At 37.8% G+C, this 72,089-nt stretch overlaps 1 protein-coding gene across 1 annotated transcript; it reads right to left on the reverse strand.

Moving 5' to 3' along the window:
- Nucleotides 1–11,531: 11,531 nt before the first annotated feature.
- Nucleotides 11,532–58,729, reverse strand: TXLNB (taxilin beta). Its single transcript, XM_041744052.1, has 10 exons — nt 58,589–58,729; nt 55,844–56,287; nt 47,342–47,433; nt 41,614–41,784; nt 34,364–34,558; nt 32,459–32,578; nt 29,210–29,284; nt 23,464–23,556; nt 13,702–13,797; nt 11,532–12,456 (listed from the first exon to the last, which is right to left on the reverse strand). The coding sequence occupies exons 2-10, from the start codon at nt 56,271–56,273 to the stop codon at nt 11,662–11,664; spliced, it is 2,067 nt and encodes a 688-aa protein (XP_041599986.1). The 5' UTR covers nt 56,274–56,287; nt 58,589–58,729; the 3' UTR covers nt 11,532–11,661.
- Nucleotides 58,730–72,089: the final 13,360 nt, after the last annotated feature.

Here is a 72,089-nt window from a genome sequence, read left to right on the forward strand (position 1 = left end):
ACATTCACAGATTGGAAAACTCAATATTGTAAAATATCAATTCTTTCCAAACTGATTTATCAATTAAATCCAATCTTCATAAAAACATGTGTGTGTGCGCATGTGTAGAATGATAAGCTGATTCTAAATTAAACAAGGAAATAAAGTTTAAGAATAGCCAACACTATCTTGAAGAACGAGAAGTAGAAGACATGGATTCTTGGCTATAAAGACTTATAAAGCTATAGTAATTAAAACTGTGAATTGCTGCAAGGATAAACAACAAAACCAGTGGAACAGAACAGAGTCTAGAAAGAGATCCACCCACAAGTGGACATTCAATTTATGACTAAGATAGCACTAAAAAAGCAGCGGAGGAAAATGTTTTGCTTAAATAAGTGGAGCTTGATGGGTGGCATATCCATTTAGGAAAAAACTAATCTGACCCACTATATCACTTTCTCCTCAAAAATTAATTTTGGGTAGATTGTAGACCTAAATGTAAAAGATAAAAGAATAGTGATTCTAGAAGATAACATGAAACTTTGAACAGCTTCATAATTTTGAGGTTGACAAAGATTTCTTAAACAGGAAACACATGTCAAAAAGGTAAAGATTGTTAAATTGGATATGATTAAATTGACAAATTCTATTTATCAAAATGTATCATTATGAGACTAAAAGCCATAGAGTCACAGAGTAGAATTTATTTGTAATTACATTAATTAATAAAGTCTTTCTAGAAGTCTAAAGAACTCTACAAATGAACAAGAAAAAAACCAGATGACTCAATAGGAAAAAAGTAAAGGGGAAAAAAATCATGAATATGAATGTCACAAAAGAGGATCTCCCCACTTGGTTAATAATTGTAAGAAAAGATGGCTCAATCTCATTAATTATCCAGGAAAGGCAAATTAAAGCTACAATGAGATGCTGCTACACACATCCAAATAGCTAAAGTTTAAATGGCTGATGATCCCAGGAGGAGGACAAGGAGCAGCTGGAACTCGCATACACTGATCATTGAAATAATTGGTACATTCCTTTTGGAAAGCTATTTGATATATGCCATATAACCCAACAATTTCTCTAAGTATACACTTAGGAAATGTCACAGCAACATTATTTGTAGTAGTCAATAACTGGAAACAATTTAAGTGTCAGTCTACATTAGAATGGACAGGTAAATTGTGGTATAGTCCTACAACAGATTACTCTATGACAATGAAAATGAGTGAACTACTCCTACAGGCATAACATGTATGAATCTCACAGACACAGTGTGAGCAAACAAGAAGGCAGATGCAAAATAATACTTTTATAAAGTAAAAAAACCCAAAACAACACACATATGCACACACACACACACACACACAGAGGCAAAAACAAATCCATGTCATTACTCATCAGGTGAGTGGCTTCCTTTGGAGAGGAGGGTGGGGTAGTGATGGAGAAGGGAAGGGGAACTTCTAAAATGCTTGGCTGTGTTCTGTTTCTTGACCTGGGTGATGGGTTACATTCAAGAATTTATGTTGTACTAGTTCATCATTTTTGCAATAAAAAAACTTCTAAAGAGAATCTAAAAAATTAAAGTGATAAATAAGATTTTAAAAATATTTTGATACACATTCTGTTATTACAATTTTACTTATTTTTTTTTATTTTTTAGTTATTACAATTTTAAAACTCCCTTTTGGTGTGCCCAACTTCACCTATTTAAATTTCTCCTCATCTTTGTTACTCAGAGCTCTTTGGGTGCGAATGACTAACCTGACTCACATCCTCAACAAAAAGGGAAATTATTTGATCTGTAAAGACCAACTGGATTCAAGAGCCCAAATAGGGTTACCAGGAATGTATTTCTCCTTGTCTTTCGACTTCATTCATTCCCTCTGGACATTATTCTGCACACAGGCTATCTCCATGTGGTCAGCCGAATTCCAGCAGAAAGAACCAATTGTTAGATTAGACTGGACCTTTCGTGGTGAATTTAGGCACACTGGATTAGAGGGCTTTTGGGTGCCCATAAACCCCAAGATAACATGAATAAAAACAGTGTGGCTGCCATGAAGCAACTGCAGCTTTAAGACAAGTCAAATTGCCTCCTGCCCCTCTTTCAAGCAGATCATCGTCCAGAAGCTCCTCTGTGGAAATCCTGGGGCTGCCACTACATACTATGCCAAGTGGTCTGCTGTTTTATGCCCAGCCCTGAGGCTGTGGCAGGGGGGGGGCAGGGGGGGCTGTTAGGACTTTGTGATTGATGGCCCCATCTAGCCATCTAGATCATATGTATCCATGGGATAGTGTTTCCTCCAAGGAAAAGGTGCAGGTAGGCAAGAGCAATATGTCTGTTCTTTGCCAAATAATGTTTATTTTGCACACTAGAAAAATTGAGTACATATTGCCAAATTGCCTTTCAAAAGAACTCCTACAAATAGATAAGAAAAAGACAGGTGACCCAATATTATACCAACAATTTTTTAAAAGATTTTATTTATATTTGAGAGAGAGAGAGAGAGAGAGAATGAGCAGGGAGAGGGAGAAACAGACTCCCCACTGACTGGGGAGACTGACTTGGGGCTCAGTCCCAGGACCCAGAGATCAGGACCTGAGCTGAAGTCACACACTTAACCGACTGAGCCACCCAGACACCCCTGTACCAACAGTACCTGAATGTATCCATTTGCTCTCATCCTTGCTAAAATTGAGTTTTATAAATATTTATTTTTTTTTTCAGTCTAATGGGCAAAAGTAGTAGAATGTCTTCTTGTTGTTTTTATTGGCCTCATATGTTTCTGTCATTTGAATTTCTTCTATGAACTACCCATCATGTCTCATGCCAGTGGTATGCAAATGGGGGATACATAGTGGGAGCGTCGTCTCCGGAAGGGAGGACAGCTTTCCATGGTGATATTCAGGATTGCTGTGCGTGGTGGTAGTAAAAAGCAAACTGTCTCGGAGTTGGTTTCATTCCTGTTTCTAGATTCTCTATAGACTATGGCCCTGCCCCTCATCACCTGCAGCCTAGTAGGCCTCACCTTCTGACTCTCCCACTTTCTTCTGGGTTGTTCGTCTCTTCTTATTGCTTTCTGTGATTTCTCTTTGAATCCTGGATATTGATGCTTTGTTGTATTTGTTGTGACTGTTTTCTGCCATTCATTTCTTGCCTTAAATTTTGTTAATGTTTAGTTGTTTTGCTTCCTTTAACTTTTGAAGATCATCAGTTAACTTGTGTGGCAGGTAATTAATTTGTCAAAAAAGCTTTCACTCTCCTTCCTTTGGGTATTGCTTTAAATTAGTCCCAGACTGATTTGGAGAACTTTTGGATCAGTTTTCTAATAACGGGCAAGGGAGAAGCCAGATGGTCCAACTCTGACAACGCAGCTAGATTTTGGGAGATGAATTGTATCACAGCAAAAAATCTCTCCACACAAAGGATGAGTCATGGGCATGGCTGATTGGCTTGTAGCAGCTGCAATAAACTCTGGTTTGCTACCTTCATTTATGATTAAAATTTAGATTGGACACTGTTTCTTTGGTTTTTGATTCAGAGAAACCTTCGTAATATTCAGGGGCTTGATTTCAGCTGGATGAAGAGACTATGAGTCTGTCTCTAAGGATGCCACCTTTATTAGAAATCGTGGTCATGTGAGGAGGTCCTCTCTTAGTTAGAAAGACAAGAATTAAGTTGGCCTGTTTGCTACCACTTCTTGTGTTCCCTGCTCAAGCTGTGGCTGGTCTATGTGAAGAATAGCACTGAGCATTTCTCAAGACATACCCGTAGCCTTGCCTAAGGATGAGAGGTGTGAGTCAGTGGGGGCTATCACCTTGGGCTGGCTGTGTGTGCTATTATTTCATGACTAGATGCCCCTGCAGCTGCAGCTTCACCCACCATCCTGTTTGCTTAGAAGGCAGATTGTCAGCCAAAAAAGGACAAACCCTATGCCACTGTAAACAAGAGGATTAGTCATGCAAACAAAAGTCTGCAACAAGACATGATCCTATGAAAAACAAGTTAGCCGCATGATTAAAATCACATCTGTGGTGTTCAGGTTTTCAGTTCCCAGTCTTATCACGCACATGCCATATACTCACACACCATTACACACACTTACATAGGCCATGCCAATTTATTATGCATAGATACTATCACATATAGTCATAAACATTCACATAGAACTGTATGCATATGTCACATGCCCACAAAACTACACACACATACTGGCACATGCTACACACATATGCTCACACATACCCTCACATACAAGTATGAACTCACACTCATTCACACAAGTTATACACACACATTCCATAAAGCCCTCCTTCTCTAGCAGGAGCACAACTTTTCCACTTGGAGATCTGGGTACCATTTGTGATAAAGATGCTGCTGGAAGTCACTGTGCTGCTTTTTGGTTGCAGAACATGAAGGGGCATGTGAGGCCTCTCAGCATCTCTTGTAGCCCCTTCCCTTGGTACTGAGTCCCCCAGGAATCCTCAGGCTCAACCAGGCATTCTGGTCCTGAGCAGATAGAGTCAAGTTATGGATGGTCCTGAGATCCTTTCTTTAGCCTTGTAACCACTGCCATCCCAGGGCTAGTACAGACTCTCATAGAAGGTCTTCAGCATTTGTTGATGAAATCCAAGAATTTGTGATTTCCTCTCATTTTTAAAATGAAAAATATGGGGATCCCTGGGTGGCTCAGCAGTTTAGTGCCTACCTTTGGCCCAGGGCATGATCCTGGAGTCCCGGGATCGAGTTCCACATCAGGCTCCATGCGTGGAGCCTGCTTCTCCCTCTGCCTGTGTCTCTGCCTCAATCTCTCTCTCTCTCTCTCTCTCTGTCTCATGAATAAATACATAAAATCTTAAAAAAATAAATTAAATTAAAAACTTTTTTTTTTTTTTTAAATTTGGGTAATGTTGTCTCTTTCCCCTTGCCTGACTTTTAATAGAAGAGCCCAAGGTGATGGGCAGGTCTCTTAGAATAAAACTACCCCTGAGGAGTGGAAGCTCTATATAACTTCTTAAGTTTCTTGAGGATTTAATCAGAGATGTCAAAACCCTCAGCCATCATGTAATGTAGTCCAAGGCTCTCATTTTATAGGTGAAGGAACAAAGATGTTATTTCTCCAGTGTCACCCCATTAGTAGGCAGCAGAACAGGGACTAGGGACTTAGTGGCCTGGTTCTTGGACTAATGCTGTCCCACACTTCACACCTTGCTCAGACTTGCATGATTTTATTCCAGGGAATGACTCCTTGATAAGAATGTGAAGAAAACAAATTATTGAACATGAATTTTCTTTATGGAGAGCATTACAACTTACAACTTACATTACAACTTACATTTAACCTCATGACTTTGGGCACGATGAAAGACATCCTTGTTGTACCGCTCCTATAAATTTGAATACTGACTTACAAATTTTCTTAGAGTATGAGATCTCTGAGTACTCCACAGCTGGTTGCATCTGCCTGGTAGATGTTAGAGTAATCTCAGGTTCATGTCGGTTTTTAGCCTGGCCCTACTTAATAGATTGGCTGTAGTTAATGTTGATGACCATCATTTCAGTAGGGCAGCAAAAACACTGTCTCACTAATGCTGAAGAGTTTAGATTTATTCTAGAACATTGACCTTTATTTAGCCAATGCTATGGTTTGTAGTATTATCATATGTATCTTGTCAGTTCATAAACCAGAGTTTGACTCTTTCTCTCTCTTGTTTTCTCATTCACTGCATTTGTATTTCTCTAGAGTTGGTTATTCATTTATTTATTTTCTGAACTGCGTTAAGTTCACTCTAGCTATGTCCAGGTTTACTTGGAAACTTGTGTATATGCAGTAGAACATTTAAGTGCAATGCGTAGCATAACTTGTCCAAACAGCATGTGAGAATGCTGTGTACTGTATTTGCCTAGTTATATTTATTCTATGGATAACATAATATGCTTCCATGTTTATATGGTAGAGTGTAGCAGATTTGAATACATAGCATCAACACTCAAATCTGGTAGCAATTAATAGCTATTACTCTCTGTTGGACTACTGTTTACTTCCCCAAAGACAAACTAACATCATATTAAATAAAAAAGATACGTAATGTAAAATATATCATGATACAGGGAATGCTGACACTGGTTAAGTTAGGGTAGGGTGATGGAATTCAGGGTAATTTCTCTTTGTTTTCTACATGTTCCATGATGTAATATTATTATTATTATTTACTGAAAAGAATGCATTTATTGTTTCAGAAGAAAGGCAAACAAAAAGAAAACCAATAAAACCCGCTGCACTAAGAAATATGTTTGTAAGAATCCTCTTTGTGGAAGCTGTGGTGTGGGAGTGCATTAAAGTCATTATGGTTCTTGCCCTCGTTTAGCATCTTGCTTTCACAAAAGGGTCCACCTGCGTCTTCTTTTTATTGCTCTTAAACTTTTACCTTTTTTACTTTTCATTATTGTATTAGTTCTCAGATTGAAAGCTTCTTTTTCTCTCTTCTTTCCCTATCTTGACATAATGTCTTCTTCCTTGGCTTCTGCAGTGGGTTTGTGTTATTTGACATAAAATGTCATACTGATGGTCAGCGCAGACAGGATGAGTTTTATACCAAGGTATATTTTAATTATGATGTGAAGTAATCAAACATTATATTACTTTGTAAAGAATTCAAGTTAAGTATGGGATAGACATGGCTGGTAATGGAAGGGTGAGCCTTTAAAATCCAGCAGGAAGAAAGACTGGAAGAAGGCCTTGCAATTGGATGTAGCCAACCTGACTGTGGTGCTGGTGGTTTATCTCCTTTTCTATCTTCTGGAAGAGTGAATCGACTTCTGCAAATGATTTTTGTGCCACAAATCAATAAATTTGTAGGTTTATTTTGCTAATTAAGTGTTTCTATCAGATATCCTTATTTAAACAGTTTCCTGATTTCTTTTTATAGTGTCTTCATCAGGAAAGATAATAGTAATATCCTTTGAAAATACAGGTGTAAAGGCCCACTGACAGGTGCAGCATTGAATCTTGGACAGATTTTACACTGTGTACTTATGTGCATGTGTATGTGTATGTGGGAACATTCAGACGCATATATAGCAGCAACTGGTATTTATAGAACTTCTCGGGATATCAGCAAGGAGACTTCATTTACTTCAAGTATGGAAGATACGACTTCATGGGACTGAGAAAAATCTTTATTACTATCATTTATAAATGCTACTATTTGAATGGAATGCCCTCATACCTGATCTAATGATAACTTTAATTTTTAGGTTGTAAAGGACAGAAATGTTATTGGTTTAAACCCTGTATAAACTTACCCATGTATCCTGCTTGCATCCTAACTCTTACTTGCCAGTTTTTGATGGCCACAAATTTTAGAGACCAAAGTCATCATTGTTATTTCCTCTCTTCTTTTAGGGAATTCTTTACATTTTATATAAGCTGTACACCTAATGTGGGGCTTGAACTCATGACCCCCGAGATCAGGAGTCACATGCTCTCCCTACTAAGCCAGCTGGGCACTTCAATTCGTTACATTTTATTTATTTATTTTTGTTTTTTAAAAAAGATTTTATTTATTTGTTTATTTATAAGAGACACACAGAGAGAGACAGAGACGTAGGCAGAGGGAGAAGCAGGCTCCCTGCAGAGAGCCTGCTGTGGGACTCGATCCCAGGACCCCTGGATCACAATCTGAGCTGAAGGTAGATGCTCAACCACTGAGGCACCCAGGCGTCCCCTTTACATTTTAAATTACGTTTATTTTCCCTAAATACTGGATTTAACTGCTGGTTAGAGGAGAAATTGCTGAGGACATTTTCCCGAAATGATTTCTCCCCTAATGATATCTTAATCTTATTGAAAAGCAGCTTCAAATAGTTTTGCAACAAACACATAATACTTTATTATTGAGACAGAGAGAGAGAGAGAGAGAGAGAGAGAGAGAGAGAGAGAGAGAGCTATTTTTAAAATGTATATCTATACCAGGCAAAAAGGAGCAAAAACAGCGTTAAGGGTAGGGTTTAATCTTTTCTCCATTTTAGCTAGATAATTCTTTTCTCCAAGCATACCAAATGCTTTGTTCTAGTTGTGCCTCCTGGATCAGTAGAGACTCGGAAGAGAGTAGAAGCAAAAGGCAGGACAGTCAGGCCTCTTCGGGTCTTCCTAGGGAAACTCTTGGGGCAGTTAGAAGGACCAGGTAGGGGTAAAATGAGTTGACACCTTCCACACCCACTCCCTGACTCCTCAGAGTGTTTCTGAGAGCTCACCTGGCAGAGAACCCTGTGGAAACAATCTCACTGGAGACTGGCACTGGAGAGAAACAGTGGCCATGTGATCACTACCCACCAGCAGCTGAAGGTCAGGCAGAGGAGCTGGGGGTTTGCTCTCTCACTAGTTCTGGGCAGTCATGTCCTCTCTCTCTTCTTTCCCTCCTTCTCTTTCTGTCACACACACACACACACACACACACACACCCCTCAAGATCTTCAAAGTGTTCATTATATGCACATTCTACTCAGAGGCCAAAAAATGTAACCAACAACAAAAACAAAGCCATGATCTTTGTTAGGTATTATTGACACACATAGAAGTAACAAAAGTGAGCATTTGGGAAGAGAAGTAACTTTAATATACATAAATTATAGTTATTTAATTTAAGAAAACACAAATAATGCTGGTGTTTCTGGAAAGTAGACTTGACACCTCTGGAGTTACGTGAACTTGATAAAGAATAGAAACTCCTTGTTCCTTCAGGTCTCATGAGTTATTGTTATAATTAATAAGGCCGAATTCTAACACAATAAGGCCGAATTCTAACACAAAGGACCATAATAAAACATTCTTTGAATATTAAAATAATCCTCCCAGAGCCTGTATTAAGCTTTGCAAATTTTAGGCAAGGTATTGTATTGAAACTCTGCCCAAGGCATACACAGTAGTGAGTAATGTGTTGCTCTGAAAGCTTTTTGGATTAAAAAAAAATCATGAATTTTGGGTATTAGAATATTTGATTTACCAGATTTTGGCTCCTCTCCTGCCTGTTTCTCTTACTAAACATTCAGACTGAGACTTTACTATGATTATCTAATCTTACTCCATTCTTGGAAGTTTAGCATCTATAAATAGTAGGAAAGGAGACCCTCCTGGATTGTTACGGTGAGTATTTGGCTCTGAATTAAATGAATGTTCAAATCTCTAAGATTTCCAGTAATGTTGAATTTGGCTAGATCATCTGTGGTTATAATATTTCGAGCTTTATGGGGATCCCTGGGTGGCGCAGTGGTTTAGCGCCTGCCTTTAGCCCATGGCGCGATCCTGGAGACCCGGGATCGAATCCCATGTCGGGCTCCTGGTGCATGGAGCCTGCTTCTCCCTCTGCCTATGTCTCTGCCTCTCTCTCTCTCTCTCTTTCTCTGTGTGACTATCATAAATAAATAAAAATTAAAAAAATATTTCGAGCTTTAAAAATACATGGAAAAAAATAAATAAAAATATATGGGTTCTTCAATAGTGATATGCTTTTTTCCTGATTAGCATTTGTCATTACCCTCACAGTCTTCCCTAACAAATCTTATGCAGTTTACAATTCTTGTAGCATATGGTTGCTGCCTACAAGCACTTTGTATTCCTTGGCAGACGGCCACATGTGACACTGAAGAATGATTTTCTGGATAAATAGTAAAGAATCTTGCTTTTATCCATTTCTCTACTTGAATTCAACTTTTAAGGTAGGGCTGGGTTAGACCTTTTTTTTCCTTTTCTCCCTCCTCTCCCCTTTCTTTGTCCTCCTGCGCTCCCTTGTTTCCTGTTTTTTTTTTGTTCCAGTCTCCCTCTCCCCTAGGTCGAGTAATTTATGCTGTCAGCGATATTAGAAGTTCTTGTCCAGCAATGGTAATGTAATACTCATGTGGACCACTCCAGGTGTCTCTAGCTTTTGCCTTCTTCTGAATCCTCATCTATTTTTCAAGACATTTCGAGAAGGGACCCATTTGTTCTTTGTAGAGAATTCTGCAAAGTAGATAGCCTGTTGGTTTGGCCACCTCATCATGCCTATTGAGACCCTGCGTGGACTTCTGTTTTGGAACAATAATAGCTTCTACTTAGCAAGTAGAATTGAGACGAGGGCCGGGTATAATATCCTGCAAAGTCCAGGATGGGGAGTGGTTACAAAAAAGGTGCAGGTGTTTTGAGAATATAGATGAAAGCTGTGATAGCAAGAATGGTGGGAAACTCTCTCTCCAGAGCAATAGAAGACAGTGAGGGAACTGGGGACTTGGCAGGGCCAGGTGAACATTCTTTCTCAAGACTCCCATGCACAGGAGGCAGGGAGCAAGAGCATAACCTCATCTCAATTGGAGGACCCTCAACCCTTCTACGCTCTTGCTTGTTTTCCCACTTCTAGTGGGAAGGCTACTCCTTGCAGGTAGCCATGAGTGCCTGCTTTCCCACATGGGGCTGCAAGGCAATGCTGAGTTGTGTCTGAGAGGCAGTTGGAAGAAGTGAGCAGTCTACAGCTGTGACTGTTCCCCTTTTCTTTTTTTTTTTTTTTAATTTTTTATTTTTATTTTTTTTAATTTTTTAAATTTATTTATGATAGTCACAGAGAGAGAAAGAGTGAGAGGCAGAGACATAGGTAGAGGGAGAAGCAGGCTCCATGCACTGGGAGCCTGATGTGGGATTCGATCCCGGGTCTCCAGGATCGCGCCCTGGGCCAAAGGCAGGCGCCAAACCACTGCGCCACCCAGGGATCCCTGTTCCCCTTTTCTGTTTACGACTTCTTGTGGCATCTTTGTGTCTATATGTGTTTTGCACACTCACAGTCTAACCCAACTGCTGTTCAGTCATTTGATCCGTTGGTTGGGTTTATTGATCTCCCAATATCCTGTTACTTGTTTTTGCCCAATGTTACATGGCCTAAAGACCTGAATCCTGAACCTACTTCTGATTCATAGAGCATTAGCCTACCCTCATCCCAAGCAAGTAAGAGATACTTTTTTGATTATCATCTAAATATTTTGCACAAGAGAACTCCAAAAAAGGATGAAATGTATGTGTTTTATATATATATATATATATATATATATATATATACACACACACACATATTTGTATACATATATATTAAAAATATACAGGTGCACATATAGGTACATAAACTCATATATGTATATATTCACACACATATGTATATATTCACACATATACACATATATGTATATTCACATATATGAATATATTATGTATATAATGTTTAAATGGAACCTGGACATCCATTACTTACTACAGAACTTATTAAAACTATATAGGGAAATAAGTGAAACATTGCATTTTCTATATTTATATATTATAGTGGGAGCCCTGAAACACCAAATCTTACTGCTGATTAAGAAATTGAAGTAAATACCATCTCAATGGAAAATTAGTAGGAATTTCCTATTTGTGTGTTTTGTTGCCATTTGGGAAAATTATACTGTCAACCCGTTACACAGAAAAGCTCCAAATCAGTTATAAATTGAGAACAAATAGCACAGGCTGAATGTGCTCTGCATAACATTTAAAAATGTCTTGATTCTAATTAAGTCTCTTCCCTTAGACATCTCTAGCCCTTAGCGCCTCTTCAGAAGACAGTCTTATGATGAAGATGTAAAGTCAGGGAGAATAGCTTCCGAAGGCACCATGAGGCTTAGTCTACTCCTTCCAGGTTGGTGTCAGCCACTGGGGGCTGCCCAGGCCCCACTGAGGGCCCTCCTGGTAGCCCCTCTGCTGCTTCTTCCAGTGGTGGTGGCGGCCCACTGGGCCCACGTGCAAGCACCTCAGGTGGAATTGGCTCACCTGCTGTGGGTGGTGGAGCAGGACCACTTGCCTCCATCACTGGTAGGGAAGCCTCAGCCTGGGACTGTGGGGCCTGACTGGAAGCTTTTGCCTCTGGCTTCTGGGGCTGCTGATCAGCTTGGGCTGCTGCAAAGAGACCCCAGTCTTGGGCCTCTGCTCCCCACTCCATGGGGGAATTACTGGGCCTGGGAGGCACTTCTGCCTCATTGCCAATTCTGGCTTCAGCCTGAGGAGTTAGGGGAGGCAGGGAACTCTCTGAATGACATAAAGGGCCCAGAGGGGATTGTTCTGGCTCCTTGGGGGCCGAGTCACCACCCTCTTGAGGACTGCCGCATTCTGGTTGGATTTCTTTGGACTGGTTAAGGGTCGACTCTGGATGATGAATGGCCATGAAGACTGTGGCCAGATTTTTCACAGCATTGTGAACACTACTGACTTCCTCGGCATCAACCCCTGCCCCCCCAGACACAGCAGACTCGGGCTCTTCGTCGGAGGTGTGCTGACTTTGGTCGTCCTTTTCAGGCATTTTTGCGTCTCTAATTTTTTTGTAGAGTTCATTTCTCTCTTCTTGTAAAGCTCGACAGAGGTTCTCCAGCCTCCCAATTTTCATCACGAAGCACTCATATTCTTTAGCTCTCAGCGCTTTCTGTGATTTGAAAACAACAGAAAGCCAAAAAGGCATAAAACAACAAAGCAACATTGCCAGGATGCTCTCTGGAGATGAGCAAAACCATTTGTCCAGGAATCTGTCTACCAGACTCTGGGCCCTGACCACAGAATGGTGGCTGAACAGACGGACTCCTGGCCAGGGGCATCGAATCTGTTTCTCCATTGTCTGGTAGACTCTGGTAGAATTTTAATCACTGTATCCTTTTCTTTGGGTAAGAAAGATGGCCAAGCTTCCCCCCTGCCACAGTCCAAATCTCCCAGATCTTTAAGTAGATGCATTTTCTGCTTCCAAGACTTAGGAGTCTTCTAATGGCACAATGAATGAGATGGAGCAAGACCTGGCTGTCAGCAGAGCTTCATCTAGTCTATAGATAAACTGCTGTATGCTAATCCAGCAACTGTTTGATTTATGTTGCTGAATAATAAGCTCATCTCTTTGGAATTGGTTGCAATTTGGGATGAATTGTTAGAACAGTAATTATAATGACAGAAACTCCCCCCACACTAATTCATGATGCTGCTCAAACTGTTCAATTCTCCTCCATTTCTGTAAAAATGTTGGTGTGTTTCTGCATGAAATTGTTCCTCATCATCTCACTCCTCGCCCCCACCTTTGTGCTACTCTGTACCCTTCAAGACTTTTTTTTTTCCTGTTGATATGGAGAGGCCTTCACCTCTAAACTCTGCCTCGCAGATAATGGCCATATTTCTTTGGCTTTGTAGTCTCAACAGCTACAGAGCCTGACATAATATCAGTCATTAAATGCCTGTTGGAGGAGTTAAAAAGATCCATCCCCATATCTGTCTATAAAGTAGTACATACCCTGGGTGTTCAGGCTGGTGTCTTCTCTCAATATGTTCAAATCAACTCACTAATATATTCTGCACCTGCCATGTGCCAGGCATGGAGGAAATTCAAAGACAAGCAAGACACTTGTCCTGCCTTTAAGAAATGTAGTCGAGCAGGCATGGTGCTGATTTGAGGATGGCTTTGGACTCAGCAAGTAGGCTGTGACTTAGGGTCACAAAGCTCTTTGGGAGTCTGGTCCCAATTCTATTTTGCTCTAAATATTTTTATTACAATTTCATATGTCACATCTCAGGGAAAAAGATCAGCTCTTTTTCAAAGATAATAATTTGTCTTGTTAGGTCATAATTATTTTCTAAGTATGGATATTTGGACCAGGCAGGGGGAAATCAGCTCTGGGGAAGCCCTCCTTACCTCTTCTATCATGTCTAGCAGAGCTTTGTTACAGTTTTCGAACCGAGCTTTCCACGTGGCTGTGTCCTTCTCCAGCTTCTTCATTTTCTTAGTTGTCTACAGAAATTAGAGTATTTTAATGTTAATCCTGAAGACTTACTATATCGAAAAAAGCTATAAGTTCCATATGCGACACCAGGAAAAGTCCTCTTGTTTACTAGCTGCCGAAGCAAGCAGGTTTGATGTCAAGGAATGAAGATTGAGTGGGGAGAGTCATATTTATTTCTGAATCATCTAGGTCAGTGGTAAACAAGACTTACTTGCACCAGAGCCAATTCATGAAGAAGGAAACTACTTAGGTCCACACTGTTTCGTCAATTGCATTTTCTTTAAAGTAGCTTTATTCAGTCACAAGAATGAACTTGCAATAATGATTTTGTACTTTATTAAATAGAAGACTCTAAGTGAGAAAGCTGGTCAGGCTTTTTAGCCATTAACATGTTGATACTATCTTGACACATCTGAGAAGTAGTTACACAAAGGCAACTTTCTATTTTCTTAGGCTTTACATTTTTTTAAAAAGTTCTTATTTAAATACTAGTAAGTTATCATGCAGTATAATGTTAGCTTAGGTATATAATATAGTGATTTCAGTACTTCCACATATCACCCAGTGCTCATGACAAGTGCCCTCCTTCATCCCCACCACCTATTGTACCCATCCCCCCACCCATCTCCCCTCTGGTGACGATCGGTTTGTTGTCTTTAGTTAAGAGTCTATTTCTTTCTTTCTTTCTTTCTTTTTTTTTTTTTTTAAAGATTTTATTTATGGCTTCATGTGACACACAGAGAGAGGCAGAGACACAGGCAGAGGGAGAAGCAGGCTCCATGAAGGGAGTCCGATGTGGGACTCGATTCCAGGACTCCAGGATCACACCCTGAGCCAAAGGCAGACACTCAACCGCTGAGCCACCCAGGCATCCCAAGAGCCTATTTCTTGGTTTGCCTTTCTCTCTCTCTCTCTCTCTTTTTTCCTTCGCTCATTTGTTTTGTTTCTTCAATTCCACATATGAGTGAAATCATATGGTGTTTGTCTTTCTCCGACTTATTTCACTTAGCATAAAACTCTCTAGCTCTATCCATGTTGTTGCAAATGGCAAGATTTCAGTTTTTGTGGCTGAGTAATATTCTATTGCATATCTAAATGTACCATATCTTCTATATTCATTCATCAGTCTATGGATACTTGGGCTGTTTTGTAATTTGGCTATTGTAGACAATGTTGCTATAAACATCAGGGTGCATATATCCCTTTGGCTTAGTGTTTTTCTGTTCTTTGGGCAAATACTTAATATTGCAATTGCTGGGTCATAGGGTGGTTCTATTTTTAACTTTTCAGGAACCTCCACACTGTCTTTCAGAGTGGCTGCACCAGTTTGGCTTCCCACCAACAGTGCATGAGGGTTCCCCTTCCTCCGCATCCTTGTCAATGTCTGTTGTTTCCTGAGTTGTTAATTTAATTTTTTTTTATTTTTTATTTTCAAAAATAACATGATTCTCTTTTATTCCCTTTTCTTATTTTGCTGGCATTTTTTTGATTGGAGTTCAATTTGCCAACATATAGCATAACACCTAGTGCTCATCCCATCAAGTGCCCCCCTCAGTGCCCGTCACCCAGTCACCCCCACCCCCCACCCACCTCCCTTTCCACCACCCCTTGTTCGTTTCCCAGAGTTAGGAGTTTCTCATGTTCTGTCTCCCTTTCTGATATTTCCCACTTATTTTTTTTTCCTGAGTTGTTAATTTTAGCCATTCTAACAGGCATAAGGTGATATCTCCTTGTAGTTTTGATTTATATTTCCCTGATGATGAGTGATATTGAGCATGTTTTCATGTGTCTCTTGGCCATCTGGATGTCTTCTTTGGAAAATGTCTATTCATGTCTTCTGCCCATTTTTTTTTTTTATTTGGATTGTTCATTTCTTGGGTGTTGAGTTTTAAAAGTTCTTTATATATTTTGGATACTAACCCTTTATTAGACATGTCATTTGCAAATATCTTCTCTCATTCCACAGGTTGTCTTTTCATTTTGTTGATTGTTTCCTTTACTGTGCAGAAGTTTTTTTATTTTGATATAATCCCAATAGTTTATTTTTTATTTTATTTTTCTTGCCTTAGGAAACATATTTAAGAAGTTGCTATAGCTAATGTCAAAAAAATTCTAGGATTGTTACGGTTTGAGGTCTCACATTTAGTCTTTAATTCATTTTGAATTTACTTTTATTCATTTATTTTTTTAGATTTTATTTATTTATTCATGAGAGAGAGAGAGAGAGAGAGGAAAAGGTATAGGCAGAGGGAGAAACAGGCTCTCTGTGAGAAGCCTGATGTGGGACTCGATCCCAGGTCCTGGGATCACACCCTGAGCCAAAGGCAGAGGCTCAGCCACTGAGCCACCCAGGAGGCCCTTGCATTTATTTTTGTATTTGGTATAAGAAAGTGGTTCAGTTTCATTCTTTTGCATGTTGTTGTCCAGTTTTCCCAACACCTTTTGTTAAAGAGATATTCTTTTTTCCACTGGATATTCTTCCCTGTTTTGTCAAAGATTAATTTACAATATATTTGTGTGTTTATTTCTCAGTTTTCTATTCTGTTCTATTGATCTCTGTGCCTATTTTTGTTTTGATCACTACAGCTTTGTAATATAACTTTAAGTCAGGAATTGTGATGCCTCCAGCTTTGTGTTTTGTTTTGTTTTTTTTTTCAAGATTGCTTGGGGTCTTTTGTAGTTTCACACATATTTAGGACTGCTCTAGGTCTGTGGAAAATGCTGTTATTTTGATAAGGATTGCATTAAAGTTATAGATTGCTTTGGGTAGTGTAGAGATTTTAACAATATTTATTCTTCTGATCCATGAGCATGGAATGTCTTTCCGTTTCTTTGTGTCATCTTCAATTTATTCCATCAGTGTTTTATAGTTCAGATTTTTCATCTCTCTGGTTAGGTTTATTCCTAGGTATCTTACTGTTTTTGGTGCTCATAAATGGAATTGTTTTCTTAATTTCTCTTTCTGCTGCTTCATTATTGGTGTATAGAAATGCAACAGATTTCTGTATGTTGTTTTGTATTCTGTGACTTTACTGAACTCTCTTATCACTTCTAGCAGTTTTTAGGTGGAGTCTTTGGGTTTTCTATATATAGTATCATATCATCTGCAAATAGTGAAAGTTTTACTTCTTCCTTGCTGATCTGGATCCATTTTATTTCTTTTTGTTGTCTGAGTGCTGTGTTTAGCACTTCTAGTACTATATTGAATGAAAGTGGTGAGAGTGGCCATCCCTGTCTTGTTCCTGACTGTAAAGGAAAAGCTCTCAGTTTCTCCTCATTTAGGAAAACACTTGCTGTGGGTTTTTCATATATGGCCTTTATTATGTTGAGATATGTTCCTTTATCAATGCTTTTTCTGCATCTATTGAAATGATCATATATGTTTCTTATCCTTTCTTTTATTAATGCGATGATGTATCACATTGATTTGCAAATATTGAACTGCTCTTGCAACACAGGGATAAATCCCACTTGATTATGGCGAATGATTCTTTTAGTGTATTGTTGGATTTGGCTTCTAGGATTTTACTGAAAATTTGTGCATCTATGTTCATCAGGGATATTGGCCTGTGCTTCTCTTTTTTAGAGATGTCTTTATCTGGTTTTGGTATCAGGATAATGCTGGCTTGGTTGAATGTATTTGGAGGTTTTCCTTCCTTTTCTTTTTTTTTCAAATAGTTTGAGAAGAATGGGTATTAACTCTTCTTTAAATGTTTGGTAGAATTCACCTGTCAATCCATCTGGTCCAGACTTTTGTTTGTTGGGATTTTCTTGGTTACTGATTAAATTTCTTTGCTAGTTATTAGTCTGTTTAAGTTTTCTGTTTCTTCCTATTTCAGTTTTGGTAATCTATATGTTTCTAGGAATTTATCAATTTCTTTTAGATTGTCCAATTTTTTGGCATATAGTTTTTCATAATGTTCTCTTATAATTGTTTGTATTTCTGTGCTGCTGGTTGTTATTTCTCTTTCATCTTTGATTTTTAAAATTTATTTATTTATTTTCTCTTCTTTTTGGTAGGTCTGGCTAGAAGTTTGCCAATTTTATTATTTTTTTTTAAAGAACCAGCTTCTAGTTTAACTGTTCTATTGCTTTTTTAGTTTCCATATAATTTATTTCTGCTCTAATCTTTCTTTCTTTCTTCTTCTTCTTCTTCTTCTTCTTCTTCTTCTTCTTCTTCTTCTTCTTCTTCTTCAGAAAAGCAGACTGCCACATGTAGCACCTCATTTGGATGGGTCTTGAGTCTTAGAAGCTTGACTACCCTACCTTCTCCTACAAATGGACCTTGAGAGCTTGTTTGAAGTTCTTGGAGGGGAATGTAGTTACTTGTATATCCCTGACTAAAGAACAGTCTTCCTCTATCGAAACACCCACCTAGCTAGCCAGATCAACGGAATCAATCCTGGTGGTCAATGGAGTGGTGGATGTTGCAGCCAGGTGACCCTCACATCCTCTCCTCTAATCTTTATTATTTCCTTATTTTGCAGGTGTTAGGCTTCGTTTGTTCTTTATCTAGCTCCTTTAGGTGTAAGATGAGGTTGTTTTTTTTGATTTTTGATATTTTTTTGTTTCTTGAGGTAGGCCTGTATTGCTATATACTTTCCTGTTCGGACCACTTTTGTTGCATCCCAAAGGTTTTGGGCTGTTGTGGTTTCATTTTCATTTGTTTCCATATATTTTTAAATTTCTGCATTGATTTCCTGGCTGACCCATTCATTTTTTTAGTAGCATGTTGTTTAACCTCCATGTACTTGTGGTTTTTTCCAGATTTTTTTCTTGTGATTGACTTCATAGCATTGTGGTCAGAAAAGATGCATGGTATGACTTCAATCTTTTTGTATTTGTTGTGGCCTATTTTATAATCTATGATCTATTCTGGAGAATGTGCCATGTGTACTTGTAAAGAATATGTATTCTGCTGTTTTAGGATGGAATGTTCTGAATATCTGTTAAGTCCATCTGGTCCAATGTGTCATTCAAAGCCACCATTTTCTTGTATGTTTTCTGTTTAGATGACCTGTTCATTGATGTTAAAGTCCCTTACTATTATTGTATTATTATCAATTAGTTCCCTTACTTTTGTTATTGTTTTATATATGTGGGTGCTCCTATGTTAGGTGCATAAATATTTACAATTGTTAAAGCTTCTTGTTGGATCATTCCCCTTTATTATTATATAGTGCCTTTCTTTTTTCTTGTTACAGGCTTTGTTTTAAAGTTTACTTGGGGGCAGCCCCTGTGGCTCAGAGGTTAAGCGCTGCCTTCAGCCCAGGGCGTGATCCTGGAGTCCCAGGATTGAGTCCCATGTCAGGCTCCCTGCATGGGGCTTGCTTCTCCCTCTGCCTGTGTCTCTGCCTTTCTCTCTCTGTATCTCTCATGAATAAATAAATAAAATCTTTAAAAAAAATAAAGTTTACTTGGTCTGATACAAGTATTGCTACTCTGGCTTTCTTTTGATATCCATTTGCATGATAAATATTCCTTCATCCCCCCACTTTCAATCTGCAGGTGCTTTAGGTCTAAAATGCGTCTCTTGTAGGCAGTATGTAGGTGGGTCTTTTTTTTTTTTTTTTTTATCCATTCTGACTCCTACGTCTTTTGATTGGAGCATTTAGTCCATTTATATTCAAAGTATCATTGATAGATATGTATTTATTGCTATTTTATTACTTGTTTTGTGGTTGTTTCTGGAGATTTTCCCTGATCCTTTCTTGTCTTTCTCTTTTTCATGTTTTACTGATTTTCTTTAGTGATTTACTTGGATTTCTTTCTCTTTGTTCTTTGCATGTTTATTAGTGGTTTTTGATATGTGGTTACCATTAGGTTTGTATATAACCTCTTCTGCAAATAGCAGTCTAAATTAAAATTATCGTCATTCAGGGTTGAACTCATTCTTCTCTCCTCCTTTTAAGTATATGTTATTATATTTTATACCTTTTTAATGAGAATTCTTTGACTGATTTTTACAGAAGTATTCACTTTTACTGCTTTTGTGCTTCCTGCATTTATACTGTCACCTTAGGTCTCACCTCTGAACTCAAAGAGTCTCCTTTAATATTTCTTACAGGGCTGATTTAGTGGTCACAAACTCCTTTAGTTTTTGCTTGTCTTGGAAACTTTTTATCTCTCCTTCTATTCTGAATGATAGCCTTCCTGGATTGAGTATTCTTAGGTGCAGATTTTTTTTTCCCATTCAGCACTTTGAATGTATCATGCCACTCCCTTCTGGCTTGCTAACACTCTGTTGAGAACTCCCCAGCTAGCCTTTTGGCTTTTCCTTTGTAAGTTAAGGACTTTGACTATCTTGCTGCTGTTAAGATTTTTTTCTCTATCACTATATTTTGCAAATATAATTACATAAGTAATTAAAAGACATAAGTAAGTAAAAGACATAAGTATGTCTTGGTGTTGGCCTGCTTTTGTTGATTTTGATGGGAGTTCTTTGTGTCTTGTTTTAATTTTTTTTTATTTTTTACTTATTTTTTTTTTCTTTTTCTTTGTGTCTTTCAAATCTGGATATCTGTTTCCTTCCCCAGGTAAGAGAAGAAGTTTTCAGCTATTATTTCCTCAGATAAATTTTCTGTCCCCTTTATCTTCTTCTTCTTCTTTTGGGACTCCTAGAATATAAATGTTATTACATCTGATGGAGTCACTGAGTTTCCTAAGTATATTCTCATGTTGCAAAATTCTTCTTTCTCTCTTTTGTTCAGCCTCTTTACTTTCCATTACTTTGTCTTCCAGGTCACTAATTTGTTCCTCTGCTTCTTCTATCCTGCTGTTCATTGCATCAAGCCTGTTTCCCATCTTGTTTATTGCATTCTTCATCTCTGATTGATTCTTTTTAAACTATTTATCTCTGTAGTAAGGGTCTCACTGTTGTTTTCTATTTGTTTCTCAAGGCCAGTGAGTAGTCTTATGACTGTTGCTTTAAGTTTTCCATCAGACATGTTACTTATAGTTGTTTTGCTTAGGTCTTGGGCTGTGGTCTCATCTTAGTCTTTCACTTTGGATCAATTTCTCCATCTTAACACTTTGTCTAAGTCTCTGTATTCTATGTCTTAGAAAGGCCACTTCTGTCTCCTGCTCCTGAAAGTAATGGCTTAATGAAGAAGAGGTCATGTAGTGCCCAGAATCTGGTGCTTCAGGGAAGGTCTCTGGTGTATGCCATGGCAGCCAGCATCCATGCTGTGCTGCTTTCTGCAGGTGGCTCTGTGTTTATGCTGGAGGGACAGAGGAGAGAAATGGTGCTGGCCAGCTCCTTTTTTCCTGGAGATGTGTTTCCATGAATGATGCCTCCAACGGACATGTTATGAGAAGACTGAATAATGTCCCCATTGTGTGCTGTCCCAGGTGCTCTTCAGATGACTGCTTCCACATTGTCTACCCTGGGTTTCTTGCCTGCTTCTCTCCAGCCAAGCCTGCTGACCTTTAAACCAGGCTTTAAGACATGCTGGTTCTAACAGCTTACAAAATTCAGCCCCTCTCATTTTCTAAGCCAATGGCTTTGGAGAAATGTTCTCCTTGTGCATTCCCCTGTGTGCTCCTCTCTCTCTCTCTCCTCCATGACCACAGCTCCCTCCCTCCATAGCAGCTGTGATCTGTTTCTCCCCGGAATCACAGCTCTGCACTTCCCACCTTCTTTGATATGGCCTCTTCTCTCTCTTTAGTTGTGGAGTTCATTCTACCAATCTACAGGTCAATTTCTGGGGTATTTAGGATAATTTGATAGTTATCTAGTGTTTGCTGGCTGAGGCAAGGCCTAGGATTCTCCTACTCCACCACCATCTTCCTGCTCCCTTTGTCTTTACATTTGTAGGTTGTGGTGGGATTCATAGAATGTGATTACACGCATTTTTCATTTCACCCTTGAAACAGTTTCATAAGGAAGGTTCTGTTTCACCTCCACTTTATCACTGGGGAAATTGAGGCTCAGAGAAGTGGAAGAATATTCAGGTGAGTTAGCAGAAGAGTGGGGCTAGAGTTACTTTGTTTTATTTAATGCAACATATGCTGGTCACCAGTAGGGAACTGGGTGTAGGGGATACAGAATTTAATAAAATGCAGCCCATCATTTTTGAACCTGAAACTGTTGGCTCTCTGCTCTACTTGGATGAAGTGAAGGTCAGGCATGTAATCAGGTGTAGTTTCTCTGGATGAACCACCCCTGGGCACTTGCTGCTTTTGCCATGCTGAGGCTGGGGTACACTTGGAGACCAGAGGCTGGGCCCAGGCTGTCAGCCCCTGGGCTCTATAAGGAAGCTGGGTGAGACTTAACTGATTTTTAATTTTGATCATCTCTTAACCAACTTAGTAGTTTAGAAACTTTTTAAATTCCATCAATCTCTTTAAGAATTTGACGAAATCTATGGAACCACAGTCAAAGAAATGCAATATGCCCATCAATTTTGTGTGTGTATGCTAATTCTCAGGTCAACTTTAAAAGTCAGTAAATAAATCCTTAATTAAAAATTCCTGTTCTAATATTTATTCCAATCTTAGTACTGTATAGTGAAAAAAGATTTTTGAAAAATAGATAGTTCCATCCCGAGAGGAAAAGCTGTAACTTTTAACCAGTGTTGGCCTACTTATGTTTGTTCACTGAATTGTGAAATTTATCATATAATTTTAAGAAAATGTTTTAATTTTTTTTTATTTTTTAAAAAGATTTTACTTATTTATTTGACAGAGAAAGAGAGAGAGAAAGAGAGCACAAGCAGGAGGAGTGTAGGTGGCAGGAGAAGCAGGCTCCCCATTGAGCAAGGAGCCCAATGCAGGGCTGGATCCCAGGATCTTGGGATCATGACATGAGCTGAAGGCAGATGCTTAACTGACTGAGCCACCAAGGCACCCCAAGAAAGTGTTTTAGAAAGATACTTTGTGCACTTGAAAATAGTTAATGCCAATGCTTCTTAAGAAACACAATTTTGATGCTGATTTTATTTTGGGAAAATATTGTATTGAATAAAATTTAAATATTATGTCTAATAATAATATTTAGTACTTTATATTTGTAAGCGAGTATAAGAAAGGTTAAAATTCTTTAAAATATATTAATTTATTTGAATTTCACAATCTTGTGAAGTAGGCAAGGGAATAGTATCTTAATTTATAGATAAGAAAAAGAAAATTGAAGGGAAGTTAAATGGATTGTCCAATGCTACTTGAGGAGTAACAACACACCCAGAATCTGAATTCAGGCTTCCTTCTCATTCAAGGCTCTGTCAATTATATCATACTACATATATTCTCTTCTAAGAAGGATTGGAAGAGTTGTATGAAATGGTTTTTCTACTATAAAATTCTACTCTTGCATATTTATATGAAAGTTGTTCCTTCAATCTTTAAAAATTAGATTTTTAAGAAATTTCAGTATAAACAACATAATGTGAAATTGCTAGCTCTTGTCTTTTTTTTTTTTTTTTCTCTCTATGGACTAGAAAATATTCTTTCACAAAGTGAAAATGTATCCTAGTGTTTTTGGACTCTTCCTGAGATTAATTCACTAGATACTTACCAATAAAAAAAATACAGTTTAAATCTCATTTGAATATATAAATGTTTAATTACTTCATGAAATGCACTGAGTTATCTTAATGAGAGAAAAATGAACCCAAAGGAGAATTGCCTGTCATAATAGAAAATGTCAGAGTTTATGGGGAATAAGTAATACTCACTTTATCCATTTCCTGTTTGAAAGTGGCAAACACCTCGTTGCTTTTTGTTAGTGTGTTCTGGAACTCTTCAAACCTTCCAGAGTAGAGGGTAAGCTGTTAACAGGGGAAAAAGTAGATCTCTTTTAGAGCTGCTTTCAGAATGCTTCCAGAACAAAACAACTTGTCATTGTTCATTATTTGAGAAGAAAAGTGATTAAAGGGAATTCTCAATACAATGTTAGTAATATGTTCAGTTCTTGTATTTACTATGAGATCAACCTAAGTCAGTGAGTATGACTGAAGGAGATCTTTAAAGAAAAATGAAATAGTAACATATGTCATCATTTCATTATAACTTTTACCAACAAACTTTTATTGAGCACTGAACATATGCATCGACTATATGTACAAAAGCATTTAACACATGACTACTGTTTTTGAGAGACTTGCACTCCTGATAGGAAGATAATCTCAAAGACAACTTGATTATGGTATAGTGACTACAAAGTGAAAGTTCATTAAGTATAGTGCCCATCAGAGAAGGAAGTAAGCATGGCAGGTGTTCATGTGAGCCATGTTTTGGTGGACAAGGCTTACCTTGAACTTGGTCTTGAAGGGAGTGAGAATGTAGACAGATGAAAAGAAGTGGTATGAAAGGTGGACCAGACATGGGTGGCCGCCATTATATAGCTTGTGCCACACTAAGCAACAGCTATTTGCATTTTGGTCAATTTGCTTTTGTATGTTTATGAATACAGTGTTTTAGCCAAAAGCAGTTAAATGCCCCTTTTCATCAAAATCATACTAATTTTCTACAGATGGAAAGAATGAGTCTCAAGGAAGGAATGCCCTTTCTAATGTGCACACAATATAAAACATCGTATGGGTTAACACTGGCAAATGTGTGGCTCACCCCTATCTATCCTTATTCCAAGGCTTGAGTTTGAGGTAGGAATAAAGCAAGACGGAGAAGGAAAGTGTGTTGCTAGTGAAAGTAATGCAATAATAAAATCTTGCTTTCGAAAATGATTTTAGAATAGCATGCTTTGAGTGAGTGGAAATTTAATATGGATGATACCTGTTAGTAAAGCCTGCATTTTCAAATGAGTGTTTAGTACTGTTGACTGCCTGGAACTGCTCCAACTCTTCAAATGAGGACCAAATGACTAGCTGGGGGTACCTGTGACACTGTCATTTTGAAAGCAGAGTTCTGCTTTCTGGAGGGTTCTTTTTCTGGAGACTTCTCAGTCTTGGGGGTGAGAGGTAGAGTATGGGAATCAAACAAGCCCTAGAATCCAGAAAATCTGCTTATCCAGAATGGCTTATTCTGAAATGTTTTAGAATGGCAGAGATTTTACTGCACTAAACAAGAACAACAAAATAATTAACACAAAACACTTCCACAGGATAGATTTTCCAAAGAAAAGTCAAACAATGGCTGGCCATCATCTTGGAATCATCCCTTAGCTCTGTGAATATGTGACAGAGCTTGGAACAACTCTGGTGGCCTAAAATTTGAAATTTGTTTCCTGTGATTCCTTGGCACACAGATTAAAGAAGACTGAGTAAAGGGGCATTGGGGAATTCATAACGAGGAAGGTACTCTAGGGTTTTACACACACACACACACACACACACACACAGACACAAACACACACAGTGCATAAGATAATCCTTACTCATTAACTCCTTATGTGCAAAGTACTCTTGACATATTCTATTTAATTCCATTTCATTTTTTTCAAAGTACTGGCTGGAATCCACTGAATTGATTTCAGGGCCCATGAGTAGGTTAAGCCTGTTAATCCGAAGATAAGCTTCTATAGGTCTGGCTACCTATACTGCACATGATCTAATGGTCTAGGGTGAGAACCGAAACTCTGGGCTGATCCTCTTCACATTCTATCACAAAATCCGTTTATTGGCACTCTTGGTCACATCTCCTGTTAAGCTTCTTTTTCTGACTTTCTCTCCTTTCTTTTCCTCACTTCTCAGTAATTCCTGCAGAGTTACAGGATAGTGGTAGATACTCTGGCCTCCTGAGTAGGTTCTCCCAAACCCACTCTTGCAGCCCTGTAGTCGCAGGCTGCAGACAGGAGAGCAGGAGTGTGCACATGCACTGTCCCTTGCTTGACAGTATCAGCAAGGAACAACCGCACCCACCTTGGTCAGCTTCTCCCCTTCCTTTGGGCAAAATGCTCTTTTGGGTGTATAGGTTGGGCAGATTTTGTTTCCCTTCCTCATGTTTTCTTGTGGCATGGAGAAGGCAGACACACCCAGAGTGCCAGGAAGTAGTGTCTCATTTCATTACCACTTCTCCTGGCCTTTTTCTAGTGCCTGTTTTTTTCTTCCCTCAACTGTTTTTTTTTCTTTTTAATTAGGGTAAATACATGTAATATAAGATTTGCCATCTCAACTACTTTAAATGTGCAGTTCGGTACTGTTAACTATAGTCACATTGTTGTGTAACCAATCTCAAGAACTATTTCATCTTGCAAAACTGAAACTCGACACCTATGAACCAGTTAACTCCCCATTTCCCTTCTAGAACTGTTTTTCGTACTCAGCTTTTCTTCTTATTTGACCTCTTTGCTGTAGGTGGCAAAATCTGTGTGGATTATAACTTTTCCCAGGTAACCAACTCTCTCTTTACTTATACTACTTAAAAATAGACACTTCCTGTTATTTTATGGATATTTGTTTGCTAATATGTTCCTTTCTCACTATTATGCTGACATGATGCCTGTTTGGTTTCATGTGTCATATTCCTGCTCTTATTTTGGGATTTCAGAGAAGCATGGAAGGGACATTCAGAGGTCATCCACAGTGCTCCTGCCAGAGGCAGAAATAGAAACAAACTCTTCTAGGGTTAGTAATAACAACAATTGCCCCCAACATTTTCATTGGTAAGTGGGTGAGCGACACTCACATTCTTTGAATAGAGCACTGAATTTGAATTACAAACATTCCTAGCATATAGGAAACAGAAGCATGTCCAGGAATTCGCCTAGCAAACTTACGAGATTCGGTTTGGGAACAAGTCCAATAATAATAGTTGCAGAGTAATCTCTCATCATCTATATGGAAGGTGAGGACTTTTGAGTTTAAAGGCTCTGATTACTGTCTTTAACAATTTACCCGATGATCTTTAACCCTTGGGCTGTTTTTTTGTTTTGTTTTTGTGGCTGCGTTGTTACGATTGCTGGCTTTCCACATCTACCATCTTCATCCGTATCGATCCAATGAACACTCTATTTGTAGTGACAATTGTATCCCATTGATCATTTCTGTCATTTACTCTGTTGCCTTGGTTCATATAATTGAAAGCCAGACATCTCTTCCCTAAGTGAAAACCATGTCCCAAACTGGCAAGCTGTTGTCTTATGGCTGAAAGTGACTTCGTCTAGTAAAACACAATTTGTCCTTGTCCTTGCTCAGATTGTAGAAATGGGGACTTAAGACCTCTGCCTCCTACCACCCCTGTCCTTTAAAAATTGTGAAACCAAAGGAAGTGTTCAAGTGCTATGCCAACTAACCTGTGGTAGATTGTGTTTCTCAAAGTTTAAAGGTTTTAAAAATAAAATGTTGCTACTTATCAAGAGAAACTTTAAACATGATTACATATAGGTTTTGGGGGCCTTTATATTCTTCTTGAAGATTAAGTTATTCCTGGAGTTTTAGAAAGTGCCTGAAGACAAGAGACAGACAAGGCGGGGAGGGGTCCTTGCCAAGAGCCACACACCACGAAAAACAAAGCAATAGAGGAGAAGGCAAGATTAACCCAGCTTAGGACCACACGGCTTCAATTCTGGAAATTCTCTGCATTCAAGAACTAGAGCTGACAGGGTCTTGAGATCATCTTTTCCAGTAGCTCTTAATTTTTTTTTGCAAATAAGACTCCTTTTGTCTCGTATATCCTTATATAGATCCTCACCCATGAAATAATAGTGATATTGGTTCATACAACTAATTGTTAGCATTTTTATCAATGTTGTTGTTATCACTAGATTGTGAATTTAATTAGGCAGAGATTTTTGATTCTCTTACTGATTAGTATATCTTCAACACCTATAACCTTGCCTAGCACTAAGCAGGTGCTCAATAAATATTGGTTGAAATAATTATGCTTATTATGGGTCAGGCATGGAGATAAGTGCTCTGAGTGCATAATTTGAAAGCAAACTGCATATATTAAATGTTCATTAACTCATTTTCTTTTTATAAACTTAACCAAACATATGAACAGTTACCATCCATAGCTCTGAAGGAGAGCTGTCATAATGTCAAAAACAACTGTATTTTAGATAGTAGCTGCTGCCTTGTATGCTGTTATGTTTTGGGAATACTGAATACTGAATAGTAAAGTCTCCCAGAGATCAGAGAACTCCAAAGCTTGTGATACATTATAGTATCCTTATTTTACAGTCAAGGAGATTTAGGTATAAGGAGGTTCAGATAAATTGCACAGGGTTAGATAAATTCTGAGCAGCAGAGCCAGGACTCTGACCCAGGTCCCTGGACTCAGTCCAGTATTGATGGACAAATGAGAAACCTGGGCAAGTCTAAAACCCCTGGTAGATGCTTTTTCAAATTTGAGGGGGTATAGGTGGGAAGTTGGGTCACACCTTTATGTTTTATTCCACAGGTCTTTAAAGGCCTACATTCTGATGCTAGCTGAATACATGACTCTCTCATTGCATTTGGTTCACACTGGAAAAGTCTGCTTTAGGAAGGTTAGATATAAAAATGTTATCTGTGTCTTTGTCTGCAGTGATACAACTTGTGATTTTAAGTTTCTTATTTGCTTCTTTAAAATCAAGAAGTATTCATTGAACTTGTTTATTCATGTAATGACAAGTTTTTTGCTTTTGTTTTTTAGAGTGAATAAGTGTATAGCAGTCAGCACATCAACATTTACAAGTGAATCACTCAGGTCTTAAACTAACACTGCCCAGCTTGGAAGCCTTCTGACTTCCTCAACTTCTGTGAATTTATTTGTTCTGTGTGACTTTATAGTCCTTCTCTCACTAGGACATTTCTCCCAGCTGGGGTGCTAGTGCTTCTCTACAGCTCAGCCCTAGGATGACTCACCTGGAATATGACAGGGAACCTTTCCCAGAAGGCGCAGGGCCACAAGGGCACAGGAAAGAGGGATAGAGTCATCTGTTGCCTGAGGCTTTGAGTGTGAATTATGAATTCTTATAGTCTCATTAGAACACGCACATGACATCACGGAGCCAAATCAAAATTGTGCCCTACTTGTCCGTCGTCTCTAGTCATTAACCACTGACAAGGCCAACCTATGATAGCACAAAAACTTAGGTGCTGACTTAATTTTTCTAATTTCCTTTGTTATAAATGATATCAAACCAGTACAGATATTTTCAGTATTGACAGTTCTGTATGGTGCATCTGACCATTTGCCATTTTATTCTTACTTAAATAGGGTAATGGGGAGGAGAGAAAGGAGACATATTATGGACAGGCAGGAATCTGGACCCCAGCTCATTCTAGTGAACCATTTCAGGGCCCCCACTGATATGTCAACAAACCTTTTGACTGGATGTTGTTGTGTTATTTTTCTTAGATATAATACTGTGCTTTTCTTTTTACTTTAAAATCATAAGTATGAAGTTAGTGTTCATTTCTAATTCCTGCCCCCCTGTGACACATAAATCCTGGTGCAGACTATCTTTGGTTCACAGCCCCTTTATGTGGGGACAGCAAGGAGAGTACACCTCATGCACTGTTGTCTCCCCCACTTCACCTGAGCCTGCAGGACTGTCTCTTGTTCCTTCAGTACTTTGGCCTGAAGTTTCCACTCTGCTGCCTGGTTCAGCAACTGTGAGAAGAAAGAATGCATGGAGAGACTGTCAAATTGTCCTTTACATCACCATTTGGTGATAATTTGTGTATAAAACTTAATAACTTGCTGGTTAACCCTCTTAAGTAAATTTTAGGGAACTTTGCAAAATATCTAAGAAAGCAGCTAGTCTGAACAGTTGGATTCTCCACTAAAAGTTTGTGGTTCTCCTGGTTAAAAAAAAAGAGAAAAATAATCTCCAACTCAAGCATGAATCATGCAAAATTTAACCTCCCACCAAATTCTGGAACATTCTCTAGCAGTCCTGCTCAACCATCATTCAGCCTCTGCTTGGACATCTCCAGAGCACCCCCACCTGGATCACTGTTGTGAACAAACGTTCCTTTATATTAAACTCAAAGTTATTCTCCTAGACCACAGTTCTCCACCATAGCATGCATCAGAATCTGCTAGGCAGCATGTTAAAATGTAGATCCCTCTCAAAGAATGTAAACTAGGAAGTGTAGGGTGTGGTTAAAGTCTATAGTGAGAGCAAATACCCAAGATAGTTTGGATGTTGGTGTTCCCTGGATTACATTTTGAGAAACACTGGGTTAGAAATTTGACCTATTATTCCAAATCTTGTAGAATATTTATGAAATAAGTCTTATCCTGCTTTCACAAGACAGCCTTTCGAGTACAACCAAGGTCCTTATATCAAAGATAGCCGTAACTGGGAGCTGATAGGTTACATTGAAAAAGTTATCCTAGGCATAAAAGTGACACAAATATATGTAAAACATGTTATTTTTGGGGTGCCTCATTGACTTAGTCTGTTAAGCATCTGATTCTTGATTTTGGCTCAGGTCACCACCTCAGGGTCATGAGACTGAGCCCTGTGTTGGGCTTCACACTCAGTAGGGAGTCTGCTTCCTCCTTCTCCCTCTCCCTCTGCCCCTTCCCTTACTTGTGCTCTCTCTGTCTCTCCCTCTCTTTCCAATCAATCAATCTTTAAAAATAATAAAATATCTTATTTTAACTTAAGATGTATGTTTATTTATTAGTTTATTTTTTTTTTTTTGTTAGTTTTGATAGAGAGCTACGCTCTTTGTTTTGGATATAGGTCTTCTGATTGGACTTCAGAGGAGTTTCTTATATATTTTGTTTTGTTTTTGTAAAAATTATGTCCATAATGTGCCATTTAAAATTTATATATATATATATATATTTTTACTTTTTTAAACAATAGTACTAGAACCTACAGCCCTAAAGATATTTGTGAAGAAGCTTGATTGGATCATTCTTTGGAATTGTATAGCTTTCTCTCTGTCTTTTATAGCTACTCCCATCTAACTTGACAATTGTTTGTGCTATTTGCCTACATTTAGTCTTTCAAAGCATTAAGCATAGTTTTCATAGAAACAACTCTTTCTTTTCACACTTACATTTCATCCATTTCTGTGTCATTCTGTTGGTTTTCATAATACAAAAGCAAGAATAACTTTGGGAGCAAAGAGCTAATTTTTGGTCAGTGCCATCTTACTTATCTTGGGAACCCATGTGTAGAAACTCAAGTGGCTGTCTAGCTACAGGATTCAATTTGTTATAGGCATCTGTTAGTGTGTTGACAGAGAGAATGGTGGACATCATGGACATCATAGCTAGTCAATTAGGTGGCCATCAGTTTAAGAAGTTTCTAGTGTATTTGAAGATAAGCTGATTTAGATTTCCTTTTTCTTTACTCCTGTTTTTAAAAATGTCCACTTTTGGTAATTAGAACAAAAAACAATAATAAAGTTATTTTTAAAAACTTAGAAGCATTGTTTTTCTAATCCAAGTTTATCTTTTTCTCACGGTTCAAATTCTCCATTTGTAAAGTGAATTATCTGTTCCTCAACACCTCCCAGTGAGCAGTGAAGGCTAAATTGTTATAGAAGTACAATCAACGCATCCTCTGGAGGTCTGAGGCAGCTGTGGGGTACAGGACCTGCAGGGTCCCCTCTGGCCCTCTGAGCCCCTGCTTCACAGAGCAGGCTGAGGAACCCAGTTCCCTGACCGTGAGGGAGGAAGGTGGCTGCATGTTCTGCTTGGGATGAAGAAACTTTCCTGCTCTCACTTGATTATTTCATCACTTTCAAAAAGAAGCATCAGAGCTGGAACCCAGGCTGGTGGCTAGCTCTGAAGAACTGAGGGCGGTATATTTTTGGACTCAAATCTGCTATTTTGCTAAACCAGGGTAGAAAATAGGGCAGCACACTAGTTTCTTGCTAAGGCTGGGTCACCTCAAAACCACCCCTAGTCTTTTTCAAATGAAGCTTTGTCTAGTTATCCTTCTGTCATGTCTCATATGTTATATATCAAAGGTACTGATATCCTAAAGGAAGTATACTTTGCCTAAGAGAGTAATTACACCAACAGTGGAATAGCTATTTTCTTGGGTTCTATATAATTAAATGCTTTATTTCTTATTTTGAGGGCTTTCGTTGTTGCTATTCACACTACTGCCGGAGGCCACCTCTTTCTCGTGAGGCGGGCACAGCTCAAGCATCCTCCCTTCCAGAAGGCTTCCTGGTCCCCCAGGCTACATACAGTCTGCCCCGTCCTTCTGCTCTTCTTCTTTTCAATTCCTCCTTATTTCCCTAGTAGCACTGATTATTATCTGAAATTTTCCTCCTTGCTTGCTTATTGCCTATCTTTTCTTTTCTTTTTTTTTTTTTTTTAAAGATTTTATTTATTTACTCATGGGAGACACACAGAGAGAGAGGCAGAGACACAGGCAGAGGGAGAAGCAGGCTCCCTGCAGGGAGCCCGATGCAGGACTCCATCCTAGGATCCCAGGATCACACCCTGAGCTAAAGGCAAACCCTCAACTGCTGAGCCACCCAGGTGTCCCTTGCCTGTCTTTTCTTAGATTCTGGTCTCTGTGCTGGGACATGGCCTTCTTGGTCTTGTTCACTGCTGTACCAGCCCCTAGAACGATGCTTAGCATATGGCAGGTGCTTGAAAAAGATTTGTTGAACAGATGTGTGACTATTTTATATAAAAAACTGTGTAGGTACAGTGCCTTCTACTGGCTGGCCAGTGTAGTTCTCTAGGAAGCTCGGGCTCTCTCCATCTGTCTAGTGCTCTGTAACTACAATCAAAACCAGCTTTCTTGGGGTTCTCTGACCCCCAGGCAGACCAGACAAGCACACTGACTAAAATGATAAATACATATTCCTTTTCACGTTTGTGTCGCTCCTCGGCTTCCTTCATCATCTCTTGTGCCTGTTCAAGCTTTGCATCCACCAGCTTCTGTTGTAGTTCTCTGTGTTTAAATATTTTGTCCAGATGCTAAGGGAAAATAAATTGCACAGATCAGGCTTGACTTACTACTGGTGCTGAGAAATATAAAATAAAAAGTAATATTGACATATATGTTCTCCAGGTTTTAAGATTTAAAGAAAAGGTGGGGGCGGGTAGGGAATAAATACATTGGCATCACTTATGGCTTTGTAAAAAAGTCACAAATTAGTGGAGTCCCCTGCATTTTGCACTACACAAAGATGGCTGCAAAAGGTAGAGGGGCCAGAGTTCAGTAATGTGAGCTCTACAAGCTCTCAACATTATTTTTCTAAACTTAGTAACTACAGATATGATGCTACTTATTATGCTAGATGGCAAACTGATGCATATTGTGAGCGCTATTGCACAATTGCTCAGTATTTTGATGATTACTATGAATATAAAATTGCTTTTAATCACAATTTATTCCAGTGAATTCTCTTCCACATTCTTGTCTCAAAGGTTGTGAGGCAGCTCTGGAGGACTAGCATGGCCCAGGGCCTGGCACTTAGTGGGGAGCCCTCCCACCCACTTCAACTCTTGCTCTGATGGGCAAGACAAGGCCAAAAGTCACAGATGAATTAATAGCAAATGTGCTACTGCTTCCCCTATATCTTCTGACCTTTCAACTAGCTTGGTGAAGAGAAGCTTCTAATTCTACTTCAGTGCAGATCATTTCTTGGTCACTGGTAGGTCCCAGTGGCAAGAAGACTATGGAATTCTGGCTTAGAGTTTATCCAGAACCAATCCTAAGAATGTACTACTGGTCTACCAGGCCATTCTTACCTGAGATCTCTCTGTAGAGTATGGACATTTTGTTTGTAAGCTTCTTCCATTTTGCTTTTGCCTGAACCTATCATTCTGGAGTAGGACTGATCTTGGTGACAGGATAAAATGGTAGCATAGCATTTTGGCTTATTGTGAAGGGTTTCTTGATTTACCTAACTACTGCTTTGGTGTGCTCAGTTTTTCTCTTGATAAAATCTTAGCATGTTGCCAACACAGCCACTGTGATTGCTATGTGATATTTAAGGCAGACATTTAAAATATGGGTAGGATGGGGAAAATAACATGACATAAAAATCCTGAGAGGGCTTCTGGAGTCTTAAAAATATATTAAATATTAAAATATAGTTTTGGAATAATAAAAGGTCCCCATAGTCTCCTAATGTAAACTATTGAAAGCAAAACTCTTTTGGCTTTTGTGACTGCAGATAAGTGCTTTAATCTCAGGCTCTGCTTCCCATCCATGTAACGTGGATAAGAAAGTATTGTCTAGTGCATAAGCTTGTTGAGACAATGAAATGACATTGCATGCAAAGTACAGTACTCAGCACCTTTCCTGGCACAAACTGAATAACTAATATCAAGAATATTATAATTATATTTTTAATACTCTTATTGGCTTGAGGGGGATAAAGAATGCAGATTCATTCAGATGACATGATAATTCTTAAGAGGGAATCTGTGAGATATTTCTTGGCTCTGTAGAGAGTATTTTTAAAAAGCTGAGAAATACTATTTTCAGGGATAACTGTGCTCATGGCCTCCTACTTCCTATTTATTACCTTTGCTTTGCAGTGATTCCAGTTTTGAAGAAACCCCATATGGCTTTCAGCCAGGTATTTTGCAACACCACCTGTTTTTATTTTGGCTAGTAAAAGAAATCCAATTCTAAATATTAATCAATTGAGAGGGCTGGCCATAACTTTCTTATTAACCACGTCCTCCATCTTCACAGCCCAGATCTGAATCTATTTATAGTGCCCCTAAGTTGTTTGATGTGGTTCTCACCTCCTCTCTGAGCTCATACTGATCAATGATGCTTTTCAGTTTCTCTGCAAGCTCTGTGTTCTCCTGACACAGCTTCATATTTCGCTCACTCTGCTGTTCAATCTGTGCCTGGATATCTGTCAGAGTGGTCTGAAAGTGACTGGTGATCTCCTTCCTCTTCTCTTCTTCCTCACGTGCTCGCTGAAGGGTTTCCTCCTGTGGATAAAAAGCAAAGTCTTTTGTTAGGCTGGCTTACATGCATCTGGGTTTATAGAACTCAGGGTTAGGTAAAGGAAAGGAGATTAGTGTGCAGGGTTAAGTAGGATCTTTTCCTCAGTTCTCTGGAGCCAACCTTGCTCAGCCCCAAAATAAATGTATGAGCAAAGGTTTCAGTTGTAAATACATGGTTACTCGGAGCAGGTGCAATGAAGGCCTTGAAATGGATAGTTAGTGATGAATAGGCTTGTTTTAAAGATGACAGGTCTCTGGCTGACTGCATAAACTGTAGCAATTTCTAACAAACATGCAGTAACAGGGTTTTGATCTCTTGGCTGTGGCCTGGAAAAAAGGCCACTCAGCTTTACTGATTGATGAGACAGATTCTGTGTTTCCTTGGTTTGGTACAGAAAAAAGAATAATAGATCTCATATTCCTCTATAAAAGAACTAGGGCATGTTAACCACATAATTGTATTACCCAGCTTTTGTAAATATAAGTGATCACAATATAAACTTTTTCTTAGTAAGGAAAACTTTCATCTGCAAGCTTGTAAAGGAAACAAAGATAGTTATAGATCAATTATAGCAATTCGAGAATGTAAAAATAAATCTTAGAAAATTTGCTGGGTGTTTTATTTCTGAAAGAACAATCAGCCCATGTGTCACATAGGGTAATTGAAATGTTCAATATAAATTTTGAATCTGAAAGCGATTTTAAGTTTCAAATTTTCTTTAACTCTCAAATAAACATCTAATTTCTCCCTCTTTTGCTTTGTTAACATTCAAGAATTGGAAATTAACTTTTATATCATTTCTGTTCTCTTTTTTCCCAAATCAAAACTCTCCTTTCATTGCTAACTACTAACAATGTGCCCAAATTTCCCCCATATCTATATTGAGAAGTATTTGCTTTGTGATGATGCCTCTCATTCTTTTAGAATCAAAGGGTTTAATCTTGCTATATCATACCAAAGATAGAGACACTGCTGAAAAATGATATAGACATTTTAGGATGCCTTTCAGTTCTGATTAATTGTTATTATGAAAGCTTGCTTCATGGTTGGCAAGTAAAATTATACTGCATTTAGTTGCCTCCTGTGATCAAATTATGTAACAGGATTTTTAAAAAGAAAAAATGATTTAAATAGAAGTAATTGTTCAAATCCTTATTATGGTAGAATTATGTGATCAAAATAAAAACTGATGCTAAGAATTATGCTCTGAAAATATTTTAAGTTATCATTAGGTATCTTCTTTCCTCTACCATATTAACATATTCTCCAACTCCGATAGAACTCCTGATATCTGAATCATAATTAAGTCATAAAACATTTATTTGGTGACACCTTCTTAGGGGTATTGTAGGAAATATCATTTCCTAATCTGAGGACATTAACTGAGATATTATATTTCTCTGCTCTTTTTATGCTCTTACTATATATATTTCACTAAGAATGACTATAGCCATCTGCCAAGAGTCACTGAATATCTATATAATAGTGATTGTCTCCTTACTGCTCCAGCTTAGCTTAGAAGTCAACAGGTTCCTAGCTGTAGACCTACAGACCATGATCTGAATGCCATTTGCATTTATAACTATTCCATCCATGAATGAATGAGTAAATGAAAGAACCATCCCATGATAGTTAGCAAGTTTGAGCTTATCACTGGCAACTGGGTACAGAAAGAAGGTGTGGGTGTTAGGATGGTTTAAACACAGGTCAAACCATTACAGCACTGAATCCTGACCCACAAAGTAGCATTTTGCATTTTACAGTACATTGTTTATCAATGAGGGAAAAATAAATCTAGCAAAATCTTATAAAACTTGGTTCTATTGGTAAAAAATTTGCAATCATTTGGATGATGTCAGAGAACAAATTTTCCTTATCAAGCACATTGTTCAAAGTCACAATTAATAATGCAAATAAGATTGAAAAATAAAGTATGAAATAACTAAGAAAAGAGACTTTGCAAGCAGCAATATGTATCTTAGAACTGGTGCTGGGCCTGGCAGGTGATTCATAAGTATTCAGTAAATGTTAATTCAATTAATCAACAAATTATTAATTTACATACAAACATGAGTAAGTTGGACTAGATGAGTCTTACAATCCTTTCCATGTTAAAATTCTGTGACATTCTGATAACAAATCCTACTTATTTATTTACTAAAATCATGTTCCCTGAAACACCCGTCTCTTACTGGAAAGTTCTTTTTCAGTATAGTTTGAAGTTCACATTTAGTGCTTCAAATATATGAGTATTTTTTTGAAATAAATCCATGTCTCATACATTCACTGGTCTTTTTCTAGATTACCCTAAATTGTGATCTTTTGTGGGTTCTTTTTTGACCCACTAAAGAATCAATTTTATTTTATTTTATTTTATTTTTAAAGATTTTATTTATTTATTCATGAGAGTCAAAGAGAGAAAGAGAGAGGCAGAGACACAGGCAGAGGGAGAAGCAGGCTCCATGCAGGGAGCCCAATGTGGGACTCGATCCCAGGACTCCAGGATCATGCCCTGGGCTGAAAGCAGGCGATAAACTGCTGAGCCACCCAGGGATCCCCTAAAGAATCAATTTTAATAAAGAATAGCAATAGTTAAGAGTTTTTTGGTGGAAGAGCTTGGCATGCATTCTTTTTCTGTATCTTCCCAAGCTCCTAGCACATGGATTTTAGTAGCAGATATACTTATGTTGTTTTACTAGTATGACCAAGGAAGCTCATATCACTTTGACCCTTCTACAGATAACAAGTATGAGGTCTGGACAAAATGCAAGAAACCACTACTTAAAAACACTGGAGAACTGGAGGTCAGACAGATGCTATAGGGAAGTTGACACCTGTAAAAAGGGAATGATATACTGTAAGTTTCTCTCTCTGTGTCCTTCTTCAGCTTTCATCTTGGGTGAAGACTGAAATTAGCAGCTGCATGGGACAGGTAAAACGGTCATAGAAAACCTACCTACTATTTTGTGAAGAATGGAGAGTTCTGAAGAACTACAGCTAGTGGAAGATGTGGGGAGATTCCCAAAAATAAGAGAGAGAGAGAGAGAGAGAGAGAGAGAGAGAGAGAGAGAGAGCCCTAAATTCTGTAATACATTCTGCCCAAATCTTTGGCTGACTCTGAACCACACATGCTCAGGGCAGGCTCAAAGCAGCCTAGTTAAGAAAAAAAGAACTGAACTGAACTTGAATTTCTCCCTGAGAGAGGATTTGCAGTTTGACTCTAATCAAGTTAAATCCCTGGTTAAAAAGAACAACAGCAACAACATTCTCAAGGAGTATAGTAGAATCCACATGCTCCACAACACAACAGCTGCAACATCCAGGATACAGTCTACAATGACTTGATATATGAAGAACTAAGAGAATGTGACCCATTCTTATAAGAAAAGGTAATCAGAGGAGGCCTATTCCATAATGAACCAGATGTATAATTAGCAAACAAGAATTTAAAAACAGGTATTATATGTATGCTTAATGATTATAAAGGAAAGTATTATCTTAACAAATGAAAATACAGGAAATCTCAAGAGAGGAAAAAATCTATAAGAAAGAACGAAATGGAAATTCTGGAGTAAAAGTCATAATATATGAAATTTATAGATCATTGAGTGGACTTAGAGCAAAACGGAGATGACAGAGAAAAAAAATCAGTGAATGTGAAGCTAGATCAATATAAGTGATCTAATCTGAAGATAGAAGAAAATGGATTGGTGAAGAACGTATGAGAGGCTGAAGGACCTGTGGGACAATAGTAAAAGGTTTAACACTCATGAAGTTAGAATCTTAGAAGGAAAGGAGAAAGAATGAGACATAAAAAATACTTGAAAAAAATGGTTGAAACTTTACCAAAATTGGTGAAAGATAGAAATTACAGATACAAGAAGCTCAGTCAATCCTAAATAAGATAAATATGAGGAAAACTGGAGCTAAGCATAAAGAAGTCAAAATTCTGAATACCAAAGATCAATAGAAAAACCCCGAAAGTAATCAGAGATAAATGGCATATTGCATAACTGGGGAACAGCAATTCAAATCATTGTTGATTTTCATCAGAAATTGTGGAGATTAGATTACACAATACAGAACCTATAAAAGGCTGAGAGAGAGAGAAATAAAAAAAAAAACCCTTGCCAACCCAGAATTTTATATCCAATGATTATAGCCTTCAAAAATAAAAGCAAAATAAAGACATTTTAATGATAAAAAAAACCCCACAAACAACAAAAAAGAGAATTAATTGCAGACTTGTATGATAAAAAATACTAATGGAAGTTCTCCAAACTGAAGGGAATGACACCAGACAGAAAGTAGAAGTTTTAGAGGAATAAAAAGTGTCAGAAATGATAAATATCTAGGTAAATAAAGAAGACAGTTTTGCCTTTAATTTTTAAAGAAATGTATAGTATCATTTAAGTAGAAATTATAACATTGCCTCATGGGCTTTATACATGTATGTAAATGTAATACATATAACAATTATAGTTTGAAGGGGGATCACTAAATGGACCAATTTAAGTTGTAGTGTTTCTACACATTATATGAAGTGATACAGTATTAACTCCAGGTAGACTGTAGAAAGCTAAGAATGTTTAAGTAATTACAGAGCAACCCCTGAAAGTACAAAGAAGTATACTTAAAAATCCAAGAAATAAATTAGAATGGAATTTTTAAAATATTCAAATAATCCAAAGGAAAGTAGGAAAAGAATAGAGAACCAGACAACAGAGATGGCAGATGATGAATAAATAATAGAATAGTAGAAATATATCCAACCACACTTATAATTTCACTGTAGTTAATGGACTAGTACTCTTAAAAGATAGATATTATAAGAATGATAGAAGCAAGGTACTATATACTGTCTATAAGAGGCTCACTTTAAATATAAAGGTCCAAGTTTGAAAATAAGGATGGAAAGAGATATACCCTGAAAACAATAAGAGTAAGAAAACTGGATGGGGCTTTATTGATATCAGATAATGTAAACATCAAGATAAGATCTTTACAGAAAGACATGTCATGGTGATAAAACAATTTATCAAGGAGATATAACAATCACAAATGTGTATACTTGTCAAATTAATGCTTCAAAATATGTGAAGCAAACATTTAACATAATTAAAAGAAGTAGAGAGTTTCAAAATTATACTAGGAGATTTTTAATTATACTAGGAGATTTCCTCAGCCATAGATAGAACAACAAAAATTCAGTAATGATCCAGAGCTAATTGTTGCTTATGCAAAATTACACCTAACATTTGAAAAACAGACATTCTTTCCAAGTGCATATAGTATGTTTGTCAAGATAGACCATGTTCAATGGGTTATAAAAATTAAGCAAAACTTCTAAATAATCCATGGGTAAAGGAAAAATGGAGAAGGAGACTCAGAAAATATTTTGAATCCGAAGCATGGTTTTGATACTTAATATATGCATAACCTTGGATAATTGATTTGAATTGCCAAGTCTCGGTTTAGTCATCAATAAAATGGAGCTATTAACCCTAGCACAAGGTTGTGTTAAGGCTCTTAGCACAAGTCCTGGTGTAATAATGATACTTAACTTCATTGTCCATAACGGGAAGCCATTGGTGAGGGTGTGTGGCTATACCTATAGGTCTCTTGCCACTTCCATTATTTTCTTTGAATGTTACTCAAAAAGCACAAGCAACATCACCCCATTTGTTATTTTAATTAATTAATCAATCAATTAATTAATTTTAGAGAGGGGATGGTCAGGGAAGAGAGAATCTTAAGTGGGCTCTACACTCCCACGTGGGGCTGGATCTCACAACCCTGAGATCATGACCTGAGCCAAAATCAAGAGTCAGACGCCTAACTGACTGAGCCACACAGGTACCCCATCCCATTCTTTAAATATCTTTGTTGATAAACTTTCCACTATCTTTGATTTAATTTTTATCTCATTACCATATAACACTATTGAAAGCCAGAGGATTTATGTAAACACAGAGTGCTATTTGCTTGAATGTGTATCTTGAGAATAATGCTCTCATCCTGGGCCGCCGTTTAACCTGCAATTCTGATTGTCCCTAGTGCAATGAGTGAAAGGATGCCAGAAGCCCTTCTCCTACAACTTGTAATTTGAGAGCTATAGCTCATCACGCTGGCCTTCCATTTCCTAGATATCAAAAACCAATCTGGAATATAAGAGTCATGATTCTCTTCCAGTTTTCTTCCCTGCTATGTTGCACAAACTCAGCAGTGATATCAATCTCTCTGCTTCTTAAAATGTTTCCTTTTAAACACATGTAATAATAACTATCTCACTGGAATATTGGTGTCTAATTAATTATTGTTTGTCAAAAGCTTTAAGATCTTCAGCTGGAAAGGGGATTGTGGATGCAGGCGGTATCATCTTGGAGAGCCCTGCATCTTGCTTCATTGATTGAATGGAGCTAGTGTCTGTGTGTAATCAAATTAGGCACACTGCTACAGGCTTCTGCTGTAATTAATGAAACCCATGCAGACTGAATGAAGTGATCAGTCTATTATTTTTAGATTGAATAATTAAGTCTGAAGAGCTTCGGTATTTTTTCAAGTAGCTTCTTTTCTCAGCTGACTGTTGACATTCTGGCTCTCAGTCTTGCTGTATTGTGTCACTTATTTTTCTTGTGTTCTTTTGTGTCAATTTTTCTTGTGTTCTGCAGAATTCATCATAATACAAAAACTGTGGAATTTTTACAAATTTGTATTTTACAGGGTAGAACTAAGTCTTACCCTAAAAAATAAAACAAACTGGGGCAAGAAAAAGGCAAGGAGGATGGTACATGTTTTCCTGGGGGCCTGCTCTGTGTCAGGTACTACGTAGCACCTTATGTATATGACCTTGTTTAATTTTTCCCTGGCCACATGGTGACGTTGGCGTGATCCCCATTTTACAGATGAGGAAACAGGCTTGGGGAGTTAAAATAATTTATGGGAAATCAGAAACTCATGCTCTTTCCATGAGTGGCAGAAGCCCGTGCTGCGCTGCATGCCAGAAAGTGTGTTATTCAGAGAGGTGGTGGTAACATACCTTCAGTGTCTTGTTGTGTCTCTGCAACTCCCGGCATAGACTCTCCAGTTTGCTTCGAGCAAGGATAGCTCTGCTGTGTTCACTTTGTAGCTGGTCTTTTTCTTTTTGGATTTGTACCTGTTTCTTTTGTAAGAACTTTAACTTCTTTTGCTCAGTGCGATGCTCATCCAGCTAGACATGAGGGATGCAAAAATAAAAGAAAATGGCAGAAATTGCTTTTGAGTTGATAGAAAAGGATGAAAAGAGGAAATACCAAAAGATTACTCTGTAGTTGTTGGAAACATTCTTTGCTATTGTCACTGCCCCTCTGCAAAAAATTTCACAAATGGGACTTAGTGATACTCATAGATACAGCTTTTAGAGCATATCATTTATAGGTTTTTCTTATCATTATAATGATCCCTTCCTATTCTTTTTGGTGGTCTATAAATAGTTTTCCTTCTCTTGAATCTATCCAGTGATACTGGTCAATATAGAAGGGCATGTCTTGGAATCTGTAAAGCTGTCAGAATTCATGATAATGTCTTGCATTGGTGCAATGGTCAACAGTGTGTCTGCTTGGTTTATATTTTGTTCTCACAATTATTTCTCATAACAAGCTTATAGCAACTATTTTTTAAAGAATAAGAAAGCATAAAACAGCCTCCTGGTAAGCGGAAGGTGAAGTCTGTGGTTTGTAAAACAGGGAGGGAAGAGAAAATACCTCTCAACTACCTAGCATTGGCGATTTTCCACCAGAGCTTCAGAAGTAGCCACTGCACAATTCAACAGTGAGAATGGCAAGTATCCATAACACACCCTGCCCTCTGACCATCCCCAGGTTCCATGCTCATGGCCAATAAATCATGACACGCACTTTTGCCAACCACAGTGGGAGCCTTTTCTCATGCTCCTCCAGCTGCTACCACATAGTTCCATGCGACTTCCCATCTTGGGATGCTACAGTTCAAGGATGAAGTCACAAGATAAGATGTGGGACACCCAGTTAAATTTGAATTTCAAATAATTAAAAAATTTTAGTAAAAGTATATCTAAAGTATTGGATGGGACACTTTTACTGAAAAAAAAATTTTGTTTACCTGAAACATAAACTTAACTGGGTGTTCTCTATTTTGTTTGCCAAATCTAGTGATGTTTTAATGGAATTCTAGCTCTGGTGGGTGGGGGGGGCAGTTTGGGGATCAACCAACGGAAGCATCAGAGACTAGCACATGCCAGATGTGTTGATCTCAGACAGACAGTCAGTGAGGCTGTATCAGTTCATCCAGAGCCTTTCTTTTGCTGGACTCAGTTTCCTGAGTGCCAAAATAGTGCTTAATGCAGGTAGGTGCTTATCCTGATTATGACTTTGTTGGCTCAAGAGGAGGAAAAGCCCCTGTGAGACTGTCAGGGCTTCTGAACCCCAGGTGTTCTTAGTGATTTGAAGAATCTGATGCAAGTGATCACACACAATATGAACTCTCGCATGTGCCTCAATCTCCCTGTCTTGAAAAGGTATTTGTTCTTTTTGAACTAGCTGAACAAGACTGTCACACTTACTTCAGTTCATGACTTATTTTACTCTCTTCCTCACTCCTTCCTGCCACACCAAAATGATCATTGTTGGATTAAGCTGGAGATGTTCATAAATGATATTCAATCTTCACATTTATGGGCAATTTTCATTTATTAGTGAGAATTAACAACAGGAAAAATTAGACCCATATGACCATAAACATTGATTGAAATTGATTTCTTTCTGAGGTTCAATTGGGAAATCATTGATATTTTATTATGTTTCTCATTCTAACCTCCTATTAAAAGGATGGATGAGTTTTTTTCATTTTGTACCATAGTTACATTTGTGCTTATATTTGGATTTTATTTATTTTTTATTTTTATTTTATTTTTTTAGAGATAGAGTGGGGGGAGGGGCAGAAGAAGAGGGAGAGAGAGAATCTCAAGCAGACTCCTCACTGAGCACAGAGCCCCATGCAGGGCTCCATCTCACGACCCTGAGATCACGAGCTGAAATCAAGAGTTGGACACTTAACTGACTGAGTCATCCAGGCGCCTCCCATTTTTTTTCATTTTTTTTTAATTATAAAGAAAAAATTTTAGAGAGAGAGTATATTTGATTTTAAATGACCTATTATCTCTATCTGAAATTTATATATTATTATTGTTATTGCCATTATTATTTAGACTTTTTTCTTTTTGAAGATTAAGTTGAGGGTTTCTCAACTTAAGCACTTGTACATATTGAGCCAAATAATTTCTTGTTGTGGGGGGCTATCTTGAGCATTGTAGGCTGTTTAGCAGCATCCTTGTCCCCAACCTACTGGATGCCAGTAGCGCCCCCCAATTGTGGCATTCATAATATCTCCAGACAGACATTGACTATTGGCCCACGGTGGGCAAAACTGCCAAACAAGGGAGTACTACCCCATATGGATTTACCTGAGCACTAGGAGGAAGATACCCTACATGTGTTTTGTAAGTTGGAAGAGATGATTTTTGCTTGCTTATCAACCATGTAATGTTCTAGTTTTACTGCAAAGTCATACATATTTGCCATTAGGTCTATCTTGCTTTGCTCTAAAAAAAAACTCTTAACTTTCTGATAAATTTATGAAGAGTGTGGCTAACTTTATTCAAATACTTCTGACTTGTGAATATATATATATATATTCCATATATATATATACCATATATATATATGGTTCTTAATGAAAGCGAACATATTGTAACTGAGTCAACTTTAGTCAAATACTTACTGGCTTAGTGATTTAATGATGCACTTAGACACAGCACTTCTGTACAATTGTAACAGTCATATTGGATTTTTATCTGCTATTTTTCTTGCTCTCTCTTTTTCATTATTAAGTTAAAAAAGTAAAATTAATGCCAATTACTAAATCAGAATAGTATTAGTGGTTTGTTGTAACTACATTAAAACTGAGGAAACTTAGAAAACCTACTTCTCCCAAGTCCCTTCTTAATTTAGTCATGTGGTATCTTTATTAATAAATATATCCTTATTTATTAATGAAAACAATCATAGATGATATTACAGGATTCAGAGTCTGTAAGGGTGAGTTAGCTAGAGTGGCATTTTGATTCACAGCTTTGAATTTGATGATTTATTCTATGTTAATACATGTCAGACACCTTCTATATTAATATCCAAATCAGTGAGCAATGAAATAGGTTTTAGTCTTTAAGTAAAAGATTGAAATTATTCATAATTTTGCCTTTCTGAAAAAGAAATGTAATGAGTTTTTGGCCAATTATCTCCTATTCATTCTTTCTAGAATGATCTTTTGGGTTTTAAAGTTCATTACAGGACATGATATAAATGCCAAAGTATAGTAAGTAGGCTTGAATTGAGTAGGCGCTCTGGAAAAATAACCTGGGTGGGGTGACTCTTGACTAGGAAGGTGAGTAGGCGGAGGGAGTTCCCATGGTGAACAGCTGTGGCTTAGGAAGAAAATCTCGGCAGATGGGAGAAGTGGTGCTTCTCTGATGTGCTTCTGTGGGTTGCAGCACTGCACATGGCTTCCTGTGCGGAGCTCGAATGCTGCCCAGTCCAGCCAAGTATGAAGCATGGCGCTAGAAACGAAACATGACTGGCTTTGGTAGAAGGAAGTAAATCAAAGTGGCAAAGGGAAAATGATGTGGGAAATATTGAAGAGAGCAGGGATGGACAGGTGAGAATGGGGCCTTATTTTTAGGAAAAATATTTTTGAAACCTAACTTATTTTATGCCATTGAAATTGTTCATAGACAGTTAATAGCTAATGTTAAGCAAGCTGTGATAAAAAAAAAAGTTGATACACGGTACTTGCTTTATAAATTTCTACTATGCTTTTGGAAAGTACTATGACCATTAAAAAACAAACAAACACAAAAACCAGAAGGAATTCATACTATTTGATTCAGTAATCCAATTCTGGAACTTTTCCCAAAGATCATAAAATAAAGGAGAAGGTACAGATCTAATGCATGATGGTGAAGCATGCAGCAGTATTTGGTAAAGCAAATCGTGGAAGGAATCTAATGTCTCCAGACTCGAGAACCAGGAGATAATGGCCACTTCATGGAAAAAGACATAGCTATTATAAAATATAATTATAAAGACTCTGAACTACATGAGAAAATGTCTGTCATATGAGCCAAAAAAACCAGGTACCAAATTATATACGTACCTTATGATAGTAATTGTTATAAAAAGTATCTCTGCATATATAGCAGAATTGGAAAGGAAGATGGATAAATCAAAGTTTGTGTTTCAGATTATGACATTAGAGAGATTTTTGCTCATGTCTGCAGCATTTCTCGTATCATCATGATGTGGGGTTTATGTGATTAAAAAAAATTAAAAAGTATTAGGAGAGTTAAGCAACCAGCCAGTCACTCAGTGTTTCAGAGTCCTTCCAGGTCCATTGCAGGACAGTTCAGCCCAGAGGATGCAACAAGAGGAGATGAAGAAAGGGAAAAACAGGAACCACAAGACAAAAGAGTGAAAAAGAAAGAAAACAAATCACTTGTTAGATTGCACTCCACTGATAGGGATAAGACAAGGGGTTTCCATGCCTGAAGCTCCTTCAAGTTTGGACTCTCTTTTCAAAACAAAACACACAGAAAACAAAATTAAGTAAAAGCAATTCCATCTAGGGCCTCAGAGAGGCCCATGCCAGTGAGAGGCTCCAAATGAAACTTCATTAGTGGCAAAGGTAAACCTGCTTTCACCCTGCCACCTAGAGGAAATGTTCTGCTGTGTGTGGACTTGGTTTCATTCTCCTGTCACTGCTTGTCCAAAAGAAATCAGTAAGTGAAAACATTGTTTTAAAGAAAGCCAGCAGATGTGAGGGAGAAGCATGTTGGCTAGCTTCACTTGAGCGGATGTCACATCCCAGCAGTGGGTTGCATACTCCGTACACCCGGGGGAGTAGGGCACAGATGTCGCTGCTTTAGTGGAGAGGCTGCTACACTGAACCCTCCTCTTTTCCCCAACTGACCCACTGAAGGAGTACCAGTGGGGAGGCAGTGCACTTTGCCGGTTCTCTGGTGTCCATTGAGTGGCTTCCCTGCCTCTCGAATGGCCTTCTCCAGATGGACCCTCCGTGGGGAGGACCTAGCACTAGGCACAGAGTGATCCACACCAAGCACTGCCACAGGGGGGCAGGGAGAAGAATGTAGATCGAAGAGAATGAATGAATGGTTGAATGACTGAGTGACTGGCTGAATGAACAAATAAAGTTTTCCAGGCCAAATGAGAAGGTGTTACACAGTGAAGGTAGGATAAATTCATCCCTCTCCCTTCCTGAGGGGGCCTCTCAAAACACCTATGCACCTGTTCTTACCTCTCTTCCTGTCACCTTCTCTTGCCTATACCGCCTTTATATTGAGTGTATTTCTCTTTTATTACAAACCCAAAAAGAACTTTAAAATATCCACAATTTTCAATTCTCTATAATTCTCTTTTCCATTCCCCAAATTATACATATAATTGAAGGCAGAATAGACTCCAACTCTCTTCTCTTTCTTTTTTGAGCTGTTTTTCCTCAGTTTTTCTATTTCTTTTTCCTTTTAAAAAAATTCTGCTTTTATGGATTCTTGTATTGGCTTGCGTGAGGCAACCAGCTATGGTCTCTAATGAGCTACCTGAAAAACAAAAGGCCTCTTTTTGTCAGCTCTAGCCAGAGCCTGAATCTTTCTGACAGAAAAAGCTAATCAGAGATCTTACCAATTCAGCATACTTCTTGAATAAAAAATCAAGTTTTTCTTCAGGTGTTTGCAACTTGTTCAGATTTTGCATTAGCAGGTTGGCTTCTTTGCCTTCAAAGAAAATAAAAACCATAAAGACATATGAAAAAAGTGTTTTAAATGTTTTGAAAATATTCAAAAGAATAAAAAATGCTGACTTTATATAAGGCTAAGTCATCCATTTCCCCTCATTAATTAATTAAAAAAAATAAAAGCAAAACAGCCAATCAAAATTTCTGACTCCCATGAAATTGCCAGCATCGATACATGCAGTTCTAGAATTCCAGCCCAAAGCACAGAAATTTGACAGTTTAGTATGCCATTTTTTGGTTAGTTTTGTTTTTAGTACCTCTTTTTTCTCTCTCTTTTGGGGGAATCATTCTCTTGTTCCTGTGCATGGATGCATTCCATGAGATAGGTTTGGGTGGGAATGATCTGATTGTATTTCCTATCTAGCAGAGAATAAAATCTACATAGAAGGAAAATCAAGCCAAGACATGGAGGGCCTTTTCCACAGACTTTTTGGTGTTTCTGTGATGATGGCTTCTGCCTTCCTGGGCCTTCATTCCTCCTGCCCAGGCCTTAATATTTGTTGGGAGTCTCCTTGTCCAGTCCCCGTTGGGGTTTATGCTACAATTTAAGAGTCATCTGTTCACAATTATTTGATGGTAAATCTCAAACTCTTCTCTTTCCTCATTGTTCTTTCTTTCGTCTTCTTCAGCTCAGCCTCCCTGTTTGCCTTTCTGTAGGCCTAGAAATCTTGTTTTCAAGTTAGCCATTGGTCTGAGTGTTGGTGGGGAGGAGAGGGACCCCGAGGCCTGCATGTACCACTGATGATACCTTTTCAAAGAGTCTGATCAAGGTGGAACAGAGTGACAGCCACTCTGGCTAATTAGAATCGGAAGGTCAAACCACACGGTAGAGGCCATGTTTCCTGGCTTAAATCTATGTAAGAATATTAACAACTTTGACAACCTTTTCCCAAGAACAGGCATTTCCCTTTTGCTAAAATATTTGCTTTTATCCTGGAGAGACAGATAAATCATAGAATTAGGCTTGCCAGATGAAATACAGGACATGGGACATGACTGTACAAAAAAAATTGCATTGTTTATTGAGGTTCAAATTCCCCTTGGCATCCTGTATTTTTATTTGCTAATTCTGGTAACTCTAATGGCATCAAAGAATTTTAGGTCTAGAAGGACTTTAAAGAGCAGCCAGACAACTGGTTAATTTTATAGATTAAAAATCTAAAGCCCAGAGAAGACCAAAGTTACATAATTAGTACTGGCAGAGCTGAGGCTTGAGTCCAAGGTTGGTCTATTTGCTCTAAATCACTCCATTCCCATGTGGAATTTGGATGCCAGGAAACCCAGAGAAATAAAAGAAAACTTTTTCTTAAAAAACATGACCTCATTCCTAACAGCTGGTTTTGTCCATCTTTGCCCAGTGAGTCAGTTCAGATTAGAGACCTGACCTGAGACGGGGAGAAGGTGGGTGTGAGAGGCAACCTGCCAGCTCTCCAATTATGGCCTGGGTGCCTCGTGCTGCATTTAAGCTGAGAATCACTGCTGCCCACCTCCACTGCACCTGCGCTGTGAGCTATTTCTCTAGCAGCCAGGGAGAGATGTGCATTGGTCAGGACATCCCTTGTCTTCAGTCTGTGAAAGGCACCCAGATGAAGACTGCTGTCCTGAGTGAGTGTCATCTATTAGGGGAAAGAGATTGTTGTGGATCAGATTTGGCCCAGAACCCAGCACATGTTTTGTCCATGGTAAGTTCTCAGTAAATGTTGGTAATAGTGGAACAGAGCAAAGCCAACCTGTGCTCACCAGTAACACGTAAATGAAATGAACGCTGTCCTGAAGACTACTTTGTGACTGACTAGAGGACAGACAGGTCTTACTCTCACCTGTGATATTTAATATACACTTAGGATATTTCTCAGTCCGAGTACTAGCACATAAAACATTATGTGTCTCATCTGGGGGAGATAGAAACATTTGAGTGAGTCCCATGGGTCTCTCTCTTTTTTTTTTCTCCACATTAAGAATCTTCTTTCCTTTTATTTTCTTCAGCTGTGAGAAGAGGATTATGTTTTGTTCCGTTTTGTTTTGGGCACATTCACTGAGGTATCTTTCTACTCTCATACCCCATTATTTTGTATAAAAGGTTAACATTCAGAGGCATCAGTCTATCATTCAACAGCAAAAAACATCCAGGAAATTGGAGGTGGGCATGTGCAGAATTAAAAAATTTGTGACATCAGGGGGCTTCGTTTTAAACTTGCATTGGTTTTGCTGGACTAGAATGCTGTGTGGGATTATCGTGGTGAAGAAAAATAGACAGAGATTGCTCATCTTCTAATAAAGGCTGCAATTACAGTTCCACAAAAATGAGGTCATTCGGTGATAGTGTCAGACACCAGAGACAAACTGACTTTTTTCAGGGATATTTTATTGGGAGGGAATGACCTGACTTCTCCCCAGTGTGTCATTCCAAAACAGTGTGATTGTAAGATTAGTCATTAAAAAAGCAAGGGACAGACCTGAAGTCCCCATTAAAGCCAGGGAAGGCACATGAAGGGCATATGGCCATCTGTCCACAAAACACTCTACAAGAAACTCTACAAGAAAGTAGGACCACCAAAGCAACAAGAACAGCCATGTCACACATGGCTATGACCAAAGGCACAGCTGTAGCCTCAGGGAATATTGGTATACGAAGGAATGATTGTTACATCAAAGACATTAAAACACTTAAATTGAGATAATGAAATCAGCTGGATATATAAATGTGGACTGGGATTTTTCTTAAACTTTTAGCATAGTGATAACTATCAATACTAATTTTATGTAGATTTCATGAGTGTACCTGAAAAAAAAAAAAAGATTTGATGAGTGTCTGAAACCTGGCTTTTTCTCTTTCAAAACTGTCTTTTAAAATTTGGGCTTAAAATTTGGTCTTGGATACCCAGGTGTGCCTGTCTTCCCCCTTCCTGATTTCCATGTGCTGTGGCGGAAGCTAAAAGCGAAAAGATTGTGAAGCTTCTCTTTCAAATGTTAGACCCAGATTTATATTTCAGTGTTAATTTTGTTCTCTAACACAATTTAAAAGTAGTGAGTATGATACAAATAATTCCTGAGTATCTATAGACATCTTAAGTGAAATAGGATTTGTGTATGTTGATAAAAAGTGACTGTGTCACTGACTAGTTTTTTGTTTGTTTGTTTGTTTGTTTGTTTGTTTGTTTGTTTTTGTTTTGTTTTGTTTTTTATAGTCTTCAACTTTCTGGGCCTAAATTTTCCTGTCTATAAAATTAGTAAGTTGACTAATTGGATTCTGAGTTTAGCTCTTAGGATTTGTAAAATTCCATGACTGGAATAGTTTTAACCATTTTTGGCTTGATTTAGACAACAAGAAAAATAACAATATTTGGATTGTATATTTGTCTTCCCAAAATGTTCTGGGGAAAAAAATAAAAAACTTTAAGAATTTATCAGGATTCTCTTATCCCTCATTTCACCTCGTGTTGTCTGAGTTTTGTTTGTTTTGCTTAGTTTTAATGACTATCAGCTTTGAAAATACTACCTGCCCTATATTTTCTAGTTACATTGTTTTTATTTGGCCAACATTTTATACCTTCTGCATAAAATGTTTTAGTCACCTTGTTATATTTACTTGGAACTTTGGCCTCTCATTCAGTTGGGGAGTGGACCTAGACTTCTTACTAGGTCAGTTGATGATATGTTTGAACTATTAGCAATTTCTTGGCTATAATTATAAAGAAAACTTTCTTAAAAGGAAAAAATAACTTTAAGAGTCTAGTAATGAGGAGATTATTCCAGGGAAAACAAAATAAAGCAAAACCTTATAGTGAGAAAGAAAAATATCAGAAAGAACAGTAAGAAATGAATACATCTATTCCTAATTCTGATCAGAAGATAGTACTAATCATTTTTCTCAAGTCATGTTTTTCTCTCCCATTCAACCTATTTCTTTAAACCTTTCTCTCCTTTAAGGACCTGGCCTAAAATCCAGCTTCCCTGTGAATCTACTCATGAATCTTGCAATCTCTGTTGATTCCTCTTTTCCCTGAATTCTTCCTGTCTCCTACCATCTTTTCCCAAAGTTTAGGATTTGTATCAAGGCAACAGCTTATTCCCCTTTCACAGTGACACTAGAAATCAAGCTAAAATGGATGAAATAAATCATCTGGAAAAGTGCCCATTCTAAGGAAGAGTAAGTGAATGGCTTTCTAAAGATGTTTCAGAATCCACTGTCCTCGTCAAAGTCCTCAGACGATACAACTGAAAGTCACCTGTAACTAAAGACAGAACCCATTAACTGAGCTATATAGTAAATGCTCCCTAACCAACACACCAATTAGTTTTTATGTATACTCAATCCTGCAATATTAGTGGCTTCAGTTCTGCTCCTTGCTTTCTTTATGAATAATCTCAAAATCACATCAACTAGGTGAGTAACCTTTTTTTGTAGGCTCTTAAACTCTCTAAGCTTCAATTTCCCTTTTTATAAAATTAGTGGGTTGACTCAATGTATTCTGAGCCCAGATTGGACCTGTGGATCAGCTTTGTTTTCTTCCCAGGCTTCAAACCTCTGATTTCCTACTCGATCAGTTATCAACCTAAATATCAGAATGTATATTATATTTTATCATTGTTTTATGCTTATTACTATGGGGTGCCCATGTAGCCCACCTACTGTTGGCAGAGAAGTAAATAATAAAATATTTGTGAGTCTGGAGGGTGGGGTGGGGAAGGCAAGGGGGATGATTTAGATGTTGACATGATGTGTCATGGTGGTGTCTAATAGGACTCTGTTTTTGTTTCTTTCAGTTCAGACGCCAAAGGGAAAGTGACTTTGTCAACTAAAGATATTTAAAAATATTCTTCCAATTGCTTTGGTGTGTAATGTGTGATTGTGGGATATGCAGTCTTTAAAGGAAAAATGGGTCCTGGATACATGGGTTGTGGAGACATTTCCCAAATATTCAAAGGTGATCTGCAAAAGAAGGATCTCTTTGGTCCAATAAGTCCAGGAAATGTAAACTATGCCCATCTCTGTTGGGGATTTTTATTGTTGTATGTTAAAGGTCAGAGAACTCTAGCAGTAAGGAAACTTTAACTTTGTCTGAAACCTCAAATATCCCAAAGTATATGCTATGGAAAATTTTGGGTTAGAGAGCCAGAACATGTCAGCATCTCAAAGATAGCAATAAAGCAGATATTATCTGATAAACATGCAGCAATTAGAGGTATCTTTGATCAAGGACCTAAGTAAAATCTAAGGATATATTTTCAGGTACTGGTCAAATGATTTACTAAAATTCTATAAAAGGTCCAAATAGATTCTAAGGAAGACCACAGCCAGCACTTCACTTTCTCTTTAAAAGGGGGGAGGAAGCACTTTCTGAAGCAGCAGAATCATTGCTTCCACAACCTGTTTGTATCAAAACTACCCCTGGTATTTTGGCTCGGTCCATTCCATTCCTCCCAATTCTGAATTTCAGTGCTCAAGAGCATTTTTGATACATTTTGTATTTGACTCTAATGCACAGTTAAGTTTAAAAACCACTGGTCTAGGGATCCCTGGGTGGCGCAGCGGTTTAGCGCCTGCCTTTGGCCCAGGGCGCGATCCTGGAGACCTGGAATCGAATCCCATGTCAGGCTCCCGGTGCATGGAGCCTGCTTCTTCCTCTGCCTGTGTCTCTGCCTCTCTCTCTCTCTCTCTCTCTCTGTGACTATAATACATAAATAAATAAAAATTAAAAAAAAAAACCCACTGGTCTAGATGATAGCACAGTGCCATTTAATTGATAAACAACTAAGAACCCTGCTATAGCTACTTGCAGATGGCTGGAATCATGTTGAAAATGGTGGTTCCATGTTTTGATTAGCCTAAAGATATTTGTCATAATGAAGCCAAAACATGACAGTGTTTAGAAGAATACGTTGATGGTGCTCAGAGGAAGAGCATGGAAGGGTCAGTGTTCACACGTACATAGACTGGGCACAAATGGGCACCCTGCTTCACAAACACTGGTTCTGGGCAAACATTCAGTTGAAATCTGGTAACTTGTAGATAGTGGCAGAATTAGAGTTGTGGAATTTTTTCTTTCTCTACAATTCTTTTGATTTGGTAACTACACAGTTAACATAGATTTTGAAATAACTCATGGAAGACAGAGAAGAAACCACAAGTGGTCATCTTTGATTTTACCCCTATGTTTTTCATATCCCCTCAATACAGCACATACACACTCCTCTGTAGAAATAGCTGTAGGGTGATAAAGCAAAAGAACTTTCTGGATTAGGAACACTTGAAACCATTCACCTCCACGATGTGACTTTGTACTATCTTATAAGAAATGTAACAATGACTAATACAAAGGGACATTTCTGAAATGTCTTGGATAGATAAGGAAAAACAGCTTTTGAACACAGAACAACCTTATTCTCTTTCCCAAAGATCCAAAACCCTTGAGTGATTCTAGTCCTGCACTTTGCAACTTGGTAGATATTTTAAAAGTATTATTTGGGTTATTTTATTCTTTATGTTGTGTTTATCAAGTGTCTTATTTAAATGTCTTTTAACCTTTCTTGAAAGTATTGCCCACAATGGGTTTTAAGTACCGTAGTGATATCCCATGCCAGCACAGACATATTTGGGGGTTTATAGATAGCTTGTTATTGGAATCTGAACCCAGTTCTGACTCCAGTGCCCGTGATCTTTCACTTTGCCACACTATCTTCCGGAAATGAGTAAGACATTAGAGCGTCTTCTGATAGATTCTCTACCTCCTTTGGGAGGCAGGTATATAAACAAATGATTGCTGCAGAAAATTTAATGGAGAAGTAAGGGAGGTGATGCTAACTATAGCTTGGCATGTCAGGGAATGGACCATCAAGGAGGCAGGTATATAAACAAATGATTGCTGCAGAAAATTTAATGGAGAAGTAAGGGAGGTGATGCTAACTATAGCTTGGCATGTCAGGGAATGGACCAGTCAGGGAAATCACTGGGGAGACAAGGTAGGTGAGCAACATGTTGAAAAGTTCACTCCTTCACAAAGAGGAGGTGGTATTTGTCCTGAGTGTCGCTGTGAAACTCACCAACGAAGACAGGCAGAGGGGCTTTCCTATGCACAGTAACGTGCTTTCACTAGTAGCTGAAAAATTAACTCTCTCTTCCTTTTCTCACAGCCATTTTTTATGTAAAATCCTTCAAAATCTTCAATTTTCCTGTACCTGTTCTTAGCACTTATCCTATATAATAATTAGATTACACAACTGCTTTTCTCTCCATACTTAGAGCTCCTTAACCAAAAGGCCTTATTTATCTTTGTGTACCCAGCACAGTACCTCATAAAGACTATGCATTAGCAAATATTTGCTGAATCAATAAACGGATGAGAGTAAAAATATTTTGTATAATTTTTGACATTCTATAACTGAACATTTTTAAGAGTTTTGTTAAAAAATATTTTATATAGTAATAGAACATTCCACTCATTAATCTCATGGGCAATCCTTTTATATACAAACCATCTCTATATTTATCTTTTGTTTAAATCCAGATTCCACTAGCTTTGCTTTAAACAATTTCTCTTGTTCATTCATCCTTCTAACAAATATTTACTGAGCACCTAGCATATGTCATCTACTATTGTAGACACTAGGCATCCAATGATGTCTGAATTCACACACAGTTCCTGTTCTTGTTCTAAAAGAGCTAGGGGAAGTGAAGACAAGCATTAACCAAATAATCACAAAAAAGTAAGTGTACACTCTCAAATGTTGCTAAATGCTTGGAAGGAAAGATACATGGTACAACAGAAACAGAAAACAAGAAGACCTTATCTAGGGTTAGGCTAAGAAAATGCCACTTGAATTGTGAGCTTACTGCTAAGTTAAGTCCCCAAAGGGCTGAAAGTGAAGGGATTTCTAGGTAGAGAAAATAGGATGTATGTGGGCTTTGTGGTAGATGGAGCATGGTACATTAAAAAACTGATAGAGAAGGTCAGAATGATTAGCAATTAGGCAGTAGTAGTAGTGGGTGATAGGGGCAGAGAGTTCAGGAAGGGGGATTATGCGGTAGAGTGATGGGAGATAAAGCTCGAGAGACTGGTTTGGGTTAGAACATTAGGGCCTAAAAGATCATGTTAAGAATTTTAGTCTTTGACCTAAGAGTTGTGGGAAATCACTGGGGAGACAAGGTAGGTGAGCAACATGTTGAAAAGTTCACTTCACTCTTTTCAGGGGAAGCAGCTAAACACAAGCATAGAGCAAGGGAAGTATAGGGAGACCCTGAAGGAAGCTATTACAGCAATCCAAAAATGAGATGTGAAAAAAAAAAACAAAAAACAAAAATGTGATGTGGCTTTTAGTAAAGGTTAGCGGAAGTGTCTCTTTTTAGGAATAATCAAAGAAAAGTCATGCATTAGAACATAACTACTTGCCTAATCCTTTTAGGATTTTCTTTTCCAATTTTTGCTCTTTATTGCTGATAGGTTCTTTGGCTGTGGCCAGCTCTCCAGAAGCCATGGGTTCTCTGTCAGTCTCTTCAGTGGCCTCATCACAGTCCCCATCCTCATTGTCGGGTGGTTCTGTGTTCTCAGGCTGCTCCTTTGCCTTGGTGGGACCCTCTTTTTCAGTAGCAGACCCATAGGTGTTAATGATGTCTTCCAGTTGTCGATTCAACTCCTCAGAGATATCATGAGCTCCCTGTTTGGACTGCACACCTGCTATCCCTTCTGGTGCTTGGAGTGAGGTTGAGGAATCCTTATCATCTTGCTTCTCCAAGCCATTTTGACTGGGTAATGATGAACTGTCTCCTGGAGGTGTTGACTGGGGTTCCCCTGAGAGCTGCACAGAGTGATTCATCTCCATACTGGGAGATGTATCTAGTGATAAGCATAGTCAGGTTTTATATAGTTAACCAAGTTACACATAAAATGTAAGGATATCCCCCAAAGGGCACCTATTAATTATGGCTTCTAACATAGAATGAATGTACTTTTGCAAACCTTTGATATTGCAATTAGTTATGTAAAAACAGTAGGAAGCCATTTTTCCAAAGCAAGTCATACTGTGAACATATTTTTGGTTTTGGTCTTTAAATTCCAGTAGAAATTTCTATGATTGACATTAATGGAGTAATTCAAGATATCGTTTTTCATGTTATATTTGTCATATTGCTTAAGCCAATTTGGTTATCACTCTCTTACTTTATTCTATGTAGACTTACAGTCATTGGAAGTACATGGATGGATGGCTGTATTTAAAATGTTTAAAATGCTGTTATTTTTTTCAAAGTTAAAACATTTAATATAAGAGCCACTGAACTTACTAAAATCATTCATAACAACAGCAGTCCTAATCCTAGTCTATTTTAATCCATAAGTGAAGACTTGATAAATATGAATACATTGATATAAATGAATGATAAATAAATAAATGAATGAATTATAAATAAATGAATACTACATACAGAAAATACTTTGTGGCTTTTCTGGTGTTTTCCTTTCCTCAAATGAGCAACACATAATCATCTATCAGCAAAACACGTTTTCTGAGGTTAAAACTAGCTCCATTTTTGGATAAAATGAAGAATGAAGGAAGGTACAAATTAACCAACAAGCTAGTATGGAACCATGGCGATGGTCATAATAATGATTTCTTGAATTTTATTAATATTTTCGTGTTCCAATGTAAAAACTGACTTTCTTTAAGAAAAAAAACACAGATTACAACTCCTTTTTTCTCAGTCAAGAAGCTCTAGGCTAACTTCATAATTTAATTTTTAAGAAATAGCACTGTTTAATGAATAGGGAGGGGATAAACTTGGGAAATAATCCACATATAATGTGGGCTCGTTGGAAAGAGGGGCTGAAGTACAAGGTGAGTCAAAGAATTTTAGGAATCTGGCCATCTTCATTTCTAGGGTTGCAATAGAGTTGACTTAGGAGTTATGGTGCCTTTTATTTGTTAATGGTATTTAATGGGGATGCTGCTAATGAACGACACAAAAATTTGACAAGTTTCTCATAATGCACAGGTTTTGCTGTTGTGGTAGCTCGAGAAGAAAACCAAAAACATACTGTTCCATGCACTGCACAGCTTCCTCCTCTCATTCTCAGGGCAGGGGACCTCAAGTGCTTGAACCCCAATAAGAACGGAAAATCCAGCCTACAGCCATTGCCACCCACTTACGGCCTTCATCAAGTGCTCATTAACTTGGAAGGAAGTACTTTTTTCTCCTACCTACTTTAATTCACCAGCTTTATCATCAAAAGATGCAGTAAACAGCCTCATTGTTTTCACCACTGGTATTTCTTTATCCTGACCCCGACTTGTTGGGCACACTCGTCTATATATAACTTACGCCTCCCCTAAACTCTGAGAAAGATACATGGCACCTGCTGTCCAGCCAGAAGTTATTTTAAGCTCTTCTAAAAGGAGCCATGGCATTTAGCACTTCTTTGAAAATTAAGGGAAGAGAATCCTTTTAAAATCAAAACTAAAAGCAGTAAACATTTACTGGCTTAAATACATATGTGGGTTTTAAAGTGTTAGGGAGGCTTCTTAGTATGAAATAAAATCTAAAGTAAACCCCAACTTCAAAGCAATGAATTTAACACTGACTGCTCACAGGAGTTTTAGTATGGTTAGTCTAAATGCAAAAGTTGACTTGTATTTGATTTATTCTTCATTCCTCAGAGGCCACAGTCCTTGATGTTTTTAATATTAATTCCATGGATATCCTTTAAACTCATTGCCCACATTTACTTTAATACAGAATAACTGAGTCATTGTAAACCACAAGACAACTCAATTCCTAAAAGTAGCCTCAAGATAAATCACCAAGAGGGAGAAAATTAAAGTCAGAGAACTCTGCTACTTTTAAATGATTCCTTTCCATATTAATTAATTGACAGCAAGACATTATTTCTAAATTTTATCTTCTTAATAAACTTTATTGCCTTTTTTCTCTCCTCAGAATCTTTCACTTGTACTGGGTAGTCCAGCAAATTATCACACACATCCCTTCCTGAGCAACACATTTCAATTATAAATAAAACAATGGAAAGTTCTTCAGAGTTCACCGGGCAATCTCAAAGTTGCAAGTTTCGAACACCACAAACCGCACCCTACAGCACCCTACAGCTTCTCACAGGGTTCGGGGGAGCGATTGTCGCACTTACCAGAAGACAAGGAGCTAAGCAGAAAGGAGAGGCAAGAGGCAGCAAGAAGCTAGTCAGAGGAGCGGTGACAGCAGGAGACAGGCAGCTGTGTTCTTACAAGGGAGAGAGAGAAACCACACACACACACACACACACACACACACACACAGGCGCCCGGGCTGCAGGAGAGCAGGGAGGGGGGTGGAGGAAAGGAACCGTGTATGACACAGCAAGAGAGAGGTACACCCAAGTTTCAGTGGCTGTCTTCTGGGCAAAGGTCTGAGGAAAGAGAAACAGCTGGTAGATCTTATCAGACTCCTTGTTTTGTTGTCCTTTTAAAAATCTAAATGCTCACTATATATAGCCCCTCAGTGCAGTTTTTCATCTTTGTTCTTTTGGGCAGAGGTCATATTTTCTTATTCCTTAGTTTATTTCCAGTGCAATCTGTGATTCATTTTTTCCCCCTTCTTATGCTAGTCCAATTAGTGTCAGGTTTCTTATAGGAATCATGGGGGGGAAACCCAGTGGCTTAACAATAGGGAGGTGGTGGGAAAACTCCTTTGATTCTGATGTAAAACTCGAAATACAAATGGAGGTGGCTCTCTTGGCACTGGGCTTAGTGGCATCTTCATGGACACGGTAACTGGCCTAACTGGCCTCAGATCCCATGTCTGAAGCATGTCACCACCTTCATGTCTCAGATAAGCCCTTGGGGAGGCAGTCGCTTTTTCTTCCTAAGTTGGAGGCTTTTCCACCAGCTGCTTTCCCAAGTTTGTCCACCCTTTTTATGTCTTCAGCTTGTTCCTTAATGCTTGTCAGAAAAAGAACCTTCTCTTGATTCACTGTAAAATGGCCTCTTTCTCTTACCTCACATCGGTGCCCTTTCCTTTCTGTTTCTAGAGAACATGTTCTCACACTTTTCCGAGGTAGGCTCCTCCATCAGAGTTCCTGCTCTTGGGACTGGCTGGGCATAATGACACCAGCTGTGATATGCAGAATAGTGCCACCAGAGAGATGTCCACATCCAAATTTCAGGAACCAGTAGTATGTTACTTTACATGTTGAAAGAGACTTGGCATGTGTGATTAAATTAAGGATCTTGAGATGGGGAGATTATCCAGAATTATTTGGGTGGGCCCAGTGTAATCGCAAGGGTCCTTAAAAATAAATAAGGGTCTGAGTCAAAGGGTTAGAGTCAGAAAAGGACTTCAAAAGAGGTCAGAGTAATGTGTCAAAACTAAAATATTCTGTTCCCAAATGTTTTCTCATACCTTTCTCTAAGTTCAGGAGAGGCATAAGGTATGTACAGATAAGGGTTCCCAACAAGTAGAGGTCAGGATAAAGAATCCCAGTAATGAGGACAATAGGCCTTTTACTGCATCATTTGATGATAAAGTTGGTGAACTAAAATGGGTGAGAGAAAAAAGAACTTCTTTCTAAATTAATGTGTACTTGGTGAGGGCCTCAAATGGGTGGCATACTGGATTGCATTAAACTGATGTAGTTAGATCTCTCAGTGAATACAAAAAGTAAGTCAGTTCTTCTCAAATTTAAGTAACTTATATATTCTTTTAACAGAATAATTTAACGTTGAAATTAATTTAAAGGCAGAAAAAGAACTCTCCGTGATTGAACTAAGTTATTATATTATCATTTGTACCAATAAGTACCAATGTAAAAATAGGTATAAAATTCTGCTGCTTATAGTTATTATATGATACAAATTTTAAATATATATTATTGGGATCCCTGGGTGGCGCAGCGGTTTAGCGCCTGCCTTTGGCCCAGGGCGCGATCCTGGAGACTCGGGATCGGGTCCCACATCGGGCTCCCGGTGCATGGAGCCTGCTTCTCCCTCTGCCTGTGTCTCTGCCTCTCTCTCTCTCTCTGTGACTATCATAAATAAATAAATAATAAAAAAAGAAAAACAATCCTTAAAATAAATAAATAAATAAATAAATATATATTATTTTTAAAACCCTACCAAATGAATAAGTACACAAATGAACATTACTTTTATGTGGCAGATAGTATTTTGCTGAATCCAAATTGCTACTTGCAACATGAATATACCTGCTGGTCCTACTGAGTTTATGACACTCTACTACAGTGCATCTTATGAAGTGACTCAATTTCCTCAATGCTTGATTCATCCAAATTATTACATAAATTTCATTCACATTACCTGCCATAATTTCAATTGGACTTTCTTTGATACTAATGTATCATTTATAGTTCTTTCTTACTTTCTTGCAATTATTAAAGTAGTGCTACTTGCATATCCTCATCTTGGCTGTAACCCTAATCTTAATCCTAAACCTGGCCCTAACCCTAACCCTAACCCTAGATCTGAGAAAAAAAAAAATAAAAAAGAATGGAATATTACCTGGTCATAAAAAGGAAATGAAATCTCACTATTAGCAATGACATGCATGGAGTTAGAGAGTATTATGCTAAGAGAAATTAAGTCAGAGAAAGACAAATACCATATGATTTCACTCATATGCGGAATTTAAGAAACAAAACATGAACAAAGGGGGGAAAAAGAAAGAGAGGCAAACCAAGAAACAGACTCTTAATTGTAAAGAACAAATTGATGGTAACCAGAGGGCAGGTGGGTGGGGGGATGGGTTAAATAAGTGATGGGGATTAAGGAATGGACTTATGATGAGCACTTGATGTTGTATGGAAGCACTGAATGAACAATTATACACCTGAAACTAAAATTACATTATATGTTAACTGGAGTTGAAATAAAAACTTACCAAAAAAAAGTAGTGCTACTTTGAGCTAAGTTGATTAGATACACAAGAAAGTGATGGCACCAAATGACAATTATTCAGGTGATCCAAGATAGGCTTATACATTTTCAATTAGTATTGAAATGAAGACAAACACACAAACTTAAAGCTCTCTAGAACCCATCTGCGGCCTGGTAGAAGCCCAAAGAACTGGGAATGTAAAGAAAACAAATTAATAATAATAGTATTTTATTTTATTTTATTTATTTTTAAAGATCTATTTATTTGTTTTTGTGAGAGAGAAAGAGAGAGAGATTGATATGGGGAGGACAGAGGGACAGGGAGAGAGGGAGAGAGAGAATCTCAACAAGGCTCCCTACTGAGCACAGAGCCTGACACTGGGCTAGATCTCATGATCCTGGATCATGACCTGAGCCAAGAATCAAAAGTTGGATGGACACTTAACTGACTGAGCCACTCAGGCATCCCAGAATTCAATGTTGTTTTATTGTAAGGAATTTTTTTGGGAAAATAACATTTTAATCTTTATGCAAATATTATAAGAAAATAGAAAGTCACTAATGCTAAAATGTTTATCAATAATCCCTTGTTCTCCTCCCCATCCTGTTCCTCCAACCCTGTCATATTCCCCAGGGGTAATAATATTAAACTAAGCAGAAATTTCTTCTATGGTTTACTTTTTCATTTATAAATAAGACATCTAGATTGCCATCTGTCAACTCACCCATTTTGACATTATCTATTGTTTTCCCATAATAATAGATAAAGATGTTTGCTATACCTCCTTTTTCCTCATTTTCTTCATAAAATATAATTCATTTTAATCAATACTCTGTATTTTCATTATTGATAAAATGTTCACTGACAAATTAGGTAAACCACTGTGATTACATACAATTCCATTCTTTTGTAACTTTTTGCTAATGATCATTTTCTCTTTTCATTTGTTTAGTATTAAGAGTACTCTGTTTTCCCAAACTGCACAAAAGGTCCGTAAAATGCCTTGTTATGCAATTTTCCCTAAGATATAATCTGTCAGATAGTTTATACATTCTAGTATCTTCTTGGAAATATCACCCCCATATACAAAAATCCCCAAAGACTTGACTTCCTGTTAAGTCTGATTTGGTGACTTTGTTGGCCTGCTGCACAGCTGTGGTCCTTGCACTTCCCCGGATGTCATTCTGGGAATTCCCTTTACCTTTTTCTTGTTTCCTGATTCCCATTCTTCCTCTTTCTTGGTGTACTTCTTCATTTAGTGAAATGTATTGTCCACGGACTTTTTTGAGAAATCGTTTATGGGGAACTTTGTATGTCTCAAATGTTTTTTTGCTACCCTTATACATACTTGATTGCTTGGCTAGATGTAAACTTTAAAAAAAATTTTATTTATTTATTCATGAGAGATACAGAGAGAGAGAGAGAGAGAAGCAGTGACACAAGCAAAGGGAGAAGCAGGCTCCATGCAGGGAGCCCAAAGTGGGACTTGATCCTGGGACCTCAGGATTATGCCCCGGGCTAAAGGCAGGCGCCAAACCACTGAGCCACCCAGGGATCCCCATAGATGTAAACTTTTTTTACAAAATCTAAAAAAACCTGTTTTTGATAAAACTTTTTTTACATATCTATTGAATTTTTAAAGGCATTATTCCCTTGTCTTTTAGGTTTCTTTTCTTAAAAGTGCAAAGTCATTTTTATTCTTGATCTCTTATATGATCCTTATCTGTTCCTACAAAGGGAACCTTTAGAATCTTCTCTCTATCCCTTATATTCTGAAATTTCACAATGACAAATTTGATGTGCATCTTTTTTCATTTATTGTGTTGGATGCTTAATGGGTTTTTAAATCTGGATACTTATGGCTTTAGCTTCCTTCCCCCTTTATCACTGTTGCTTACCTTCTTCCTCCTCTGGGCCTCATATCCCTGAATGCAGAGTCTTTCTGGTTAAACTTCCCAGAGAACAATCCTGAGGTATCTTGAAAGAGTAGAAAGAAGTTACTTTACTTTGTGAGGTGGGATTGGGGACCCTTAGATCTGACTGCTCATTCTGCTAATTAAGACCCAAAAACTAAAACCCAACTAAACAAAAAACCAGCCTTACTACTACTTTGATAGTACTCCTGTTTGCTGACTATTAACCTCAAATTCTTTAGTCTTTTCAAAGCCTATCAGGAAAATTATGTTGCTTCTACATTTCCTGCTGACTTTCCCTCAGCTCACTAACTCATTTCTGTCAAGCATCTTTTTTCTGTTTGATTTTTTACCATTATGTCTTTTGTTCTAATCCTCATTCACTATGGTTTGGGGTTTACAGATTCAGTTTTTCTGGTTTCATTCATGGTATAAGTTTCTATTTCTTGTTCTTGTTTGCTATAGAATTTTTTAGGAAAAAGAGGTCAGAAAGATTTTTACAATACCATCTTAGAGTCAGGAAGATCTGTTTAATCATCGCAGTGGTCTAACAATGAAATGAACTATCAGCCAAGATCAGAAGCTTCAATACTAGAAATATCTCATAGAGCCTTAGTTGTTCTTTCTTTTAGAGATTCTGAAGAAGAAATTTCTGCATAGGGTGGGGAAGAATTAATTAAATGACTCATTTAAGACTTCTTTTCAAAAATGAGTTTATTAATTCTATACTTTCTTACTATGTATTTAAGGGAAACAGAAATCACATAATAATTAAGACTATAAGTCTGAAAACAGGTAGCCTGCATATGAATTCCATATCCGTTATTTACTTGGCATATTTTATTTTATTTTAAAATATTTTATTTATTTATTCATTAGAGAGAGAGAGAGAAAGAGAGAGAAAGAGAAGCAGAGACACAGGCAGAAGAAGAAGCAGGTTCCATGCAGGGAGCCCAATGCAGGACTCGATCCTGGGACTCTAGGATCACACCCTAAGCCAAAGACAGATGCTCAACCACTGAGCCACCCAGACATCCCTATTTTATTTTATTTTATTTTATTTTATTTTATTTTATTTTATTTTATTTTATTTTATTTTATTTTATTTTATTTTATTTATTTTATGTAGGCTCCATGTCCAATGTGGGGCTTAAACTTACAACCCTGAGTTCAAGAGTTGTATGCTCTACCAACTGACCCAGCCAGGTGCCCCCTTAGACTATATTTTAACTTCTTCAGCTCTAATTTCCTTCTTTGTAAACTAGGACTGCCTATTTTATATGAGTGTTATGAGACTAACATAGTGAATGTGGTCTATAAATGAACACATAATCTATGTTAACTAATTCCAATAGTGGTATGTTGAAGTAAAGCTTGTGAATGGAGATTAGTATTTTCTACACTAATAGCATTTTGAAATTGTTGCTGTCTAGAAGCCAAGTTATATCTGAGAATCTATTGTATTATATCTTGGTCATGGTATATACTTAACCTGGGTTAGATTTGCTTGAGATGATTCTGTTCCTACTCATCAGAAAACACCCTCGTGTTTCTGGAAAGGGGAAAATGTAGGATTGTGGCCAAGCAGAAATTATTTTCAATTAGTCTAATTACAAAACCTATGCAGCAAGTTACAATTTTCAGTTTTTATGGTGATGCCTCTTTAATTTGTACTTGGGTACAGTTGGTCCCTAGAAGTGAAAATTACGATTCACATCCTATGGAAAGACTTTGGTTTTATTACTTCTAAACAAGAATTAACCAAACAAGGATTGTCTGTAGAAAGGGCAATGTGAACTAGCTTTCATGAATAAAATAAATCATTTGAAATTTGCATAAATATTGGGTGCTACCCTTGTGCTTGGAAAAAGCTCCACTTCTTAAGTGGCCTTATTTGATTATACTTAAATTTTTTTTCATGATAATAATTTAATCATGAATTTCTTCTTATAAATAATGCAGATAAATTTTAGAGTAAGCTTCTTTACACTGATTCTCTGTTAATCTGAATTAACAAGATTGTGTTGCATGCACTCTACGATGGAGATTTGGCTTCTGTCAATATTTTGTCCAAGGAAGGTCTGAATAAAGTCTGTCACATTGTATAATACTGAATCTCTCATCTTTGAAAAGCCTTTCCTTACTGCATTGCTTAACGTAGTAGAGATTCTGGAGCATGGATGGGACTGTGTGTTGCCGTGTTCATTTAGAATGTGTCCACTGAGGGTAGAGCTGAATTTTAATGGCTGCCAAGGGCTGCAGCAATGATTCTCCTTAAACATGCTTCACCATTCCAGTCTCTGAATGCCAACAAGGTGGCTTGAAGGCCACATGGTTAAAGCATGAAGACATTTTTTCCGTTAGTGTTGTCTAAAACGTGTCATCATGAGTGATTTGCCCAGCAGAGTTCCAGGATGTTGTTTGTGTCAGGATCTGCTTATAGCTGCAGACTGCAGACCAGTAGGAAAATCCTGCTGACATTTGAACAGTCATAACATAACTTGGAGACAGGAGCTCCTAAACTCCAGCGGCACCATTACTTACAGTGTCCCATTGCCTCTGGCTCATGTTCCCTACAGAAAACTTGGGATATACATCCCATTTGAAAGAATTGTAGTCACAAGATACAAAAATCATTGGCAGCAAGAAGACAATAACGCAGATTGAAAATGCCAATTGCTGTTGATCCCAACTTTGAGGTTGCCAAACCATCCATGGTTTTGGACTGCGACTCCCCTACTAGGTATATCCCCCCTCCCAACCCTTCCCTTATTCTCATTCCTTCTTTTTCTGGAATTTGATGACTACCGTGGCATCTGCAGAATCTTGGCAAGTGAAAGGACCTCACAGATCATCTTACCATCTTCCTTGCACTTGAGTTTTGTCCCATGCCACCCTGACCTGCTGTTAGGATGACATTTTGGTGGGAAAAAAAATCATCCCTTACTTATAAGACAGCACTACTTGTCAAGTGTTAAATAAAGGAATGAAGTCTCCCAAAATGATAGATCTGTGGTGTTTTACCCTAAGCAATTGTTCCTCCTTTCAATGGTTTGACAAGGCTTCTCTTTCAAAAACCCTCTTTGAAGCTTGGTAACTAATGACTACAAGGTTCATCTTTCTTTTCTCTGTGTAGTATCAAAAGTTCTTTAGATTCTCTTCCGTGAGGAGGGTCATGAGTTCGTCTTTCCTCTACCTGAGTGTCATGAAGCCCCTTTTCCCTTGCTGATCACAGAGAAATTCTCAGAAAGGGTCTAAGGGTCTAAGTTGAACTAGTGTTCAAGAAAAACCTGTCATTTGATGTGTTAAAAAACAGGGGTGTGGTGGTCACCTAGTTACAAGCTGATGAGTTCTTTTCTCCTTCTTTCTTACAATGCAGTTCTTATCATAGAATCTGGACCTATTTTAAAATTCTAAGTATGTGGCCTTTTTCCTCCACAATAATTTGATGTGGTTTTGATAGGATCGGGAACAACATAGATCCTGAGAATGGCAGAGGTGGTCAGTGCGATAGGACTGAGTGAGCAAGTGCTTAGACCACTGACACTTTTTTATCCTCCTTTTGTGTTTCCTCCTTTTGTTCCTTTTGTGGTGTGGGATGCCTAAGCTTGTTGTTTTGAAGATAGACCATTAACTGAGTTTGTCCATCTACCTATCTAGTCATTAAGAGACTTTCCAGCTCTTAATAATCTTTTATGTGACTGGTTGTTCCCAGACTAGATTAACTTACCATTTGTGCTCCTTAATTTAAAAGATTGGGGAGTAAGTACCTCACCTCTTCTGTCATCTTTAAACCATTTAGTGGACCTTAGTCTGTTCATTTGGAATTGAATTAATCAATAATTGTCCCAGCTCTTGTCAGAGCTGGCTCGTTGTTTAATTCCTGTGGTCATCAATGAAATAAAATAAAAAGTCCTCCAGCTTTGTGCATCATGGGGGTCTAGGTTCAACCTAGACTGTGGCCAGCTGGAATCATGCTATCTGGGAAGGACAAATTCCTACTTGCCTTTCTCTTAGGTATCCAAGAGAGGTTGCAAAAGCATTAAAAACATGAAGTGGCAGCGTCTGGGTGACTCAGTCAGTTGAATATGCCAATTGCTTATCTCAGGGCTGTGAATTCAAGCCCTGCATTGGGTGTTAAAAAAATAAATAAATAAAGCATGAAGGACAATGCAAGGGGATCATCTTGGGTATCTGCAAACTAAGTGCAAAAGATAATATCTTCCAGCACTTTATAGGAGAAAAATATTATTAACCATTATTAAAAAATAGTGGGAAAGTGATACCTGGCTGTTGCCAGTGCCCAAGTAAACCTCCACAATCTCTGTTGTTCTTTGCCCTGCATCTACCTTCCTATGACATCCCCCCAAACCACATATAGCTTTCTTCTAGGGATGCCAGGAAGTCTATAGATTGTCTAGAAATAAGAATAAGCTCCTGAGGCATGATCACTACTTCCTCATAGATTAGAAGAGGACAACCCAAAACTAATGGGTTTGAGTCCTCACCAAAAGAAGTACTGTCCTGCAATGTCCCACACTGAATGGGACAAAGTGCTCTCACCAGAAGAAATCTGTTCACAGAGATCAATGCTTGAACACTGCCTGAACACTACCTGAAAACAAAACATACTACTGATGTAACTTCAAAATTCAAAATTTAAAATCCAGAGATCTTAAAATCTAAAAAATGAATGTCTTTTGGGAAAGGCAACAGCAAGCCAACAATTTTTTTAAAGATTTATTTTATTTATTTGAAAGAGAGAGAGATTGCATGAGAGTGAGCACGAGTCAGGGGAAGGGGTAGAGGGAGAGAAAGAAGCAGATTCCTCACTGAGCAGGGAGCCTTAAGACACAGGGCTCAATACCAGGACCCAGAGACCATGACCTGAGCTGAAGTCAGATGCTTAACTGACTGAGCCACACATGTGCTCCAACAAGCCAACAGTTAAAAAAAAAAAAAAAACAAAAACAAAAAAAAAACACTTGCTTGAAATGAAGTTTTATTGGTCAAAAGTGTGTATGAAGAGTTAATATTTGCATATTTTGTTTGAATGGAGTTATAGGTATTTAGCAAAAAATAATATAACAACATGAAATTATGTAGATGAAGTTAAATATTATATGATTAAGCTACTTTAAATGAATTTTTAATATCATAGATTTAAACTCAAAAAGATATTTGACTTTGTGCTACAGAAAAAGATAAGGCCAAGGAAGAGATAAGAAGCTTGACCTGAATAAAGTTTTGAGAGGGGAAAGAGTGGCCATTTAAAATCTGTCCTAATAGCAAAAGCTCAATTCTAGAAAGATAAGGGTTGAATAACAGCAACAACACAAAATAATATGATGGGTTTTCTATACCACATATTCCCAAACTGGGTAATTCTGTATTAAAAGCCTGTTACATTTTGAAGTGTAACCATACCTATATTGTACAATGAAACTGGAAAATTTAATGTGATTTTGTGTTTTTTTTTCTGTAAGGTTGTGACACAAGATTAGATTTCTGCATAAAAACAAGTGAAAGTATACAATTATGTTAGGTGAATGTACATAATATTTCCATCAAACTGTCTTATTTTAATATTTTCTGATATCCTAAAGTAGTTTTTGGAATCTTGAATTCATAACATATTAAGTAATGGATACTTTTTATTTATTAAAAGGTCCCTGAGAAACTCAAGTTCTATACTGATGTCAACTGTAATTAAATTAAAGACTCATGTGTTTTTGATAAGTGAAAATTTATCAGATGATATATTCAAAATACATGAATTTTTGATCATGGGTCAAAGGAGAGACTTAGTGTCTAAACCTCAAAAGCCCGAATTTACATGTAATGTTATTTACACAGTCTTTTCTTGATCTCCTTGCAGAAAATTAAACACTTTCAACTGTCCTGGCCCTGGATGGAATTGGCACTGGAGAATCAGTTGGGTTCACATAATGTAAATAAAACATTTCATGATATGTTAGGTTGCTAAGGAAATGAGGAAATGGTGCATGGCATATGGAAGGATGTGCTTATGGCTCAGGAAACGGAGTAAGATATATTTAAGGAGCATCAGGGGAAAGGCAAAATTTAGGACAGCTAAAATTTAATTAAATGTGTGAAATAGAAATTACTAGAAATTAAAGAGTAGTAAGAAGAATCAATTTGTCCAGCATGCATTTAGATAAATGAGTTTATACTTTTAATTGTGTAGTAAGTCATAGTGGACCACAAATTAAAGCTCTTTCCATCTGCTCAGAGTGGACTGGACTAGTTCCTGGGCCCTCTTCCAAAGTTGAATATTAGCACTGAAAGAGGACCTGTGATCTAAAGCCTTCACTTCCTGCGACACAGAATTGGCAGCTCTGAGGATTCTAAAGACCTCAGACTCAAAACCAATGGAAACAAGTGAAACTTAAACCATTTGTCAAACAAGCATCTACATTGCTACAAAAAATGAAGGCTCCAGAACAAACCTAGAACCAAGTATTTGGAATGCACATCCTTTCTGGGATCCTCCTCTCAATATAAAAGTGACTACATATAGAATGGTGTGTTTTATTCAATACTTTATTGTTCATATTGATATTTGGATAAGTCTCTTGGAACTCTTAGTCAAATAAGGAAAATAAGAAATTATTCTTACTTGTATAATAGAAAAGCACTGTGATTATAGAGTTCCTCGAATTAAGGAGAAACAATGTAATTTTAGAACAGGATTAGAAATATTAATGTAAGCTTTAAAAGAAAACTTTTGGGGCACCTAGGTGGCTCAGTCAGTTAAGTATCTGACTCTTGATTTCAGCTCAGGTCATGATCTCAAGGTCCTGGGATCAAGTTTGCATTAGGCTTCATACTCAGCACAGAGTCTACTTAAGATTCTTTCTCTCTCTCTCTCTGCCCCTCCCCCTACCTGCATGCACACACATGCGCTCTCTCTCTCTCAAGTAGATAAATAAATCTTTAAAAAATATTTTTTAAAAAAGAAAACTTTCATAGCTTTGATTCTGAAATAACCTCAGAACAGAGCCATAGGTGCTCATGTAACCGAAAAGGTTTACATTGAACTCCCTTAGTGTGTTGACAAGTATTTTAGCATGTTGGCACATAAAGTTCTGTCCAGAATTAAATTTAAATGCTTTACTTGGTTAAATAGAAAGCTTATTTATGGGCTCAGCATGTGGAAAAGGTTGAAGAGCATCAGCCTGGACTCATCAGAATGAATGGCCACCGCTGGGGCTCTTCCTTTCACCAGCTCACTGGAACAATGTAACTCCATGTTGCACCATATTATTTAGTTCTTGATGTCTTCATTTTTCCACTAAAAGAAACTAAGTTTCCTTGGAGAAACAACTCAGTCTATGCATGCATGGTCTAGACATATAGCTTAGATTGTTGGGATTATTTTGTGCCAGAAAGCAAGAAGCTTCCAAAAGAAATAGTCATATCAGAAAGACAGAAACTTGCCTAAATGAAGCCACCACTAACCAAAGTTGTGACATTAAAAATGATAAGTCCTCCAGTCAATTTAATTACATTCAATCTACTAAAAAGCCACAATTTCCTGAACAAATGAACAAAAAGGAAAAACATCACATGAAGTATTTGAAAGAAGATGAAGGGACTAGAATTTATTACTACTGAGGCTTCTTTTTCACTTGGCATTATTGGCTTATTTATTGTATCTATAAAGATTACAGTAATTAGCTAACCTAAATGTATCGGTAGAAGAGATTTTAGGACTCAAGGTAAGAATGTCAGTAGAAAGACTCCATAACTTGTGATTGTAAGTCTATCAATAGCCAAATTCCAAAATTCATTTGCATCACTTTTTAGATGATGCAAACAATAGGAAAGAATGTGTTCTGTGCAAATGTCTTTAAAGGTAAATGGAAGAGGCAAATACCATTGTGGGGAGAAAAGAAGGTCAGTTCACCAGAAGGAGCAGGACAAGAAGGTGTGCAGGGGCAACAGCTAGGCTGTCAACTGCAGGCCTGTGCACATTGAAACAAAGCCACAGAAGACAACAGGATGGGACAGATTTTCAGACAAAAATAGATGTAAACGAAAGAGGAAAGGCTGAGGTGGCTCACCAAGAAACTAGAATACTGCCCTGAAGAAACCAAAGAAACAAAGTGAAGTCCAGTTGGTGTCATACACCAGCTCTCACCTGTGGATGTCTCTCCTTATTAACCCAGATATCTTTGTACCAATCCTTGTATAAATGCAAATTACTGGTAGCTCTGGGAGGAAATTATATTTATTTTTTTATGTTCATTTTTTAAAAAGATTTTATTTATTTATTCTTGGGAAACAGAGAGAGAGAGGCTGAGGGAGAAGCGGACTCCCTATGGGGAGTGCGATGCGGGACTCGATCCCAGGACTCCGGAATCACACCCTGAGTTGAAAGCAGACGCTCAACAGCTGAGCCACCCCGGCGTCCCTTTAGGAGGACATTTTAAAGGGGAAAAATCCGACCTCTTATTCTACTCCACTCGCCCCCCCCTTTTTTTTACATATTTAGGTAGGTGCTTATTTTCATTTACTGCAAACCTTCTTTAAAATGTGAACGATTGTCTTCTGTGTCGACTTAACATTCCACAGGCTGCAGGAGTGCAATTTGAGTGGCCTGTGATATGCAGTATAACTAAATGCCAATTTGAAGTCATAATCATGTTTGCAGCATGACAAGTATTTCAAATGACTTACTTTCTTAAAAATCCATTTTTAAAGTAGGATTGTTTCCCCAAATGCCTGCTCCTTGCTCTTAGCTCTCCCATTAAAACTGTGACATCTTTGGCAGTGGTATTCTAGTTTTCCATATTACTTTATTCATCTAATGTCAAAGAGTGG

The sequence above is a fragment of the Vulpes lagopus genome, chromosome 2 (assembly GCF_018345385.1).
Source record: "Vulpes lagopus strain Blue_001 chromosome 2, ASM1834538v1, whole genome shotgun sequence".
NCBI classification, from domain to species: Eukaryota; Metazoa; Chordata; class Mammalia; order Carnivora; family Canidae; genus Vulpes; species Vulpes lagopus.

Coding starts and splice junctions, on each gene's coding strand:
- TXLNB (XM_041744052.1), bottom strand. CDS start 56,273: ATGGAGATGAATCACTCTGTGCAGCTCTCAGGGGAACCCCAGTCAACA. Junction 41,785..47,341: donor TCAAGAAGTATGCTGAATTG/GTAAGATCTCTG, acceptor CCTCATGTCTAG/CTGGATGAGCATCGCACTGA. Junction 23,557..29,209: donor AGACAGTCCTGCAGGCTCAG/GTGAAGTGGGGG, acceptor CCCTGTTAACAG/CTTACCCTCTACTCTGGAAG.